Source organism: Mizuhopecten yessoensis, unplaced genomic scaffold (genome assembly GCF_002113885.1).
Source record: "Mizuhopecten yessoensis strain PY_sf001 unplaced genomic scaffold, ASM211388v2 scaffold11145, whole genome shotgun sequence".
NCBI lineage: Eukaryota > Metazoa > Mollusca > Bivalvia > Pectinida > Pectinidae > Mizuhopecten > Mizuhopecten yessoensis.
In genome coordinates, this window is record NW_018408902.1 from 2,676,261 (window position 1) to 2,748,349 (window position 72,089).

At 35.1% G+C, this 72,089-nt stretch overlaps 5 protein-coding genes across 6 annotated transcripts in view; 2 read left to right on the forward strand and 3 right to left on the reverse strand.

The window, feature by feature from the left end:
• Positions 1 to 7,676: 7,676 nt before the first annotated feature.
• On the forward strand, positions 7,677 to 26,959 carry LOC110466842 (tumor suppressor candidate 5 homolog). Of its 2 annotated transcripts, none has more exons than XM_021523625.1 (6): positions 7,677 to 7,772; positions 13,997 to 14,071; positions 21,762 to 21,833; positions 22,632 to 22,729; positions 23,713 to 23,808; positions 25,838 to 26,959. In XM_021523625.1, the coding sequence occupies exons 2-6, from the start codon at positions 14,044 to 14,046 to the stop codon at positions 25,970 to 25,972; spliced, it is 429 nt and encodes a 142-aa protein (XP_021379300.1). In that variant the 5' UTR covers positions 7,677 to 7,772; positions 13,997 to 14,043; the 3' UTR covers positions 25,973 to 26,959. The 2 variants fall into 2 exon arrangements, with proteins under 2 accessions (XP_021379300.1, XP_021379302.1); XM_021523627.1 differs by lacking the exon at positions 7,677 to 7,772 and adding an exon at positions 10,039 to 10,106.
• On the reverse strand, positions 26,456 to 36,780 carry LOC110466841 (calcium-binding protein P-like). The gene is made up of 10 exons (XM_021523624.1): positions 36,676 to 36,780; positions 33,496 to 33,558; positions 33,255 to 33,311; positions 33,074 to 33,115; positions 32,085 to 32,132; positions 31,533 to 31,580; positions 30,219 to 30,266; positions 29,870 to 29,937; positions 28,776 to 28,874; positions 26,456 to 28,197 (listed from the first exon to the last, which is right to left on the reverse strand). Exons 1-10 carry the CDS (start codon positions 36,686 to 36,688, stop codon positions 28,036 to 28,038), a joined length of 648 nt encoding a protein of 215 aa, XP_021379299.1. The 5' UTR covers positions 36,689 to 36,780; the 3' UTR covers positions 26,456 to 28,035.
• Positions 36,781 to 45,500: 8,720 nt separating this feature from the next.
• LOC110466843 (proline-rich transmembrane protein 1-like) lies at positions 45,501 to 50,570 on the reverse strand. The gene is made up of 6 exons (XM_021523628.1): positions 50,543 to 50,570; positions 50,302 to 50,358; positions 49,541 to 49,588; positions 49,182 to 49,249; positions 47,621 to 47,725; positions 45,501 to 47,130 (listed from the first exon to the last, which is right to left on the reverse strand). Exons 1-6 carry the CDS (start codon positions 50,568 to 50,570, stop codon positions 47,032 to 47,034), a joined length of 405 nt encoding a protein of 134 aa, XP_021379303.1. The 3' UTR covers positions 45,501 to 47,031.
• A 5,224-nt stretch (positions 50,571 to 55,794) lies between these two features.
• LOC110466853 lies at positions 55,795 to 59,164 on the reverse strand. Its single transcript, XM_021523647.1, has 3 exons — positions 59,077 to 59,164; positions 57,505 to 57,588; positions 55,795 to 56,504 (listed from the first exon to the last, which is right to left on the reverse strand). Exons 2-3 carry the CDS (start codon positions 57,544 to 57,546, stop codon positions 55,851 to 55,853), a joined length of 696 nt encoding a protein of 231 aa, XP_021379322.1. The 5' UTR covers positions 57,547 to 57,588; positions 59,077 to 59,164; the 3' UTR covers positions 55,795 to 55,850.
• Positions 59,165 to 64,624: 5,460 nt separating this feature from the next.
• LOC110466806 overlaps positions 64,625 to 72,089 on the forward strand; it is an 11,939-nt gene continuing 4,474 nt past the window's right edge. Inside the window, exons 1-2 of the mRNA XM_021523566.1 lie at positions 64,625 to 69,226; positions 70,592 to 70,877. Coding sequence (XP_021379241.1) covers positions 64,625 to 69,226; positions 70,592 to 70,877 — 4,888 coding nt within the window. The remainder of the gene's footprint in view (positions 69,227 to 70,591; positions 70,878 to 72,089) is intronic.

A 72,089-nucleotide genomic window follows, 5' to 3' on the forward strand; every position in this document is an offset into this window, starting at 1 on the left:
TTTTTCTTTACCAAAATTGCGTTGCGTTTCCGTCGCGTTTGCGTTCCGTTGCGTTTGCGTTGAGTTTGAGTTGCGTTTGCGTTGCGTTTGCGTTCCGTTTGTGTTGCGTTTGGGTTGCGTGTGCGTTGACTGTTTGTTGTGCGTTTTAACTTTAGCGTTGAATGTGCGTTGAACATGCGTTTTTAATATTTAATAAAATGGTGATGAGTATTCAAATAAGCATTTAAAATATTGAAAAGACTAATAAAGAACGTGTTTATGGTTAAATCACGAATGGCAAAACCCGCCACAAATGAAAAAAATAGCAATGAATAAATAAATTGAATAAATAAAACAAATTAATTAATTAATTAAATGAAATAAAAATAATGAAATTAAATAAATAAAACAAATTAATTAATAAATCAACAAAATGAAATAAAAATATTGAAATAAATTAAATAAACATAATAACTTAAATAAAATAACTAAATAAATGCAGGAGGGTATAGATGGTAAATTCAGGTTACCTTTGTAGGTGATGTAGATGGGTGTAGGTCGTAAGGGAAGTATAGGTGATGTAGGAGGGTATAGGTGGTATAGGAAGTAAATGTGATGTACATATGCAGGAGGATCTAGGAAGTATAGGTGATGTAGGGGGATATAGGTGGATATAGTTAATAAAGTTAATGTAGGAGGGTATAAGTGGTATAGGAAGTATAGGTGGTATAAGAAGTATAGATGACGTATGAGGGTAACGGTGGGTTAGGAAGTATAGGTGATGTAGGAGGGTATAGGTGGCATAGGAAGTTAAGGTGACGTATGAAGGTATACAAAGTAAAGGTGACGTATGAAGGTATACAAAGTAAAGGTGACGTAGGAAGGTATAGAAAGTAAAGGGGACGTATGATGGGGTAGGTGGTGTAAGAGGTATAGATGATGTAGGAGGGTATATGTGATGTAAGAGGGTATAGATAATGTAGGTGGGGTATAGGAAGTAAAGGTGACGTAGGAAGGTATAGGAAGTATAGGTGATGTAGGAGGGTATAGTTGGTGTAAGAGGGTATAGATGATGTAGGATGGTATAGGTGGTATAAGACATATAGGTGATGTAGGAGGGTATAGGTGGTATAGGACGTATAGGTGATGTAGGAGGGTATAGGTGGAATAGGAAGTAAATGTGATGTAGGAGGGCAAAGGGGGTATAGGAAGTAAAGATGATGTAGGAGGGCAAAGAGGGTATAGGACGTATAGGTGATGTAGCAGGGTATAGGTGGTATATGTATGCATTTATATGTCATGTAAATGTATTCAAGGATCAATCAAATATCGTTACATATGTCTTACTGCCAATAATGATGCATGCATCTTCAACTACCTATATAGTGAGGTGTATGTTTATATTTTTTCTTATAAATTAACATTTCTGTGTAAATGTATCTTGATTTAACAAACCAACACAAACTTTCTCCAATATCATGGACTAGTCTCTGCTATCAAACGATATTTAAGAAAATATGATTTCCTGGTACAAAGACCTTCCGAGCCTATTACACCTCTCTTGTTTGATATATTTTTAAGAGTAAATTGATAATTGCATCCATTTGGCGAGTTTCAGGTAACAAATGTCTCCTTTTATAACAAAATTGAAATACAAGAACATTTATATTACATGGAATGAAAACGTGACTGCATCGTCATAGTTAGATTCACCAGATATGTTTTAAAGCTCTTTAAGCATCGAGGCATATAGATGTCATTCAGATTTCTTGCAAACTACAGCCATAACAACCACATTAAGAAGAAAATATTTGACAATTATGATATAAGATCTTATTCTCGTCACTAAAAGTTAAAACTTGCTTTTGATGCGACAAGAGTGTATTTTTATGTGTATGATTTTGAGAACATGAAAGTCATAGTAAGATTCACCAGATATGTTTTAAAACTCTTTAAACATCGAAGCATAGCATATAGATGCCATTCAGACTTCTTGCAAACTACAGCCATAACAACCACATTAAGAAGAAAATAGTTGACAATTACCATATTATATCTTACTTTCGATCTATTATGCAACAAGAATGCATGATAAATTTGAGAAAATGAAAGTCTGTTTACTTTCAAAACCTCCACATAGATTTAAGTTTATGTAATATATACGTCTCTGGTTTGAAGGATTACACAAATAGGTATACTTATTTGACAAAATATTTGAATGTGTATGATAAATTTGAACAAGAGTTACATACAGTACGCGTCAGGTGATATTGATATTTAGTAAATTTGGTGAACACCTATATACAACACAAAACAATTGATTAAAAAACAATTGATCTAAATTGATCAAATTAACGTAGGCGCACCCAGAGTATATAATACATACGTCTCTGGCGCACCGCACCCTATCTTTACAATATGTAGATATATACGATTGGAATTGATAAAAAAATGCACCGGTACAATAATTAATACTCAAAATGAGCAACAACCCGTGTTTTTTTCACTCCCAGTCGTAAAACGTTTTTATTCTGTATGCAATCCAAGGAATTAAGCACAAACCACTTCTAAGAATATTACAGAGGGAGAACCTGTCCGTTCAAGTCTCACAAAGATTAGTAATTTATCAATGAACCACCTGATCAGATATATAGCATGGTCCAGCATTAATTGGCTCGTTTCTGACTTTCATCTGTCGAGTGATGCAGTTGTACTGATTGTGGTTTGCATATAATGTGACTCTGTGACAGCACTTACGCATTTCATTTATTCATAATTATTTTGAAATTGATCCTTATACCAGAGACGTAATATATATATATACGTCTTTACGTTAATTTGACTAATTTTTCCACGTTATCTCACCTGAGGACATTATTGTTAAATTGAAAATTGGAAGACACATAATCTACACCAATCTACATACCAACTTCAGGACCCCCCTTGCCCATCTGCTGACATCCTTTTGATGTCATACCTGTACGCAGGTATATAGGTGTATCTTGGGCCTCCTGCTGTCAGCACTGGGCACAGGTGTTTAGTGATATTTACCTGAACACACATTTCATACCCAAGTATGCTAAGGGAGCGGATCGAGATGATTTTCATAATTTAACCAAGATGTTAAATTAAAACTTGTGTATGCTACATGTATGGGGAGAAACAAACAAAAAAATCTCAGAGTTCAATGATATTTTCGAGATAAATAAAATTCTGGAATTAGATTATGAAAGTCCGTGATCTAGTTTAGCATCGCAAACACAGGTACCGTATCGTATCGATCAAATGTTTGAAATGTCGACCTAACATACGGAAGACAAAATGTGGATTTGTCATTTGTACACTAAAAATCTTGACATTTAAAAACAGCAGACACCAACGTTGAAGTTATTTTGTAAACATTTTTACTGATATATTTCCGTATTTTTGGACCGTAGAGGTACCACAGTATATAACTTTTTCAAATATAAATATTCCGGCACATAAACTGGTCACGACGTAGTGCTGTTCAATGACGACATGATTGGATAAGTTCTCACTGAAGAGCAGAAACATATAAAGTATATACGTCTCTGTGTAGAGTAAAAAAATAATTGCAAACTGACTTTCCAGCTAAAATTAAGAAATATCTTTGATCGATAACATTGAGATTATTTCTGTTTAATTTCCCTCAAACTCGTACATTTGAAAAAAAAAATCTCATCAGTGCTCAGGATCGGGACATGCAATGCTACCAGTCTATGTTACCCTATTCAGTCGTCAGTTTGGTTTCCATTAAACACACTGTCTGGAAATTCTTGCAAATTTTATATGGCTGCATACCATATACATAATGTTAATTTCAGCATAATCTGATTCTTCAAAACTAAAAAATTATTAATTCGCAATCTGATTCTATATGACCATGGCTGTTCTTGATAATCGCCTATTCCTTCGATGGTGACCGCTATAGGCGTTGAACTTGTGACGTCACAGCCGATAGGGGCCAAACCACCACAAGTCACGATTATGCCATATTATATAATACATAAGAAGGACAGGTGAAAATCGTATGACCGATTTTTGTGCGGTTTTTGACATTTTTGTGTTTGGATCATATAGAATAATAATATATTAATTTCTATTTTCGTTCAGGGTACACTTTAATAAGAGCCAATACAGATTGATTTTGATCGTTTTACATCCGCTATTACGTACGGCCTTGCGGCCTTTCAGTAGACGACCTTCCAGTACAGGCGTGTGCTCTGGCTCTACTGAAATATGGAGGCCCTGGGGGCTCGCAATCGAAGTCATGTGAGCTTGATCCACTGCCTACAGACCTATTAAAGCAATGTCTTGAAGCACTGCTTCCTTTGATTACCGCAATCATGAATACATCATTGGTTGAGTCAAAGGTCCATTATGTTTCAAGATGGCACATGTCAGACCATTGTTAAAAAAGCCTGGAATGGACAAGGAGGAGTTGAAAAACTACCGCCCAGTATCAAATCTGCCTTTTCTGTCTAAGATCTTGGAGAAGGTTGTGTCCCGGCGTTTAGAGGTTCATCTCCATGCAAACAGTCTCCATGACAACATGCAATCGGCCTACCGCATGGGACACTCTACTGAGACGGCCCTCCTACGTGTACATAGTGATATAGCTTCTGCATTGGATAACAAGTGCAGAGCGGTGCTTGTCATGCTGGACTTGTCAGCTGCATTTGACGTCATCGACCATGGCATACTTTATAAACGTCTGGAATACTCTTATGGAGTGACTGATACCGCACTATGCTGGATACAGTCATACCTGAGTGAACGACGACAGTGTGTTGCCATCGGATCTGCCACCTCACATGACAAAGTACTAGATTTCGGGGTTCCTCAAGGGTCGGTGTTAGGACCACGAAAATATTGTATGTACTCCAAACCGATTGGAGAGATTTGTCGTCGCCATAGCCTTCGCTATCATTGCTATGCTGATGACACACAAATTTACATGGTCATAAAACCACAGGACAGTTGGAATACAGTCTCAGAAAGTCTGGAAGCTTGTCTGACAGATATCAGTATCTGGATGAACGCCAACATGCTTAAACTTAATCAGGAAAAGACGGAACTAATCGTCTTTTCCCCAAAGTGTCAGCAAACAATGGCTCTCCAGCTCAAGGTTGGTGCCAGAACTATTGAGACTGTTCCAGCTGTTAAAAACCTAGGGGTATACTTTGACAGTTCTCTGAACATGGAGAAACAAGTGAACGCTATTGCCAAATCCTGTTACTACCAGATCAGGAACATCGGCTGTATTCGGCAGTTTCTAACTGCAGATGCATGCAAGATTTTGGTGCATTCACTTGTTACCTCTCGGTTGGATTATGGTAACGCCCTGCTCTGTGGTATATCTGACAAACTAACTAGTCGTCTGCAGAGGGTTCAGAACACTGCAGCACGGCTAGTTACTCGTACTCGAAAGAGAGAGCACATCACACCTGCGCTTGATACAGGTCGCAGTACAAAATTCTGGTATACACATACAAGGTACTGAATGGAACAGCTCCTCAGTACCTACAGGAACTTGTTACCCTGTATCAGCCGTCAAGATCACTGCGGTCGGAGTCAGAATCTTTGTTGTGTGTCCCAAAATCTCGTACTGTGCCCTACGGAAACAGATGCTTTGGGAGGGATTCGGCTACGTTGTGGAATAGCTTACCATCTGCTATTAGGAAGTCGAATACCCTGGCCAAGTTCAAGAGGGACATAAAAACTCACCTCTTCACGTCTGCATTTTAGAATCTTTGCAAAGACGTCATGTAAATACCACCCTTTTATTTGTTCAATTATGTGCACATTGCTTGTTAAATGTATGAAAGTGATTGCAAGCCTTTGAGTAAAAACGACATAGAAGGAGATTTGTGAACCGAACAGAAAAGCCCAGAGAAGAACATTTCAATTACAGACGGAAAAGCAATGATCCGAAATAACACAAACATGGAAAGAAAAATTACATTCGAAATAACACCATAACAGAATATCATATCAAAATCCAAAACAACATGCACGTCGAAAAAAAAATATTCTAAAGAGAAAACAACACAGGATAAATATAAACTAATATTTTAATTTGCTCTGCATTGCCATTATATAACCTTACCAAACAAAATTGAAAGATATCAGTTCATAATTCTCACATAATTCCCAATGGTGTAGTGATATGAAGAACATTTTCGTGATGTCGCGACTTAATGACATCGTTTTATGTAACTCGTAACAATTTATGTAGTTATGTTGTCCAAAGGAGAATATCCTCACGGTGGAATATATTGAATAAGTTGTTGTTGAGTTGATGAGTTTGTGTTTATTTCCACGAACTATATTGTTTTGCCGGGAACGGCCGCGTGTACTCGTGACGTCCAAGAACAGGTTCCATTGACAGACAGCGCGAAATTAGACTTTGAAATGCGATAACAGGTTTGAAATCATAAGAAAAACTTAAATTAAAAACGGAAATATACGTATCAAACTGCCTTCTTTTGAAAGCTGGATTGCAGACAAATAAGTCATATTGCGCTAACGCGCGATGTTCAATTTGTCTGCAAAGGAGGCAATTTAATGCTTAAAGAAGCTTTCACAGAGCATAATTGAAGAGAAGCCAGCACAGAAAAAAATATTAACTGAAGGCAAACCAGCACAGTAGAAATATCAATTAAAGAAATATCAGCACAGAAGGGAAACAATAGTTCAAGACAGAAGGAATATACACCAAAGGGAAACAATAATTCAGGACAGAAGGAATATATACCAAAGGGAAACAATAGTTCAGGACGGAAGGAATATATACCAACGGGAAACAATAGTTCAGGACAGAAGGAATATATACCAGAGGTAAACAAAAGTTCAGGACAGAAGGAATACATACCAAAGGGAAACAATAGTTCAGGAAAGAAGGAATATATATCAAAGTGAAACAATAGTTCAAAACAGAAGGAATATATACCAAAGGGAAACAATAGTTCAGGACAGAAAGAATATATACCAAAGAGAAACAATAGTTCAGGACAAAAGGAATATATACCAAAGGGAAACAATAGTTCAGGACAGAAGGAATATATACCAAAGGGAAACAACAGTTCAGGACAGAAGGAATATATACCATAGGGAAACAATAGTTCAGGACGGAAAAAAACATATACCAAAGGGAAACAATAGTTCAGGACAGAAAAAATATATATATATTAACTTAATAGAAACCAACACAGGAGAAATATTAAACTAAAGAAATGCCAGCACAGAAGGAATATATACCAAAGGGAAACAATAGTTCACGACAGAAGGAATATATACCAAAGGGAAACAATAGTTCAGAAAAGAAGAAACATTGATATTAACTATTAACTAACTAGATATAAAAACAGAAGAAGTATATATACCTAAAAGAAACCAGCACAGGAGAAATATTTAAAAAAAACCAAAAAACATGAGAAATATTTAAAAACAAAAAACAAAAAAAAAACACCAGCATAGACGGAATATAAACTTAGGAGGAATCAACACAAGAGAAATATTAACTAAAGTAAAGCCAACAGAGACAAATTTTAACCGAAGAGAAACGTACACAGAAGGAAATATTAACAGAAAAAAACTCCACCGTATCCTGTTAGCTTGTCACTTGTTTACGTGTTTGAACTAGTTACGTTTTAAAGCGAGAGAGCTCCTATTACATGTTTATTATGCAAACTTGACCAGGAAGTGCGTCAAGGTTGGCTTGATTCTGGTAAAAAGTAGCTGATTCTCACAAACAAGCAATCCGGTTACAGGTAGGTGGTACTATTTTAGCTGGTGAAGAGATAGAATTTGTGTTTATGATACGCATATAATATGTTATTGTTTTCTGCAGTTTCAATTTGTTTAGGTTATAGGTTATATAACAGCATTGTTATACTTAATCATACGCCATTTGGATCGATTCTGTTTCAACTACAATACAATCTGTGAGATCCTGTGAGATCCTGTGAGATTCTGTGAGACGCATCATACTGATAAGATTAAAAAGGACCTTTTTATATACAGGTCTTATTTTGAAGTTTACATTAAATGTTCATGTTAACGGTGTGACAGAATACTGAGCGGTTGAATAAGGCTGGCTTAGCTATACAGTGAAACCCCACTTACTCGAACTTACATTACTCGAATACCCCCTGTTCTTCGAAAAGTTCGCTTGCTACTCACCGTGTTCTTGTGTATTCTTTGTAAATTAACCTCAGAATACTCGAACTGTCATTGCTCGAACTCAGATTCATCCCCACCACTCAAAACCTTAGTGTTTTACCTATCCATTCGTCGAAGAGGACGTCTGTGTAAAACACTAACGCGTGCCATCAACATGCCAGCATGTATAACTAAGTGTGATATTTACTATTAAATGTAAAGACTTAAATGTCTGTAGTCTGTGTGATGGGTAGCACAGCTTTATTTGTTATGTCTATAGTCTGTGTATTGGGTAACACATCTTTATTTGTTATGTTTTTTATAGTCCGTGTGATGGGAAACACAGCTTTGTGTAAAGTGCCCATGGTCTTGATAATGAAAAATGTTATGTTTATAGTCTCTGAGATGGCTAACACAGTTTAATGAACTGTACCCATAGTCTGGGTGATTGAAAATACAGCTTTGTCTATTATGTCTTATGTCTATGTGAAGGGTAACACAGCTTTATGTTTTATGTCTTTAGTCTGTGTGATAGTTTATGTGTTAACGTTATGGGTTATTTATATAGTCTGTGTGACCAGAAACAAATTGTATGTGTTATGTTTATATTCTGTGTGATGAGTATCACAATCTAATGTGTTATGTCAATAGTCTGTGTGATGAGTATCACAGCCTAATGTGTTATGTGAATAGTCTGTGTGATGAGTATCACAAACTTATGGGTTATGTCAATAGTCTGTGCGATGAGTAACACAGCTTTATGTGTTATGTTTATAGTGTGTGTGATTTATAGCATAACTGTATGTGTTATGACAATACTCTATGTGATGAGTAAGAAACAATAGTTCAGGAGAGAAGGATTATATACCATAGGCAAAAAATAGTTCAGGACGGAAATAATGTATACCAAAGGAAAAACTATTGTTCAGGACAGAAGGGATATATACCAAAGGGAAACAATAGTTCAGGACAGAAGAAAAATTGATATTAACTTAATAGAAACCAGCACAGGAGAAATATTAAACTAAAGAAATGCAAGCACAGAAGGAATATATACCAAAGGGAAACAATAGTTCAGGACAGAAGGAATATATACCAAAGGGAAACAATAGTTCAGGACAGAAGGAATATATACCAAAGGGAAACAATAGTTCAGGAAAGAAGGAATATATACCAAAGGGAAACAATAGTTCAGGACAGAAGGAATATATACCAAAGGGAAACAATAGTTCAGGAAAGAAGGAATATATACCAAAGGGAAACAATAGTTCAGGACAGAAGGAATATATACCAAAGGGAAACCATAGCTCAGGAAAGAAGAAACATTGATATTAACTAAATAGAAACCAGAACAGGAGAAATATTAACTAACTAGACATAAAAACAGAAGAATTATATATACCAAAACGAAACCAGCACAGGAGAAATATTAATAAAAGAAAAACCAAAACAGTAGAAAAATTAAGAAAACCAAAACATGAGAAATATTAAAAAAAAACACCAAAAAAACCCAGGATAGACGGAATATAAACTTAGGAGGAATCAACACAGGAGAAATATTAACTAAAATGGAGCCAGCACAGAAAAAATATGAACTAAAGAGAAGCCAACAGAGACAAATTATAACCAAAGAGAAACTTACACAGAAGGAAATATTAACTGGAGAGAAACCAACACAGAAAAAATATCAACCAAAGAAAAATTTACGCAAGATGAATAATAATTGAAGAGCATATACTGAAAAATCGGCACTGTAAGAAAAAAAATCCACCGCATCCTGTTAGCTTGTCACTTGTTTACATGTTTGAACTAGTTGAGTTTTTTTAAAGCGATAGAGCATCTATTACATGTTCTTCATGCATATTTGATCAGGAGGTGCGTCAAGGTTGGCTTGTTTCTGGTAATAGGTAACTGATTCTCACAAACAAGCAATCCGGTTACAGATAGGTGGTACTATTTTAGCTGGTGAAGAGATAGAATTTGTGTTTATGATACGCATATAATATGTTATTGTTTTCTGCAATTTCAATTTGTATAGGTTATAATAAGTAACAGCATTGTTATACTTTATCATACGCCAGTTGGATCGATCCTGTTTCAACTACAATACAACCTGAGAGATCCTGTGAGACGCATCATACTGATAAGATTAAAAAGGACGTTTAATATACAGGTCTTATTTTGAAGTTTACATTAAATGTTCATGTTAACGGTGTGACAGAATACTGAGCGGTTGAATAAGGCTGGCTTAGCTATACAGTGAAACCCCACTTACTCGAACTTACATTACTCAAATACCCCCTGTTCTTCGAAAAGTTCGCTTGCTACTCACCGTGTTCTTGTGTTTTCTTTGTAAATTAACCTCAGAATACTCGAACTGTCATTGCTCGAACTCAGATTCATCCCCGACCACTCAAAACCTTAGTGTTTTACCTATCCATTCGTCGAAGAGGACGTCTGTGTAAAACACTAACGCGTGCCATCAACATGCCAGCATGTATAACTAAGTGTGATATTTCCTATTAAATGTAAAGACTTAAATGCCTGTAGTCTGTGTGATGGGTAACACAGATTTTGAAGATGTTAATTTAGACAGCCTTTTAGATGGTTTAGAATATGTAAAATTAACAGACAATCAACGTGTAAATTTAGAAGGCGAATTATCAGTTTACACAATCCATACATCTTTGTATCTTTGTTTATATAATTGATACTCTTTATCTTGAAATGAATATTTAAATTTCATCGTGATTTTGTAATCTGATAAAAATAAAACTGCATATATCCGGTATGTTATGGTGTGAGTAGATTTATGTGCTATTTTTTTATTAGTTTTGTTTTATAATTATCTTTTTAGCGGACAGAAAAACCTGTATGAAAACCGGTTTTAAAATGTTATTTGAAAATTGATGTCAGTATATGTCCATGTCAATGTGAATGACCACATGCATGTGTCATAGAAATATTCATACACATGTGTATATATATATATGTACATCTGACACTGTTTGCACAGTGTATTTATTATTGTTTCTCAACTGCTTGAAATTATGCTTGTATAATGATGCATCTGATTCAATGTATGTAAGTCTGTCTCAATGTATACATGTATGTATGTACTGTCTGTCTGTGTGTCTGTGTGTTTGTCTGTCTGTCTGTGTGTCTGTGTGTCTGTGTGTGTGTCTGTGTGTCTGTCTGTCTGTGTTGTCTGTCTGTCTGTCTGTCTGTCTGTCTGTCTGTCTGTCTGTCTGTCTGTCTGTCTGTCTGTCTGTATGTCTGTCTGTCTGTATGTCTGTCTCATGTATATATGTATGTGTGTATGAGTATATATGTGGGTGTATTTGTATGTGTATTATGTTTTTTGTGTAGACGTGCTATATGTTTATCCTTGTTTGTAATATTATGTTGTATATGGAATTTGTTAGGGTGTGAAAGAAGTATGTCCTGTACTCTATTTGCAAATATTTTATTTTCCCATTGCCCTTCCTATTTATTTATTTATAGTTTGACTGATGAATGTTGAATGAGAACCCTCCTGCGTGAGGACACCATATTGTTCAGGGGCTGACTCCAGGGCTCCCCAACCCTGGCATCCCTATCAAAATGTTTATATATGTATATATATATACATATTTATGAAAAAAATGGCTGGGGGAATAAAATATTTGTACTGAAAAAGAAAAAAAGAAAAAAGAAAACAAACATGCCACCATGTATAACTAAGTGTGGTATTCACTATTAAATGTAAAGATTTAAATGTATGTAGTCTGTGTGATGGGTAACACAGCTGCTTTATTTGTTATGTCTATAGTCTGTGTATTGGGTAACACATCTTCATGTGTTATGTTTTTTATAGGTCCTGTGATGGGAAACACAGCTTTGTTTAAAATACCCATGGTCTGGGTAATGAAAAATGTTATGTTTATAGTCTCTGAGATGGCTAACACAGTTTTATAAACTGTATCCATAGTCTGGGTGAATGAAAACACAGCTTTGTCTATTATGTCTTATGTCTATGTGATGGGTAACACAGTTTTATGTTTTATGTCTTAAGTCTGTGTGATAGTTTATGTGGTATGTGTTATGTAATAAGTCTATGTGATCGGTAACATAACTTTATGTGTTATGTCTATAGTCTGTGTAAAGAGTAACATAATTATATGTGTTATGTCCATAGTCCTATAATCTGTGTGATGAGTATCACAACCTAATGTGTTATGTCAATAGTCTGTGTGATGAGTATCACAACCTAATGTGTTATGTCTATAGTCTGTGTGATGAGTATCACAACCTAATGTGTTATGTTAATAGTCTGTGTGATGCGTATCACAACCTAATGTGTTATGTCTATAGTCTGTGTAATAGGTAACATAACTAAATTTGTGCTGTCTATAGTCCGTCAGATGGATAAAATAGCTGTGCTAGTTCTGTCAATAGTTAGTGTGAAAGATAACATAACTGTTTGTGTTATGTCTATAGTCCATGTGATAGGTAACATAACTAAATTTGTTCTGTCTTTAGTCTCTGTGATGAGTAAAACAGATGTATGTGTTGTGTATGTCTATAGTCTGTGTGATGCGTAAGATAGATTTATGTGTTATGTCTATAGTCTGTGTGATGCGTAGGATATGTTTATGTGTTATGTCTTTAGTCTGTGTGATAGGTTATAGAACTGTATGTGTTATGTCTATAGTCTGTGTGATGATTAACATCACTTTAAGTGTTATGTCTATAGCTTGAGTGATGAGTAACATAACTTTATGTGTTATGCCTATAGTTTTTGGGATGAGTAACATAACTTTATTTTTGCTGTCTTTAGTACGTAAGTTGGATAAAATAACTGTGTTTGTTCTGTCTAAGTCAGTGTGAAAGATAACATACCTGTTTATGTTATGTCTATAGTCCATTTGATAGGTAACATAACTTAATTTGTTCTGTCTTTAGTCTGTGTGATGAGTAACAGAACTGCATGTGTTTGTCTATATTATTTGTGATGCGTTACATAAGTTGATGTATTATGTATATAGTCTGTGTGATGAATAACTTCAATTGATAGATGACACAGTCTTACATGTAATGTAAAAAGTCCATATATTGGGAAATATAACTGTATGTGTTATGTCTATAGTCAATGTGATGGGTAGCATAACTTTATATGTTATGGCTATAGTCTGTGTGATAGATAAAACAGCTTTATGTGTTATGTCTATAATAAGTGTGATAGTTAACATGACTTTATGTGTTCTGTCTATAGTAAGTGATATGGATAACACTGCCATATTGTAACATATATATGGTCGGTATGTTAGGTAACACACCTACGTTTTATAAGTGTAATAACAACCGTTTTACTTGTTTCTTAAAATTAGTATGAAGCGTTATCCATAGGATTAAGAAAATGTGCTAAAAAGGTAATTGCAAAACATACAACACGTACAATGGATTGACGAACCTTTTGATAATCTGATTTTCAAAATCATTATCATCGTCTTACTGGAACTTCAATAATACTTCCTAAAGTGTATGCAAATGAACTTTTCACTCGGGTTGAGATGTTTGCAGCACAACACAATTAATTAAAGAAACATGTAATCACGTATCTTTGGTGGTTATTTATTACAAACTTGTTTAATTGATATTATAGTATCGTTTAAACATTCTGATGTTAATTATCTCCCTTTTATGGATATATTTGTTCAGTCAGTACACTATCTGTAGTTTAAAATTTGTCTTTCTGATCCTTGTATGAAAGTATTGCTCAACGGTTAATTCAGCATGGATAAATGCATAACATTGTCAGCATTTCAAGTAATTGTATATTATTACATTATAGGTTACAGCGAAGGTTAACAGACGAACCAGCGACGATTTGAAACGCATATGAACAATTCTCCTGTACACATGCAAGGTATGTATCGCCATAGCATCATGCTTAAAATCCCCCTTGGAGACCCAAGGTATGCATCGCCATAGCATCACGCTCACATTCCCCTTTGGAGCCCCAAGGTATGTATCGCCATGTCATCATCTTTACATTCCCCTTCGGAGCCCCGACGTACTTATCGTAGTATAAGTATGCTCACGGCATCCCTTACGAGCCCCAAGCTACATTTGTTCGTGCCATCATGATTGCTTCCCCCTTTGGTGCACCATGGTCATTAATCACCCAACCCACCTTCCAGGTAAAATCATCCTATGATCCGTTTAAAATCCCTTTTAGTCTTTAGCGCCCATCTTATCATTAAGTCATGTAGCTGTCGTTATACTGTGGAGCCGAAGACCAGGTACATATCAATTGGTTACCTTCCCCTTTGTTGGAGCTAGAATTCAGGAACATATCATGTGATTGGATTATCTCCTCTTTGTTGGAGCCGGAGACCAGGTACATATCATATGATTGGATTACCTCCTCTTTGTTGGAGCCGAAGTTCAGTAATATATCATGTGATTGGATTACTTCCCCTCTGTTGGAGCCAAAGTCTAGGTACATATCATGTGATTGGATTACCTCCTCTTTGTTGGAGCCGAAGTCCAGTAATATATCATGTGATTGGATTACTTCCCATCTGTTGGAGCCAAAGTCTAGGTACATATCATGTGAAAGGATTTTCTCCGCTTTGTTGGAGCCGAAGTCCAGTAACATTTCATGTGATTGGATTACTTCACCTTTGTTGGAGCCAAAGTCAAGGTACATATCATGTGATAGGATTATCTCCCCTTTGTTGGAGCCGGAGACCAGGTACATATCATGTGATTGGAATCTTTTCCTTCGATAGAGCTAAAGTATAGGTGCATATCATGTTATTTGATTACTTCCCTTTGTAGGAGCCGGAGACCAGATACATATCATGTGATTGTATTTTTATTTTTATTTTTTTAGGTTCAAATATTTTACTTCCTCATTAAGTACGGAGGATGCCAGGGTTGAGGAGCCCTGGGATTATCCCCCTTTACAATGTATTGTCCTCTCACAAGAGCGCTTTCTTTCAACATTCGTCTTTCTTTCACTTTCTTTCTTTCATATGTCATAAATAGGATGAAGATACTAAAACATTTAAACCTAACTTAATGGACGAACACTTACGTACATCGATACACACATCATTGATAATTCTGACTCCTTTTAGAAATCATTCTTTGTAAAAGATAGTTTTGCGTGCTATTTTTATTTCATTACAAAACCAAATCGGAGATTTAAGAAGGATTCATAGCTGTTTGTGTTATTTGCCTGTATTATCTTTAGCCACGCTTTTAAAACATCTTTCCAAAACAAGTTGTTAGTGTTCTTAATACTCTGTTCAATAAATTCAGTCCAACAATTAGCTAACTTATCCTTATCTTAATTAGTATATAATATATTTGTCCATTTGCCACATCCATTGTTAAGCCTGCGAATCCATGTACATTTAAATGCGTTGATAAAGGAGTCAGTATGAATCATTTTTAGTCCACCATTTATATATTCTTTAATAACAACACCCCTTTTTATTTTGTCAACTTTGCTATTCCACAAAAAGTTGTATAGTTCTGTGTTAAGATTTTAAAAAAGTTTTCGTCAGGATTTGGGATTGAAATAAATCGATGATTAAGTTGAGATTTATTAAAGTTTTGATTACTGTCAGTCTTTCAATTGGACTCTTCTATTCCATATTTTAAGCCGGTTTTTTAATTTGTCTATTTTTTTTATCATAGTTTAACTTGGTAATTTTGTATAAATCGACATCGAAACAATCCCTAGCACAATGAATTTGGTATGTCCCCATTGTAGTTTCCATTGAGGTAAAAAAAAGTTTCCTTACTATATTTTGTATTGCCTATCCATATTACTTGTGAATTTGATGTACTTATTTTCAATCCAGATAGGTTTGCGAATAATGTTAGTTTGTTCATTGTTTCTTTAACGACCTTTCTGAACCATCTAGAATTATTGAGGTATCGTCTGCATACTGTGATAAAATAATGGGTTCCTTATGTAATGATATTCCCTTAATACTTGTTTTATTTCTGAATTTAAGGGCTAAAGCTTCTGCACATAAGATAGATTTATATGAGGCGATCGGATCGTCCTGACGGCATCCTCGTTTTAATTTGATAGGTTACCTCCCTGATTAAAAAAAATTAAAAATTGTAAAACTTCAGAAATAAAATTCCATGAAACAGAGTCAAATTCTTTCTCAAAGTCTATTAATAATAATAAGCATGGAAGATCATATTCTTCTGCATACTGCATACTGTCATAAATTAGCCTAGTGTTTTCTCCCATGTATCTTCCACTAATAAATCCAGTTTGATCAATGTTTATTAACTTGTCTAAAACCGTTTTAATTCTACCTGCTATTGCACCAGATGCAATTTTGTATACAGTATTTAGTAGTGCAATTGGTCGCCATTTTTTTAGAAATTGTTCTGCTTTGTCCCCTTTTGGTAAACATGTAATTATGCCCTGTTTTGTGTGATAGAGAGTTCATTGATTGAGTATCAATAATTAATTGATCTTAATATAAAATAACCAATAAATTTCCAAAAGCATTTAAAAAATTCTACTGGAAAGCCGTCTGAATTGGACTTTTGCTATTTTTCATGTTTTTGAGAGTTTTAGCCGCTTCATGATACAAGATAGGTCCTTCTAGCATTTTTGACTCTGTTTCATTTAACTTTGGGATGTTATTTACTCTTTCTGTTTTCTCATGTTTTCTAATTCTAATTTTTTGGTTACTAAGTATTCTAATGATGTATTTTTTTCATTCTCTAACTTTGCTATCATTTCTTTTAATTCATTCTCGTTAGGCTACTATCTTTTTTCTTGAATGAAGAATAGGATATACTTTTGCCACTAATTTCCACAAGTAATGATTCTAAAAATAGTTGATCGTTAATAGTAAACTGTATGTCTGTGTCCTGAATATCATCTAAATTGGACAAGTTATAGACTGGGACAGCATACTGTTCCTTTACTTTACATATTACAGATTTAACAAGATCTAAATATTGACAATCTTCTAAAAGTGACTTGTTGAATTTCCATAATCCTCTACCTTTTTTAAACTGTAAGAAGGTGTGAAAAAAGTCTAGTCGGGCTTGTTTCCTAGGATTTGTTTTCCTCCATATGAATCGTTTTTTATCAGGGTGATGTTCTCTATATATATCTACTAAATTTTTGTCTTCTATAATTTGAATGACTTTATCTCTTGACTTTGGGTTATTTATGTGATTATAATTTTCGTAATCTATATCGGGTTTTAAAACTAGGTTGAAATATCCGGATATTATCTGTGAATCACTATTGAATTCATCTAAGGTGTTTGATATAATTTCGAAGAAAGATTGTGTATCGGTGTTTGGACCATAAACATTGATAAGTGTAAATTGTTTGCCCTCAATCATTATATCTAATGCCAAAAAATTCCCCGAGTTATCCTGCTTTACTTTAAAAACTTTATGTTCAAAATTGTTATTAATTAAAAAACCCCCCCCCCCCCCCTTGAATTAGAAGAAAAAGAACTAAAACAACAGTCGTAACCCCATTCTGACCTTATTATATCTTCAGTCTGCTTTGTGAAGTGAGTATCTTGAATACAATAAATGCTATATTTCTTACATCTTAAGTATGCAAAAAGACCACCAAGACCCTGGCAATTTGCTGAGAGTATATCAATTGTGTCCCCCCCCATTATGTCAATGTATATTGCAAGAGACCACTTACTTAAGATGAATCATGTGTTGTTACTTACAGTGTTACAGGATACGGATAACTTTAGAGCATTAACCAGGAAAAAGACAAAAACAAAAATAACATTTGTATAAAGTACATGACATACATTACAACATACTAAAATTATGCTTAAAAATAGCTCCTTCATTGGTTTAATTTGCAGCTACTTAATTTAAACTGATAAGTGTTAGATCAATAATATCTTACCCCAAATGCCCGCATACACCCACCCACACCAATATGTATCGCATGTCACATATAGATATAGCCCGGGTAATCCGACTCCCCCGCCACCCTGAAAGGTAGACGTCTGACGTGGAACAGAAATAACATCCATTTGTCAAAAGTAAAACAGTCTGGTGAAGGAGCCAGAGGACACCCGGGTCGATAGCGATACATGTACTGCACATATAGGCACCAGCACAGGCATTCAAGACTCTGACAGCAATTAACGAAATATTAACAGTAATAAAAATAAAAAAATCCAATAGGGGTAGTACTGTCCCTTTGCTTTCCATTTCTCTACTTACTGTCAGACCTCAAAACGCCTACAGTGCAAGCATGTGTTTCTGTTTCTGTAGATTACTGGAAGACCTCAAATTTCAGTATAAATTCCAGGGTTGGAGGAGTGCGCTTTTAGTTTATTTTGTCTCCGTTTGTAGTAATGTCTTGAAGCTTTTAAGTTCTTGCGTTTTGACGAGGTCTTCTGGTAGGTTATTCCACTCTGTTGTTGTTCGGGGGGGAAATGAATTTTTAAATATGTCCGTATTACACTGGAAATGTCGGTAATTTATCTGGTACGGGTGTTTGATGAAGTCAATATGTGATCTACAGGTATGGCCACTAGCCCCTTTAAGATCTTATAAAAAAGGGCAAGCCGATGGTCTCGCCTGCGATCCTTTAGTGGTGTTAGTTTTAGAGTGTCCATCATTTCTGTTACACTGCTGTCCCTTCTATAGTTGGATGTTATAAAGCGGGCAGCGCGGCGTTGTACCTTTTCCAGCGAGTAGATGTTGTTTTGCTGGTAAGGGTCCCATATCGTGCAGCTGTATTCCAGGACAGATCTCACCAACGATTTGTATGCGGTTAGTTACAGTGACGCTGGGCACTGTCGCAGGTTTCGTCTTAGGAATCCGAGAGTGGAATTTGCCTTGTTGGTTGTGTTACGGATATGAGAGTCCCACTTCATGGAGTTGTGAATAGCCACCCCCAAGTATGGATTTTCTTCCACTTTTTTGAGTAATTGGCCCGACAGTTGGTAGTTGTAGGCACTAGGCGACTTGGATCTTGATGTTCTTAGAATATAACATTTCGACGCGTTAAAAGACATACCCCATTTCGTTGCCCATTCTTCCAAGGACTTGAGGTCTTTTTTGAAGTCCAGGTGGTCTTGAAGGCATCGAATTGGGCGGTATACCAGACAATCATCAGCGAATAGACGTACAGTAGATGTTACGCAGTCGGGCAAGTCATTGATGTGGCAGAGGAAGAGTATAGGTCCCAGGACCGTCCCCTGGGTAACCCATGAATCTACCTTCACTCGTGTTGAATGGCTGCCGTCTACAAGTACTCGTTGGGTCCGTGATGTCAGGAAGGCCTTGATCCATTGTAGGATGTCGGGGTTCACACCGAAATTCTCTAGTTTGTACAGGAGTTTGGAGTGGGGAACCTTATCGAAGGCCTTGCTGAAATCCAGGATGGCAGTGTCCACTTGTAGTTTCCTGTCATACATACTGGTGATGTCATAGGTGGTAATCAGCAGCTGGGATTCACAGGAGTGTCCTGACCTGAAGTCATGTTCTAGATGTGTCAGTATGTTGTATTCCTCGAGATGATTCCTGAGGCGGTGGCAGATAATATGCTCAACCAGTTTACAACACGCACACATCCATCGCATACCCCGGTAACTTTCAATTTTGTATACATAGCAGTTGCAATCTTGATCAAAATTCCATTTTGTACACTTTAACACTTATAATGTATTTCAACTTTTATATAATCATCACAATCATAATTTAATGCCCTTGATCAACCATTACCAAGATAAATTCATATTTAAATGTATATATTAAATGCACTTCATTTTGCATTTAACGTTTGTATAGTTTGACATATCTGGTCAGCATCGATGTACATGTGTGTACATCAATATTTAAAACAGTCTTCGTAATATATATATATATGATATTGTACTTTCTGATTAACTTTAAAATTAATGTTAAATTAGTAAACTTAACAATGTCTTATGAAGTAGGTATACAAAACATACATCTTGCTCAATATTTCCTCATAAAGCTGTATTGATCAAAGGACATCTAACACATCATTCAGGATTACAGGTACTCATCAAGATGTTTAATTCACAATTTCATGTACTCAACCTATACATAATACTATAGATAAACATAATATTGTACTTTTTGATTAACTTTATTTTATTTATTTTAAATTAGTAAACTTAACAATGTCTTATAAAGTAGGTATATAATACATCTTGCCTAATCTTCCCTCATAAAGCTGTATTGATCAAAGGACATCTAACAAATAATTCAGGATACATGTACTTAGGGGGTGGGGTGATGGTCGGTATGTATGTTATATATATAAATTTTCTGTACACCGTGCTAACACCTGTTCAGGTAACTAGCATATTCTCGCATATGGATGGTGATATTGGAGTAAAGAATCATAAAACTGGTCGAGTGTTGTGTTTCGACCACGTATATTATGTGATTGTATTACTTTCCCCTTTATTGGAGCCGAATTCCAAGTCTTTATTATTTGATTTTATAATTTTTTCCTTTGATGGAGCCGAAGTCCAGGTACATCTCATGTGATTGTATTACCTTCCCCTTTGTTGGAGCCGAAGTCCAGGCACATATCATGGGATTGAATTACCTTCCCCTTTGTTGGAGCCGAATTCAAAATCTTTATCATTTGATTTTATAATCTTTTCCTTTGATGGAGCCGAATGCCAGGTACATATTATGTGATTGTATTACCTTCCCCTTTGTTGGAGCCGAAGTCCAGGTACATATCATGTGATTGAATTACCTTCCCCTTTGTTGGAGCCGAAGTCCAGGTACATATCATGTGATTGAATTACCTTCCCCTTTGGAGCATTCCCCTTCAGATTGCCATTATGTTGCATATTGTCGACGTTGATTACAGGTCTTACAGTCCTCACGGATAGATGCGTACACAGCCCCGTACAATATTAATTACGAGACATCCTGTTTTAATGATTGCCAGAGACAAGAAGTATTTGTAACTCTCGAAACAAGATTTTTAGTATTCAAACCTTAGCAAAGCCTACATCTGGACAAAATAAATCAGTACTGGTTGATTTTTATGTCTACACAACCATTCGGTAATATCAAGTCATTAGAATAAAATAGGTGGTTTGTTTCATCCCTGTTAACGTATGGAACACAAAGTTGAGATATGGTCATGAAATCGTATAAAATATAATTCACCACTGTCTAATTGGCATCTCCTTATTTGAAAAAAATAACTAGTCTAGAACTTTACATTCATGTTAACATTATAAAAGTCAGTACGTGAGAAGTTATGTTAGTTTGATTGTGAACTTTTCTTTCTGTTCTTTTGATAAGTCTTGAGATAAATTGTAAATGATTGTGTTTTTTTCGATAAATTAACATTTGTTAATGAAATGTTTCTATTGTGTTCCCTATTTTTCCTATTGTCTGTCATCAATTAATTTATAAAGCCGGTTCATATTGCTATCTTATTAAAATAAATTTTCCTGATAACAAGAAAGAATACAATTTATTAAAAAACCCACTTGTATTTTATTTTTTTACAAAAAAACGGAAACTTCTGAACTATCTCAACAAGAGACCAAAGCTTTATTTCTTTTCTCCAGGTGCAACTAGGGACATGCCTCCGCCCTACTCCTCTCCTTCGGGCCCCGCCGAATTCTCCCAGTTGCAACAACGTAAGTCATTAGCAATGTACCTGACTCCATGTAAACAGGGGGATGCCAAATCATAGCTTTTGTTTGCAGAAATTGAGCATAGGGATAGGTTATCATGAAATTGAATTTTATTTTATTTATTACTTCATGCAAAGAAATAAGTTGAAAAAAGCCAAAGGATGTGTACCTATTTGCCTGTTTACAGCCCCTCATTGATGAGCCTTTATTTTTACACAAAGATGCATTAAGTCATACCTATAAAAATTGCTATATTTGAATTGAATCACATGATAAATGTATTGGAAATAGAAGCTCTAGTTTTCCTATTGTCAGTAAGTTTAGTTCGTTTCTTATTTCTAAACCAAAACTTGTATATCTAAGCAAAATCATTTAAACAGTCTGCACCTGAATTATGCTTATCTTAAGAGGTCATTTGAACATAAACTGCATCCATAAATTATTATCTTTTTCATAAGATAAAGCATTGTATCCAAACAAATGCATCAAATATTGCAAGCATCATCATTATATTTATCCATTTTACCACGTTCTTGGAAGTTTGAGCACCAGTTTTCATTTTCAAAATTTTTCAAAAAACCTTTTTAGATTTATATAATGAAATAATATTTAGCGACTCATTTAGACCTTTTACTTTGTTTTGCACATTTTCACATTTGAGGACAGAAAACATCGTTTTCCTTTGCGTAAGCATACGACTTTTACATTGTCCTGATCAGTCATAATTCCTGATATTGTCATTTAATGTCTTCTGATGACTTCATATTAACTGATCAAGTGCATTTGATATCTGAACTCCAGCATTACCCTATGGAAATCCACCCCAGTCAATTCAGCAGTCTTCGTCTCAAAGTTCGGTGGTCGTCGTACAGCAGCCACCACAGATATATCAGCAAATGGTAAATATATATTCCTAAAGTTATACAGGTTTTGATATAGTTTCTCTAATTCTGTTTTTCAGACCTTTGACTTAAGACTGGGTTACCTGCCTTAGTATCATTTCTCTCCACTAGGCTTCGCTCTTTGTATTTACGAAACGCAATCGGGAACCGTCGGCACTTTCCGTAAATGAGATTACCTTGTTTACGGAAAGTGCCGACGGTTCCCGGTTGTTCAAATTGTAGTCTAGCGAAGAGTAAAACAATTACGACATGTAAACCAGTCTACTCATTTTTTTTGCCTTCTGACTAAAGTCAACCATAAAAATACACATTTCCCCCCGCAAAATTTGGTAATTTAGCCATTGGTAACATAATCATTTAAAACTGTATTATGAACCAAACGAAATCGTCGAGAGAAATAAGATTGTCTGTTGTTTTGATCTTATAGATAAAGTTTGAAATGGATTCCGTTCACATTAATGATCGTTTACACCACACATCCATTCAAAATTATTACTCAGGTGAACTACCGCAAAACATCACCTGTGCCTCAGGTAATAGCCTATATTTTTTTCAAATCTGATAGTTCTCCATTTGCAGGTGATGTATACAAAAACATGGAACTTTTATGTAGAAAATATAATCTTATGCAAACAAATCTAAAGACAATAAAACGTCATTTTTGTAGAAAGGAATTTCAAAGGTTGTAACCAGTAATATATAAAATATTATTATAGCATTTGATTTGTTAAGGAACATGAGACATACAGGTCACATTTTGCGGTTTGTTTACTATTATCATCATTTTACTATATAAATCAATCGTCGAGGTTTAATTAAACTTCATCATCTGATAACACACGGAAATTTAAATTGATGTCGTGTCTTCCTTTACAAGCTAAGGACGGAGATTACATCTGTCAGTGTTTGTACGTAAAATAAATATGTTTATCTGTCTTAATATATTATAATTTATTTATCATCAAATGATTCAAATGAAGACGACGCCTCCTTCTGATTATCTCGGATGGTCAATTTGTGGCTGCCTCTGCTGCCTGTGGCCTATTGGAATCTGTGCTATTGTGGCCTCCATGAATGTAAGTACACTTAGGCTAGAATTGAATTATATTTATAACAAAAATGCCCATTTCACTATGTCATACAGCCATGTAAAACAAATATAATAGACACGTGTAACAAAACCTAAAGTGCTGCGATTGGTCAAGACCGTGGGAACATTTTCTTACGCCACTACAAGCACTACTTTTATTAAATTTACCGTTGTAAAAAAGGTTGGTCCGATAAACATTGGCGACACATCTACAATTGACAACAATGAAACAGGTAATTTAATGGACATTCTTCAAAGAGCTTTTTGCAACATTCTAAAATGTAGGAGTGTCTGGAATTGATTTTAAAGTTAAACTTCTACGAGATCGTATTGAGGAAAGTCATTGTTACATAGGCCCGGGCAGAACAGCAGCCGGAGCAGACAACACACTTGGATGATGGGGCTATCAAACCCCATTTGTTACTGTAAATGAAAAAGAAATGGGGGAATTTATCCTAAACCAATCTAACAGAAATATTCTGTACAAAACATTATACGATCTGAAATTGTTGATGAAAGTATTCACGATACCCCAGTAATTGAACTGTGTCCGTTATTGTGTAATTACTTATTGATATAAAAAAAATAACGTTTCTGAATATGAACCTACCAGTTTATAGGGGATGATGTCAAGTTTGCATCGGAAATTACGTCACAACAACTACGGTCACACAATTGTTAGCAGCCCTATGGTTTACCAAGTTCGTTAGGCCATGACAAAATATACAGCGTCAGCTGAAACGGGACCACAAAAAACAATTTATCACACAGAAGTGATCCAATAAATGACACTGAAAGAGATATGCTGTGGAATTCTGGTCAATTATGTTAAAACACACCTGACAGCTTACTACAAACATTGTGGTTTTATAATACCGTCCACTTCGATCTCTGGGGCTCTGCAGANGGGGGGGGGGGGGGGGGGGGGGGGGGGGGGGGGGGGGGGGATAGGATAAAAAAAATCTGGAACTACTTTGCATTGGGCGGAACGATAATATAATGATCGGAGTACTTTCGTTTATAAAGACTCTGCTGATAACACTTAATTCAGTTTATAAATTGTTTGTTTTCACATTAGGACTGCTATGTAATAAAGAGAATCTTACATGAGTGTCCATGTCATATTGAGTTTATTAAACAACTCCAATAATTTGATATGACACGAGACTATAATTTGGTAAACATATAAATCCCGACAGTGTTATGTTCTGGTAATATTTTGTACTTAAGAGATTACAAGTAGTTACATATCATGCTGTATCTATTACCAAATTTTAAAGGTACATTCGCATGTGTATGTCTTAAGTTTATTCTCCACGATACCAGGTGGTAGAGTCTACTGTTTAGTTCCCGAGATTTACCGTAACCTTGATGGCCACAGTTATATACTTTTCGGTCCCTAGCATCACCTATCAGTCATAGAAGGACGAAACATCTTTATTGTGTAGTGCAATTAATTTTGACATAATGTTTCTATGTACAAAGTTTTCTAAGGATCATCGATAAGAAATATATGATGTGTCTAGTAAATTGTTGATAATGTATCCTTGTAATAATTTGTATTTTTCTTTCAAAATACATTGAAGACTGATCATATTTATTATCTAACACGTGTTTATATATGCCATAATTATTTACAAAATATATTCCTCAGATGCTCTCAATAAAATACCCTTGGTAACATTCTTTACATATAAGTTCATCAAATATTCACTGTTGACATAACGACGTCATAGAGCTTGCTTTTATTGCGACGTCAAAACGTCATTGCCATGGTAGGTTGATTTTCAGGTTTTCAAGTTTTTTCTTTTAATAACTTTTTTGTTCGTTAATTTATAATATATATTTGTTACACCGTTTGATCCAAATAATAATGATTATGATCGCTCTCTAAAAGTTGAAAATAGCAATAGGTCTGCTTCAAAATTGTCGGCATATTCGTAAAGAATCAAACAACAAAAGCACACAAATTGTACTCTGATTATGTTACACGTTCTTTTCCCTTCCCGTTCTAGGCCCGCTCTGCAGTAGACAGAGGTGACTTGGAGGACGCCAAGACGAACTCTAACGTTGCATTGGGAATAAACATTACCAACACTGTTATTGGAATTATTTTTTTCGTGGTTATTGTCGTAGTGGTACTATCCTAGAAAACGTGTCTGGGCCCTGTCAGTTTCAGACTTATTTTACGCCTATCTCAACACGGTACCTATCGCTTTTTTAATAAACAAACATTTTCAGACATTATTTTTATAAACGTCAACATTCGTTTTCATGAGTCAACATTCGAAAGTAATGCGGTTCCTATGGAAAAAGTTGAACCTGCTTCAGAAATGTAGACAGAACTCCATACGATTGATATGGATACAGAACAGTCCACTTTAGAAAACTGTAGCAGGATTTACTGCGTAAAATAGATATGCACGTAACCAACCGTATATTTTACCATTTAATTAAACTGCATATACTGCAAGACAGTTTTTTTTAATGAATGCCCAATTCACATTTTGCTGTATTCTCATCTGGTATATAGTATATATAAGCAAAATATTTTTTCCAAAACTTCAGCGGTATTCCATATGAAACACGGTAAAGTTGTTGTTTTTGCTAAGTTCTAAATTTTGCTGTTATGATTTTTTTTTTCGAAAATACACCTTGATCAATAATTTAAAAAAAACAATATCGGAGCTCTTTATGCCAAAGCCACTTTACCTGAATTCCGCCAAAAATATATCCTACAGTACAATATATCAATTTCTACACAACAAATAAAATAACTGAGGAAATCGCGTTTTGCAACCAACAAGTCAACAATAACAATAAATCGTGTCGTTTTTGTTCTTTTTTAAACGTTGTTATTTACATTTTAACATCATTAGACGAACATTGAAAGGTATTTTTAAAATCGTATTAACGTGCATATTTTCAATTGATACAACAACTTAAATGCATTTCTTTGGTTATTTCATTCCTAAATACATGTATATACATTTCTGCTTATTTGTTACGCTCTAACCAAGTAACTGTATGTATTAGTTGACTTCTTTCCTTTAATATGGCCGTACATTTTCTCAATTTCGCAAAGTTATTTTGTTAATACGGAATTCTGCTAATAAAAAATGGACTTGGAGGCTAAATTTTGTGTTTGTTGTATAATTAAACTTGTGTTTATGTATCTTTTAATCTTTAATTTTCATCGTTTATTTTTTAAATGGTTATAAAGTGATACAATTATAAGAAGTATTCGTTATTTATATAATGCAATAAATCACAGTAAACAACTTTTGATGTATTAGTCAACAGACATACCAGCAACTATAAGTATATGGGTAGTAAGAAAATACGACCGATTAGATAATAACATTCCTGTAATAAATGTATATTAAATATTTGCCTAGTCAAGCTGGATACGTCAAAAAATACGTTAACAGTTTCACATTTAAATAAAGCAAACAATTTGGTAGTCTCCCCTTAGTAACAAAACCTGGCAAAAATGTTCTAATATATTGAATTTGCTGTCCAATGTATATATACAAGTTGTCTATTTATCGTTACCAATCTGGATGATCAAGGCTAATATGCATTAAGTGACAGATTTCGTTGTACAGGTCTTAAAAAGTTGTATATCTTGGACTCTTCAGGCTTATATTGCGTTATAGATATTAGTTGAAAATGTATTAACAGTCTGGAGACGTCATGCTTACGCTACAGTCAGATGCACGTATTCGCTGTGTATGCCTCTAGCAGTCTGGCTTAAGTTGCTCAAACGTTGGTCAGAGTTATCCAACGGTTAAGGAAAATTCAAAATAATGAAAGAAATTCAAATTCTTAATGTCATAAATTTGAAGATGCTAGATGCAGGTATTCGCTGAGTATATCTCTAGTAATCTAGACGCTTGGGGTTTACACTTCTTCTTCGAGAAATACTGATACTTTAGGATAAATCTACATTTAACTACATGTATAAGTTTTATATTTTTGAGAGGCCTGAATTCACAAGGATAACACCACATTAAGCTGCAGGTATCAGTATTTTCTTTAAAAAGGTATTCACACTTTAGGATAACATAATATTAAGCTACAGGTATTAGCTGTCCATTCTTCGAGAAGCCTTGATACATCAGGATATCACTACACTGAGCTACAGGTATTAGATGTATATTCTTCTAGAAGACTAGATACCTCAGGATAACACTACACTTCGCTACAGGTATCAGTAGTATATTCTTCGAGAGGTATTGATACTTGAGTAAAGAATGCTCACAATCAGTATGATTATAAAACCAAGCAAGAAGTTGATTATATTGACGACTTTTGCCGTTTTAGACGAACTTTTCGCTGATGGAATATCCCCACGGGCTATGGCCGATTGGACCTGAAAATGATTAACAATAAAGTGGTATTATTTGACGATAGAACTGAACGGAGTCACTTAAATTTGTACTGAAAGTTGTGTCAGTAAACGTTCACTTATATTTCATGCAACCAAACAGAACATGTTAACAGTACCAACATATTTGTGTTCATGGAGTTTCTGTCAGTATAAATTTACTTAAGTAACATAAAACTGAATAGAAAATGTTTACTTACAACATAAAACTGAATAGAAAATGTTAACTTACAACATACAACTAAATAGAAAATGTTTACTTACAACATAAAACTGAATGGAAAATGTTTACTTACAACATAAAACTAGATAGAAAATGTTTACTTATAACGTACAACTAAATAGAAAATGTTTACTTACAGCATACAACTAAATAAATATAAAATGTTTACTTTCAACATAGAATCAAATAGAAAATGTTCACTTACAACATAGAAGTTCACTTACAACGTACCACTGAATAGAAAATATCCACTTACATCACATACACTTATTTAGAAAATGTCCACTTACATCATATACAATGAACCAGAGAGTACTAATAGATACGAGTTTTTACTCACGTTAAATGATGCTATTATTGCACCAATACCAAGAGGCCACAGACAGCATAGGCATCCAAAAACAGAAATGACCATATGAGATTTTGGTTGGGATTGTGTCTACAAAAAGCGAAAAATAAATTATTAGTCACAATAACTATCTTTTGGGAACTCGGGAACGTTGAATTTGGAGAGGAGTAAGGGAAAAGTTATATGGCGTATATGTAATTGTCGTCCGTTGATTACGATTTATCTATCAATGCGTGGCGGAAGAAAAATACATACAATTGGCAAATGCATAAAGGAGTACATTGAAGTTTTCTTCTTTAGAGAAAGATGTAAGGAAATTCACTGGAAATAATTAAATAACATATTTAATAGGTTGTCGCGATGGAATCTACATCTCCGTATCATTATGATGAAAAAAGGTGGGAAATCATTTTTGGTTCGCCATTACTCTCCCTGTAATAGCGTATATAATTGATATTCCATCTTTTGAAACATGGTTGTTTTTGAAATTATGAAATTTAAATGAATCAAGTAAATGCAAGAGCAAATACTCCAATTTAATTCAAGTATGAAATTCTGGGATCCGCACAGAAAAGTTTACCCCTTTTTTAGAAAAGCTGATCTGATGATATAAGTAAGAAGATATTCGTTCAGTTTGGTCAAAGGTTATAAATACTGTGTAAATAGTGAAAAAGTCAAACGCCCTGATAGAAGAAACAATTTTTAGGAAGGCTATTCAAGATTGATGAAGGGACCTTTAAGATTTTAGATCTTAATACTCAATGATCTTTTAATTCCACTTTCGGAGAGTACAGCGTCACTGTATGACTGTAACTCTGCTTTCACAGTGCTAGGGATGGTAATAAAAGGGGGAATAATCCAAGCCGAAATCGGTCTGTAACAGTATCTTTGTACACATAACTTTTGCAGCGGTACTCTTTACATGAAAACGAGGTAGCTTCCGGACAACTGAGAATAAGGTACCCCTCCGCGCATAGATTCTTAAATATGGTTGTTATAACAGAAGCACATTTATTTTCTGGTAGCAAAAATCTTTAAAAGAATGCTTTAATATTGATAATAAAAATAGCTTATAGTGAACTTACCGGAACCCTGGTCATGACGCCTGGTTGCGAAACAACGACGGCCGTAGCTGGGTAACCATATTGAACCCCTGCTTGACATAACATGATAAAATTGAATATAAATATACATTATTATATGTGAAAACAATATTACATCTAAAGATATACTTAATTTTATTAGAGATATCTTCGATTCATTTTAAGATTTTATTACATTAAAAAAATCTATATTTGAAATGGAGATATTTCATGTCAACTTTTAGGGCCCTCGTTGGGTATTAAATGTTTACTATAGAGTTCTTATATAATATCGATAGTTCATAGTACAATACTACATTATATGATATACGCTTTTGTTAAATTTACGTACCAGGCTGTTGGGGAGCCGGTTGACCAGGGTATGAGGGTTGCACGTACCCTGAAATCAATTGACAAAAATGTAAGAAATGTTCATAGCGTGACAGTAAAATAGGGGTATGATGTGTGTTGGGAACTACGGTGTGTATGTAATATATTAATTACATATGAATGTAAACATATATACAAATATATATAAATATACTTTAAACCGGGAAACAATCGCCCGGTCCATTAACTACATATGAATATAAAAATATATACAAATATATATCAAATATATATACAAATATATATACAAATATATATTGATATACTTTATACCGGGAAGCATTCGCCCGGTCAAACTTTCGCCCTTCATCCTTAATGTCATTTTCGTCCTGCGTTAATTTCGCCCCTCACATTAAATGAATTATGTATAGTACTAATATTCTGTCTACCTATATTCACTGAAATGATAATTTCAACCTCATTAAGGAGGGCGACAAATGCAAAAGATAAACTGCAGCGAAAATTTCCAGTGTACACATATATAGTATTAAATGTATTAATAAACATATATAAAAAACAAAAGACAAGAGTTTCTTAGTACCTCCCTAGAGCTTTCACCTCTTTAGAGGTTCACCAGGGGAACTTAATATTTATATATCATATCTGCATAGTCGTTATTATTTCTTTGCTTTTTATATTAAATATCTTAATTATTTTAAGAAGGTCGTTCGTTCATTAACGTTTGGAAACCATAACCACAACCACAACAATGATAAGTGTTGATTTATATGATTAAATGTAAATAGAGCTGTGGAAAGTGACTGCATTTAACACTGCCAACTTACCATTTAGTACCTAAGGAGATATCTCTATTTACTTTAAAGATATCTTATAATAAACAAAATACTTATATAAACCTTATCATAAGTGGTATTTATATTACATCTAAAGATGGCTTTAATTTAATTAGAGATAGCTTTGATTCATTTTAAGATTTTTCTGTTACATTTAAAGAATCTATATTTGAAATGGAGATATCTCTATTTACTTAAAAGATATGTTATAATAAACAAAATACTTATATAAACCTAATCATAAGTGGTATTTATATTACATCTAAAGATGGCTTTAGATTAATTAGAGATAGCTTTGATTCATTTTAAGATTTTTCTGTTACATTTAAAGAATCTATATTTGAAATGGAGATATCTCTATTTAATTTTAATTTTTAGGTCCCTCTTTGGTTATTAAATGTTTATAGAGTTCTTATATAATATCGATAGTTCATAGTACAATACTACATTATATGATATACGCTTTTGTTAAATTTACGTACCAGGCTGTTGGGGAGCAGGTGGACCAGGGTATAAGGGTTGCACGTACCCTGAAATTAATTGACAAAAAAATAAGAAATGTTCATATAGCATGACAGTAAAATAGGGGTATGATGTGTGTTGGGAACTACGATGTGTATGTGATATTTCAATTACATATGAATGTAAACATATATACAAATATATATAAATATACGTTAAACCGGGAAACAATCGCCCGGTCCATTAATTACATATGAATATAAATATATAATTGAAAAAAATGTAAGAAATGTTCATATAGCATGACAGTAAAATAGGGGTATGTTCTGTACTACGATGTGTATGTATATTTCAATAAGGTGTGGGGGTATTACGTCAAAAGGTGGTAGGTATACAGAGATTCATTTTAAGATATTAAAGAATCTATATTTGAAATGGAGATATCTCTATTTCATGTTAATTTTAAGATCCCTCTTTGGTATTAAATGTTCACTATAGAGTTCTCATATAATATCATTGTTCATAATACAATACTACATTATATGATATTCACTTTTGCTACATTTACGTACCAGGCTGTTGGGGAGCCGGTTGACCAGGGTATGAGGGTTGCACGTACCCTGAAATCAATTGACAAAAATGTAAGAAATATTCATAGGGTGACAGTAAAATAGGGGTATGATGTGTTTGTAGGTAACTACGATGAATGTGTAATATGTGAATAAAGTGTGTGTGTGTGTGTGGGGGGGGGGGGGTATCATGTGTAAGAATGGTATGTGTATGGACGCTGTTTATAGAGTGACACTGATATGTATCGTAGTTGTGTAAGGGGTTAGGGTTGATGCGTATAGACGCTTGTGTATGCTGCGGAAGTGGTTGGTGATGGGATAAGAACCTCTGTATGTAGATGATTTATATTGGGATACTCCTATGATATACGGGTATGATGCGTATATAGACGGGTTTGTATGCTGCGGAAGTGGGTGGGGATGGGATAAGAACCTCTGTGGGTAGATGATTTACATTGGGATACTACTATGATATACGGGTATGAAGCGTATATAGACGCGTGTGTATGAACTGCGGAAGTGGTTGGTGATGGGATAAGAACCTCTGTGTGTAGATGATTTACATTGGGATACTACTATGATATACGGGTATGATGCGTATATAGACGCGTGTGTATGAACTGCGGAAGTGGTTGGTGATGGGATAAGAGGCTCTGTGTGTAGATGATTTACATTGGGATACTACTATGATATATGTAGGTGATGTATATACAGGGGTAAACAAACGGGGTATGATGCGTATATAGACGGATGTGTCTGCTGAGGAAGAGGTTGGTGATGGGGTAAGAGGCTCTGTGTGTAGAAGATGTACATACGGATACTATGATATATATAGATAATATATATATTGGGGTTATAATATGTATGAAGGATATTTGATAGGCAGAGTCAAGTGTATCGACAATGTGCATAATATTATGGGGATGTATTATGCATGACAAATTTGTGGTGGGTCTAGGTTGTGTAAGTAGAGAACACATTTGTGTACGTACCAGGCTGGGCAGGCTGCCCGGGAGGTGGAGATTGCATATAACCTGAAACCAATTACATGAGATAATAAACGATTGCGACATAAAATGGCTGATCAAGTGTGTACAGTGAAATATCTCAGATTGACATATATATGAAAACAGAGTTTTAATTACTCAAATTAAAAAAAAATAAAAAACTTACCGGAGTTTGGTGGCACCCCTTGATAGGGCTGTAAGCTATACGGGGGCGGGGGTCCTCCTGAAATTGTCATATCATAACATAAGATATTATAGAAAATTATGAAAACACATTATGTGAAACATATGCTTTAATTTGAACAAAACATAAGACTGCTTCATTCTTAAACCTCTTTAAAGTGAAAACCATGTTTGTTTCTTACCTAATTGCTGAATAATTCCTACTTTTGAGGACGACGACTTACCTGTTTGGGGTGGTGGTTGATGCATGGCCTCGTTGGCTTTTGAGGGATATCCAGGACCAGCACCTAGAGAATTGTAGAACAATATCGATAATGTGCCTTTCAACTTAAAGTCGAGCAGATTCCGAAAACATGTTTTATCCTTTCTAAGAAACAAAATGGGTTGAAGACATGCATTTGGCATAGTTAACCAATGGTAATGGTGTGCTAATCTCACACTGGGTATATAGAAAGACACAAAACGATACCACCTTGTCAATACAGAGGACAATATACAAAACTACATCAAACACGAACAAGGGATAAACCAAAACAAAATGGAAGACATAATGAAACCGGAAGTGAAACCATATACTGCAGGAGAGCCTTTCTTGTACCAAATTTGCGATCTATCGTGATGTCTCAAAGCTATAAAAGCCTGTTAGTCACCAAAGACCAAATATTTATAGAACTATTCTGCAATTATGGTAAGCAGTTACATCAGCACACAGGAAGAAATCTGGTCCTGATAACGCATGTAAAATGTCTACAATGTAAATTGAAGCTTTTCATGCAGAACACCCTGGCTTAGTGTTTTTGTGAATAGAGCGTTTCTTTCGTATCCGACAAGAAATTTCCTGCATTTAGAACAGGCTTTTGAATTTCATATCGACTTTGATGTATCAGTTCAACAATAAGGGAGGCCAGATGTTACTACTACGAAAAGGAAAGTTAAAAATTGGATCAATTAAGTAGTCGCTTTAAGATTGACAGTGCGAAGACAATTAATGCATTTTGTAGGAAAATCGCAAGATGTGAAATAAAAGAAGAAGATCGTGCAAAAAAATGTTTAATTTCAAATTATTGAGGATATGTTAAATTCAAGCACTTCTATTAAGGTGCTCATTAACAAGATTCATCAGTATATAAATGAGAAATCAAGGGGTCGGGCAGACTTGTATGTTATTTGTTTGCTTTAACAGACTTCTAAAGCACCAAGTTACATAAGAAAACAAAACAGATCAGCTGGAAATGGTTACATGAATCCCTATAGAAATAACGTCTCTCTGTTGACATGTCTCCAATAAATTCAACAACGCGCTATCAACCAAATAATAAGATAAGCAGACTACCATATTCAGCGAATGTTGTTTTCTTAGAAGTGTGAAATTGAACAAAAGATGTCTCACTTTTAATGACAACAAAATATTCATCACTACGTTTGGAAATTTTAGACCATCTGAGCTGATATACCAGATTTTCGAGACTGTGTGAAAAGATTCATGTAGCACAACCATTAAGTGTTTATATGTGATACATATCGACACTTATTGGTTGTGCTACATGAATCTTTTCACAATCCATATTTACCAACCTGAAGAAAATGTTTAGAAATTTCGAGACATGGTTTTTAGGAATAATGAATTGTGGTATACAGTGTTGTGAAAGCAATAATCTACATTTAAAAGTTTGTCTATGAATATTTTTTATGAATATTTTCAATGTTCACTTTTAGTTGATGTCGCAGCATGAATAAACAGTATCACAATTAGTTTATCGGTCGTCTTTAATTGACTGACGTACATATTGGTGGTGAAGACCATTTGGCAATCGGCCCTGATGAACACAAGTACATACATCCACCGCATAAACCGTGTGCAGTGCTGCGTTTATAAATTGATGAGGGACATTACGATACCGACACGTCATGTCGAAGTCATCGCTGTCTGAAACGGAAGTGTGTGACCTGGCTTGCTCTGGTCAGAACCAACTTTCAGACCCCATACTCCGGAACTTCATACTTCTAGCATACGTTATCAGACCACCCAATTAGTATTGGATTTTTCTGGTAAACCTGAATTAGGATTGTGAAATGTCATCTCACAATATGTGTATTGTTCAAACTTATATTGTTAAATGAATGAGTATTTATATGTTACTGCCGTACGAATATAATATCATTTTACTGAAAATTGTGTGAAAGATAAATTATGCTAATAATAAACAGAAATATAATCTGTTAGTCACCCTTTTTTGTGACTCAGCATCGTGATCACGTGTTATTTTTCTGTTATTTCCACTGCCGGACAAATCATTCTCATGTTTGCTACTATTGTAAAAGATATGAAACATGATCAATTTTAATACCAGTGGGTTTTATTTAGCAAGGTTTGATAATCAGTGATTATCTTTCTTCTGGTGAGTAAAAATGTCAAAGAATTGTTACAAGGTGACAGACTAACGCCTAGAGAGAGATATTCTATCATCGAGCGTAAAAGTTAGAATCGAGGCTTGGATAGGGTAAGGCTTCTACACCCCCGAATCTACAAACAGATTGACTGTCCGTCATCTCACGCGGCAGTGGTCTTTTTCTCCTACCTCTCACTCGGACTTATTTCTTTTGATTTTAAACCGGGTAGTAAATTAACACTGACTCTTCTTATGTGACTCTAACATAATGTATTGTTTAGGTAACACACAAACAAACAAAAAACATGAGTTTAAAAACAAGAAAGCCCTATGACATTTGTAAGGCAGGCCGCTTAAAATCAAGTGTACTTGATAACTGTTTTGGCTGAAGATAACATCAATTGATAAACGATTTGAAAACGTCATATGAAACTGTAGCCCCTGAACTACAGATCACTGGATGAAGTCCTGTAAGACATATTCTTTAAAGAATGTTGCACGTAGGGTACGCATGTGATGCGTATGAAGAAGTTAAGGCAATTTATTATATAAAACTGAGTCGGACGTTACGGTTTCAGGAAAAAATATATAAGCTTGTGTAACATTTTGATCACAAAGAAGATTAAATAATTATTGATTAAATTACTTATACATCTTATTTCAACACTGTTTTTGAAATAAAAAGAACTACTTATAAAAACAATATATATACAAGCCTAATTGCTTTGATTCTAATTTGGTACAAATATGTATGTACCAATATATCAAGTGTTTATATATTTCTATAATAAACACTAAACTGATGGCTAAAGTAGAGATTTATTATTACTTTCCAAAGTAACTCAGCTGTTTTTAAGACAAGACATTTGTAGATGATAGGATTCATGATTATTTATGTATTAACATGTAACAAATCTAACTATTGAAAAATGTTCAATCTAACTTTTAAAACTTTTAGATGAAATCCTGACATGGCATTATAAAGCAAATATTAGTCTATGAAATTAAACTTACCGGATTGGTCCATGTCTTTGATTAATCTTAATTTTACAAAACAGGCTATGCTGTATCCTTGTCCGTATCCCCTAAAATCAAACTTACACAGCCTCTTAAACCCCTTAACGGGAAACACTCCATGACGGCAATTCACATTTACCGGAGGAAGTTAGAAGTTTAAGGTCAGCAAGTGTCATCCTGTTGTTATTGCTATTAAATTACTGGGATTGTCATTAAAAGTTGTATACATAACTGAATATTTCAGTCGATAAAAGTGTCCATTTGGACATAAAAAAGAAAGAGGAAAACAAAATGCTATGGTGAAGGGGGTTGAAAATATCAGAACTCACCCTTCTTTCAGAAATTCTGAATCTACCAATGTCGAATTCATACGTGGGACGTTTACTTGTTCATGTATACCAGCAGCATAACTTTCATCAAAGCGGTGGTTTCCTTAAACAGGAAACAACATATCGTTATGCAGGTGTGTTTGGGATCGTAATGCTAATTGTAATATCCTGCAGAAAATTTGCGATTGCTTGGAGTTATCTCTCAAACCAAGTGTTGACCCTTAGTAAAACGCTTTATTATCAATTATATCAGAATACATGTTTAACAAACGTTATATGGACTTAAGTTGAGTTTTAAGCACCTAAAGTAACTTCGTACTACATTTCGTAAAATGATATGAGATAGTTCAGAGCACAGTGTATCTCCGAACAAAAGTATCCCTTTACTTTATTATTTAGTGATTTTGTTAAACTGTCTATTGCCGACTGGAAACAACAAAAAACTTTTAATTTATAGAAACCGGTCGCGACTGTTGCGTATATATAATCACATTAAACAATACACATGTGGAGGAGGAATCAATACTCAATAGACTTAAGTCTCACGAACAAGGAAGAAATTTATTGTAGCATCAAAACTACACGCCATTTCGGCAAAACTTATCTTCTGTCATGTAAACCATTTGAAATAGACAATGTTCAGAAAACTGGGTATAAGTATGATACAGGAATTTGTCAATAAAACGAAATATAAAACTAGGGCAAAATGTGAACAAATGTACTAATTAGACGGAGACCTTCAAAAGGTACAACGAGAATAAGACCAGATTTTCCAGAAAGGTAAGTGTCTTCTGCCTCATCGACGACATCCCCGTGTAAATCAAGGTGAAATCAAGGTGAAATCAAAGTAACGTCATTTCCCCACATCGAGAACTCGGATTGTAACAACAGAACGATAAGTTTCACTAATGAACGTAATCAAAAACATCAACAAGAGAAATAACATGTTTTCCTATGAGTTCATGATATCGACCATAAAACTGGTTCATAGTCTTCATCAATCTGCTTCTTTGAAAACTTTGCGTTCTAAGTTTGTCTGTCAGAAGTCGACATATATCATGAAAGTCATGATATTCTAAGCAAATTCTTGAATAACAAATTAACTGCGACATGTAAACAACATAGGTAGAGGATTCAGAGATGCCACTATCGACAAAGTTAACATTCACGATAGGAGAGTCGGAATTGTCCTCAGGAGGGTATATACGATCGATGTAGTCAATAACAATTATTATTCAAAAACACCATATCGACGATATATCTGAATGAGAAATTAAAGGACTTTGCTAGGTTTTTGTTAACTGTTCTGATGAGCTCATCAATAAATTAAGCTTTGTATGAAAAATAAAGACAATCGGCCGTCAGATGGGCGCAGTTTGTTTCTATAAGAATGCCTACGGTCTGCTGGAAAATCTTGCAACCAAGCTCAAAAAGGTATTATCAACCAAGAACTCAATTACCCTTACAATTTTATCCTCATTATATTTCATTTTTGGCTTTTATGGTGCTTTTAGCAAAAAAGCATTTACTCTCGTAATTAGGGAATTAAGACACTCTATCAGTATGGTAAGAAGTATTATAGTGTAAGGGATCGAAAAATCAAATTAAAATGTGTTAATCATGTTGAACTGGTGGTAAATACTGAATAAAAGCTGAAAACAAACACCGGGTAAAACAGCATTAAAGCGGATAAAGAAACTTATTCAGAACCAAATGGAATGTTCATATGTTATACTGATAAATCGACAGTTAGGTTTATAATGTCCCATTAAGAACAGATTAAGATAATTTTATCTCAAACTATGATAAACCTATATTTCAGCATAACGTACATTGAACAGAATAAAAGGATAAATAATAGACAGTAACTAAATAGCAAGCGTCGCGTATAATGAGGTAAAATGATAAGTGTGATAGCAGTAATCATTCCTTGGTGAAATTGTTTATGCCACAGTCTTCGCTGCTTTGATGCGTCTAATGAACAAATGTTGTATACTGCGGATAAGAAGACAAAGTAAACAAAAATGCAGAAAAATGACAAAAGGAGGCAAGAAAAAAAGACAACGACATTCGAAATAATATCATAACAGAAGATCACATCAAAATCCAAAATAACATACACGTCGAAAGAAATTTAATCTAAAGCGAAGCCAACACAGAATAAATATAAACTAATATTTCCATTTGCTCTGCATTGCGACTATATAACCTTACCAAACAAAATAGAAAGATATCAGATCATAATTCTCAAATAATTCCCATTGTGTAGTGATATGAAGAACATGTTCGGGACGTCGTGACCAAATGACGTCGTTTTATGTAACTCATAACAATTTATGTAGCTATGTTGTATAAAAGGTGAATATCCTCATGGTATATTGATTAAATTGTTGAAATCAAATTGACGATTTGTGTTTATTTCCACGAACTTTATTGTTTTGCCGGGAAACGTCGCGTGTACTCGTGACGTCACAAGAACAGGTTCCATTGACAGAAAATGCGATAACAGGTTGGAAATATAAGAAAAACTTAAATTAAAAACGGAAATATAAGTATCAAACTGCCTTCTTTTGAAAGTTATTGTCCTATAATTCTCACAGGATTATAGGACAATAACTGTCCAAAGGAGGCAGTTTAATGCTTAAAGAAGCTTTCACAGATCATAGAAGAAGAATTGAAGAGAAAACAGCACAGAAAAAATATTAACTGAAGGCAAACCAACACAGTAGAAATGTTAACTGAAGAAAAGTCAGCACAGAAGGGAAACAATAGTTCAGGACAGAAGGAATATATACCAAAGGGAAACAAAAGTTCAGGACAGAAGGAATATATACCTAAGGGAAACAATAGTTCAGGACAGAAGGAATATATACCAAAGGGAAACAATAGTTCAGGACAGAAGGAATATATACCAAAGGGAAACAATAGATCAGGACAGAAGGAATATATACCAAAGGAAAACAATAGTTCATGACAGAAGCAATATATACCAAAGGGAAACAATAGATCAGGACAGAAGGAATATACCAAAGGGAAACACTAGTTCAGCACAGAAGGAATATATACCTAAAGGGAAACAATAGAACAGGACAGAAGGAATAAATACCAAAGGGAAACACTAGTTCAGCACAGAAGGAATATATACCTAAAGGGAAACAATAGATCAGGCCAGAAGGAATATATACCTAAAGGGAAACAATAGATCCGGACATAAGGAATATATACAAAAGGGAAACAATAGATCCGGACATAAGGAATATATAGCAAAGGGAAACAATAGATCAGGACATAAGGAATATATACCAAAGGGAAACTATAGATCAGGACATAAGGAATATATACCAAAGGGAAATAATATTTCAGGACAGAAGGAATATATACCAAAGGGAAACAATAGTTCGCACAGACGGAATATATACCAAAGGGAAACACTAGTTCAGCACAGAAGGAATATATACCATAGGGAAACAATAGTTCAGGAAAGAAGGAATATATACTAAAGGAAAACAATAATTCAGGACAGAAGAAAATTTGATATTAACTAAATAGACACAAACACTGAAGAATTATATATACCAAAATGAAACCAGGTCAGGAGAAATATTATTAAAAGAAAAACTAAGACAGAAGAAAAAAATATTTCAGAGAAATATTAACCATAGAGAAGCAAGCACAAAAGAAATATTTACTAAAGAGAAGCCAGCACAGAAGAAATATAAAATAAAGAGAAGCCAGCACAGAAGAAATATTAACTAAAGCGAAACCAACACAGAAGAAATATTAACTAAAGAAATGTCAGCACAGAAGAAATATTTACTAAAGAGAAGCCAGCACAGAAGAAATATTTTACTAAAGAGAAGCCAGCACAGAAGAAATATTTACTAAAGAGAAGCCAGCACAGAAGAAATATAAAATAAAGAGAAGCCAGCACAGAAGAAATATTAACTAAATCGAAACCAACACAGTAGAACTATTAACTAAAGAAATGTCAGCACAGAAGAAATATTCACTAAAGAGAAGCTAGCACAGAAGAAATATTTACTAAAGAGAAGCCAGCACAGAAGAAATATTTACTAAAGAGAATCCAGCACAGAAGAAATATTAACTAAAGCGAAACCAACACAGTAGAACTATTAACAAAAGAAATGTCAGCACAGAAGAAATATAAAATATAGAGAAGCCAGCACAGAAGAAATATAAAATAAAGAGAAGCCAGCACAGAAGAAATATTAACTAAAGCGAAACCAACACAGTAGAACTATTAACTGAAGAAATGTCAGCACAGAAGAAATATTTACTAAAGAGAAGCCAGCACAGTAGAAATATTAACTAAAGAGAAGCCAGCACAGAAGAATTTTTTACTAAAGAGAAGCCAGCACAGAAGAAATATAAAATAAAGAGAAGCCAGCACAGAAGAAATATTAACTAAAGCGAAACCAACACAGTAGAACTATTAACTAAAGAATTGTCGGCACAGAAGAAATATTAACTAAAGAGAAGCCAGCACAGTAGATATATAAAATAAAGAGAAGCCAGCACAGAAGAAATATTAACTAAAGCGAAGCTAGCACGAAAGAAATGTTTACTAAAGAGAAGCCAGCACAGAAGAAATATTTACTAAAAAAAAGCCAGCACAGAAAAAATATTTACTAAAGTAAAGCCAACAGAGACAAAATATTACCAAAGAGAAATCTACGCATGAGAAATATTACCTGAAGAGCATATCCTGAAAAATCTGCACTGTAAGAAATAGTGTCCAATGGCCATCATGTTAGCTTGTCACATGTTTACGTGTTTGAACAAATTATAAAAAAAATCTAGTTACGTTTGTGAATGCTATAGCGCATCTATTACATGTTCCTTATGCATATTTGACCAGGAAGTTTTGTAATTATCTGCTGATTCTCACAGTAAACTAATCCGGTTACGGGTAGGTGGTAATATTTTAGCTGGTGAAGAGTAAGAATGTCTGTTTATGATTAGCATATACTATGTGGTTTTTTTTCTAGAATTTCAATTTGTATAGGTTATAATAAGTAATAGCATTGTTATACTTTATAAGTGTATATACCATACGCCATTTAGATCGATCCTGTTTCAACTACAATAAAACTTGTATGGCCCTGTGAGATGTATCATACTGATAAGATTAAAAAGGACGTTTTAATATACAGGTCTTATTTTGAAGTTTACATTAAATGTTGACGTTAACGGTGTGACAGAATACTGAGAGGTTGAATAAGATTGAATAAAAATTACTATATTTGAATTGAATTACAAGATAAATGTATTGGAAATGGAAGCTCTAGTTTTTCTATTATCCTTAAGTTTAGTTCGTTTCATGTTTCTAAACCAAAACTTGTATATCTTAGCAAAATCATTTAAACAATCTGCACCTAAATTATACTTATCTTAAGAGGTCATTTGAACATAAACTGCATCCATAAATTAAGGCGATATTTCAGGAGATAAAGCATTGCTATCCAAACAAATGCATCAAATATTGCAAGCATCATCATTATATTTATCAATTTTACCACGTTCTTGGAAGTTTGAGCACATGTTTTCTTTTTTCAAACCTTTCGAACAACATTAACGGATTCATATAATGAAATAATATTTAGCGACTCATTTAGACCTTTAACTTTGTTTTGCACATTGGTAACATAATCGTTTAAGACTGTGTTATGAACCAAACGAAATCATCCAGAGAGATAAGATTGTCTGTTGTTTTGAAATTAAATATAAGGATTGAAATGGATTTCGTTCACATTAACGATCGTTTACAGCACACATCCATTCAAAATTATTACCCAGGTGAACTACAGCAAAACATCACCTGTGCCTAAGGTAATAGCCGATATTTTTTCAAATCTGATAGATCTCCATTTGCAGGTGATGTATACAAAAACATGGAACTTTATGTAGAAAATATCATCTGATGTAAACAAAGCAAAAGACAATAAAACGTCATTTTTGTAGTAAGGAAGTTCAAATATTGTAACCAGTAATATGTAAAATAGCATTATAGCATTTGATTGCTATGAAACATGAGACATGCCGTCGACTGTAATTTAGAGTTGAATGCCTGGAGGTTTCTTCCATACCTTCTATAGATGTATCACAATTTTCCGTTTGTTTACTATTATAATCATTTTAATATATAAATCATTCGTCGAGGTTTAATTAAAAAGGAAACTTCATCATTTGATAACACACGGAAATTTAAATTGATGTCGTGTCTTCCTGTACAAGCTAATGACGGATATTATATCTGTCAGTGTTTGTACGTATAATAAATCATTTTTTCGCTGTTATTTATCTGTCTTTATATATAATAATTTATTTATCATCAAATGATTCGAATAAAGACGACGCCTCCTTCTGATTATCTCGGATGGTCAAATTTTGGCTGCCTCTGCTGCCTGTGGCCTATTGGAATCTGTGCTATTGTGGCCTCCATGAATGTAAGTACACTTAGGCTAGAATTGAATTATATCTATAAAAAAAACTTGCCCATTTCACTATGTCATACAGCCATGTAAAAAATTATAATAAACTACAAAAATATACAACGTCAGCTGAAACGTTAAAACACACCTGACAGCTTACTACAAACATTGTGGTGTTAAAATACCGTTCATTTCGATCGCTGTGGCTCTGCAGAACATACAGGGACATGTGTTGGGTGATGTAGCTCGGGGGGGGGGGGGGGACAAAATCTGGAACTACTTTGCATTCCGCGGAACGATAATATAATGATCGGAGTACTTTCGTTTATAAAGTGTCTGCTGATAACACTTAATTCAGTTTGAACCTGTTTGATTTCAAATTATGACTGTTATGTAATAAAGAGAATCTTACATGAGTGTCCATGTCATATTGAGTTTATTAAACAACTCCAATAATTTGATATGACACGAGACTATAATTTGGTAAACATATGACTCCCGACAGTGTTATGTTCTGGTAATATTTTGAACTTACGAGATTATAAGTAATTACATATCATGCTGTATCTATTACCAAATTTTAAAGGTACATTCGCATGTGTATGTCTTAAGTTTATTCTCCAAGATACCAGGTGGTAGAGTCTACTGTTTAGTCCCCGAGATTTACTACCGTAACCTTGATGGCCACCGTTATATATTTGTCGGTCCCTAGCATCACCTATCAGTCATAGAAGGACGAAACCTCTTTATTGTGCAGTGCTATTCATTTTGACATAATGTTTCTATTACCAAATTTTCTAAGGATCATCGATAAGAAATATATGATGTGACTGGTAAAAGGTTGATAATATATCCTTGTAATAATTTGTATTTTTCTTTCAAAATACATTGAAGACTGCTCATATTATATTGTGTTTATATATGCCATTATTATTTACAAAATATATTCCTCGGGTGCTCTCAATTAATTACCCTTGGTAACATTCTTTACATCTAAGTTCATCAAATATTCACCGTTGACATAACGACGTCATAGAGCTTGCTTTTATTGCGACGTCAAAACGTCATTGCCATGGTAGGTTGATTTTTACGTTTTCAAGTTACTCTGTTAATAACTTTTTTGTACATTTAATTTATAATATATATTTGTTACGCCGTTTGATCCAAATGGTAATAATAATCTATGATCTCTAAAAGTTGAAAATAGTAATAGGTCTGCTTCAAACATGTCGACATAATCGTACAGAATCAAATAACGAAAGCACACAATTTGTACTCTGATTATGTTACACGTTCTTTTCTCTCCCGTTCTGTGCCCGCTCTGCAGTAGACCGAGGTGGCATGGAGGGAGCTATGACGAACTCTAACGTTGCACTGGAAATAAACATTACCAACACTGTTACTGGAATTATTTTGTCGTGGTTATTTTCGCAGTGATACTGTCCTAGAAAACGTGTCTGGGCCCTGTCAGTTTCAGACTTAATTAACGTCTATCTCGACACTGTACCTATCGCTTTTCTAATAAACAAATATTTTCAGACATTTTTTTAATAAACGTCAACATCCGTTTTCATGAGTCATCATTCGAAAGTAATGCCGTTCCTGTGGAAATATTATAATCTGCTTCAAAAATGTAGACAGAAGTCCATATGATTGATATTGATACAGAACAGTCCACTTCAAAAAACTGTAGCAGTATTTACTGCGTAAAATAGATATGCACGTAACCAAATGTATATTTTACCATTTAATTAAACTGCATACACTGTAAGATAAAAAAAAATCACATTTTGCTGTATACAGTTTTCGCATTCTAACATCATTTTAACCTAAATGGTATATAGTATATATAAGCAAAATATTTTCCAAAACATTAGCGGTATTCCATATGAAACACGGTGAAGTTGTTGTTTTTGCCAAGTTCTAAATTTTGCTGTAATAATTTTCTTTTCGCGAAAATACACCCCGAAAAATAATTAATAAAAAAATTATCGTAGCTCTTAATGCCAAAGCCACTTTACCTGAATTCCGCTACAACATATCCTACAGTACAATATATCAATTTTTACACAACAAATAAAGTAACTGAGGAAATCGCGTTTTACAACCAACAAGTCATCAATTACAATAAATCATGCCGTTTTTGTTCTTTTTTAAACGTTTTTATTTACATTTTAACATCATTAGACGAACATTGAAAGGTATTTTAAAATCTTTTTAACGTGCATATTTTCAATTGATACAACAACTGGAATGCATTTTTTGTTATTTCATTCCTAAATATATGTATATGTATTTCGGCTCCAAGTAACTGTATTTATTGGTTGACTTCTTTCCTTTAAATATAGCCGTACATTTTCTCAATTTCGCAACATTGTTTTGTAAATATGGAATTCTGCTAATAAAAAATGGACCTGGAGGATAAATTTCGTTTTTGTTGTATAATTAAACTTGTGTTTATTTATCTTTTATTAAAGGATTATAAAGTGGTACAATTATAAGAAGTATTCGTTATTTATATAATGCAATAAATCACAGACATACCAGCAGCTATAAGTATATGGATAGTAAGAAAAAACGACCGATTACACGATAACATTCCTGTAATAAATGTATATTAAATATTTGCTTAGTCAAGTTGAATATGTCAAAAAATACGTTAACAGTTTCACATTTAAATAAAGCAAACAATTTGGTAGTCTCCCCTTCGGTACAAAACCTGGCAAAAATGTGCATGAATTTGCTGTCCAATGTATATATACAAGTTGGCTATATATCGTTACCAATCTGGATAATCAAGGCTAATATTGCACGAGGTGACAGGTTTCGTTGTACAGGTCTTAAACAGTTGTATATATCTGGGACTTTTCAGGCTTATATTGCGTTATAGGATTAGTTGTAAATGTATTTACAGTCTGGAGACGTCATGCCTGCGCTAGTCAGATGCACGTATTCGCTGTGTATGCCTCTAGCAGTCTGGCCAAAGTTGCTCAAATGTTGGTCAGAGTTATCCAGCGGTGAAGGAAAATTCAAAATAATCAAAGAAATTCAAATTCTTAATGTCATCAATTCGAATTTTTCACTGGCCACCGGTCAAATTTTACCAACCTTTAAGCAACAGGAAACGGGACGTTTTTTCCGACGCTACAACTAGATGCACGTATTCGCTGAGTATAACTCTAGCAATCTAGACGCTTGAGGTTTACACTTCTTCTTCGAAAAATACTGATACTTTAGGATAAATCTACATTTAACTACATATATAAGTTTTATAATTTTGAGAGGCCTGAATTCACGAGGATAACACCACATTAAGCTGCAGGTATCAGTATTTTCTTAAAATAGTATTCACACTTTAGGATAACATTATATTAAGTTACAGGTATTAGCTGTTCATTCTTTGAGAAGTGTGGATGCTTGAGGATATCACTACACTGTGCTACAGGTATTATATGTATATTCTTCGAGAAGACTAGATACCTCAGGAAAACACTACACTTCGCTACAGGTATCGTTGGATTTTCTTCGAGAGGTTTTGGTATTTGAGTAAAGAGTGCTACCAATCAGTATGATTATAAACCAAGCATGAAGTAGATTATATTGAGGACTTTTGCCGTTTTAGACGAACTTTTCGCTGATGGAATATCCCCACGGGCTATGGCCGATTGGACCTGAAAATGATTAACAATAAAGTGGCGTTATTTGACGATAAAACTGAACGGAGTCACTTAAATTTGTACGGAAAGTTGTTTCAGTAAACGTTCACTTATATTTCATGCAACCAAACAGAACATGTTAACAGTACCAACAGATTTGTGCTCATGGAGTTTCAGTCAGTATATATTTACTTAAGTAACATAAAACTGAATGGAAAATGTTTACTTACAACATAAAACTGAATAGAAAATGTTTCCTACAACATAAAACTAAATAGAAAATGTTCATTTATATAATACAACTAAACAGAAAATGTCCACTTACAACATAGGACCAAATTGAAAATGTTCAGTTACAACGTACCACTGAATAGAAAATGTTCACTTACAACGTACAACTGAATAGGAAAAATCCACTTACATCACATACATCTATTTAGAAAATGTCCACTTACATAATATACAATGAACCAGAGGGTACTAATAGATACGAGTTTTTACTTACGTTAGTTGATGCTATTATCGCACCAATACCAAGAGGTATACACAGACAGCATAGGCATCCAAGCCATACAGAAATGACCATATAAGATTTTGGTGGGGGTTGTGTCTACAAATAGTGAAAATAAATTATTAGTCACAATAACTATCTTTCGAGAACGCTGAATTTGGAGAGGCGTAAAGGAAAAGGTATATGGCGGATATGTAATTGTCGTCCGTTGATTACGATTTATCTATCAATGCGTGGCGGAAGATGTACGGCAATTCACTGGAAATAGTTAAATAACACATTTATAAGGTTTTCGCGATGGAAACTACATCTCCGTATCATTATGTTGAAAAAAAGTGGGTAACCATTTTCTGGTTCGCCATTACTCTCTCTGTAATAGCATATATAATTAATATTCCAGCTTCTGAAAAATAGTACTGTATTTGAAATTATAAAATTTAATTGAATCAAGTCCGCACAGAAAAGCATACCCTTTTCTTGGAAAAGCTGATCTTATTACAAGTAAGAAGGCATTCGTTCAGTTTGGTCAACGGTATTTTTAGTGTAAAGAGTGAAAAAGTCAAACGCCCTAATAGGAGAAACAATTTTTAGGAAGGTTATTCAAGATTGATGAGGTGATCTTTTAGATTTTAGATCTTAATACTCGATGATCTATTAATTCCACTTCCTGAGAATACAATATCACTGGACCACTTAACCCTGGTTTCACGGTGCTAGAAATGGTAGCACGAAGTTGGAATAATGGCATGGGTGAGGTACTAATTGCCATATACTTCATTGTGAATTGTTATTATGAATGCTGGCATGTAGGTACAGTAGACAGAATGGTTATATAGATTAGTAACACACAAAATGTACTAGGTGGATTTACCTGATTGTTTTATGTAAGGTTTGTATTTCTATATAATTTACACCAAATGTAAATAAGCTTTCTGGTTTTATATCACCGAGTGAAGTTGACGTCTGTTTTCAAATAAAACCGTTGAAAGGAAAAACGATAATGCATTTATACGTTAATATATGCTTAAATAGAAAGTGAAAATCGTCAAAAAACTACCATTATGATAATTGCTCACTTTACACAGAGTATTCCACAAGTCACATCTTGCGAAACATTTTACACAAGTACAGATGTTCAAAATTAATCATTTGAAAACAAAAACAAAAGTAAATAGATTAATAGAAAGTATATGGGTCTACGTCTGGATGTATCCACTGCCAAAACTACATTTAGTTGCTATAAATGGTATTACGAAGAATGGGTGAGGAACACCTTGAAAAGGAATGAAACTTTCATATCTTCTAGATCAAAGGGGGAATATTCCAAGTCGAAAAACGGTCTGCAACGGTATCTTTGTACTCATAACTTTTGCAGTGGCACTCTTTACCTGAACACGAGGTAGCTTCAGGACGACTGAGAATAAGGATAACTCTCCGCACGCACATAGATCCTTAAATATAGATGTTATAACAAAAGCTTATTCATTGTCTAGTGGAAAAATCTTTAGAATAATGCTTTATTATTTAGCATTAAAATAGGTTGTAGATGACTTACCAGAATTCTGGTCACGACGCCTGGTTGCGAAACAACGACGGCCGTTGCTGGGTAACCATATTGAATCCCTGTTTGACATTGAATGATTAAATTGTACATATATAAATTATCATATGTGGTATATATATATATATTACATCTCAAGATAGTCTAATTTTTATTAGAGATATCTTTGATTCATTCAAATATTTTAATTACATTTAAAGAATCTATATTTGAAATTGAGATATCTCTCTTTCATGTTAACTTTAAGATCCCTCTGTGGGTTTAAATGTTTACTATAGAGTTCTTATATAATATTGATAGTTCATAGTACAGTACTACATTATATAATATACGCGTTTGTTACATTTACTTACCAGCCAGTTGGGGAGCAGGTTGACCAGGGTATGAGGGTTGCACGTACCCTGAAATCAATTGACAAAAATGTAAGAAATGTTCATAGCGTGACAGTAAAATAGGGGTATGATGTGTTTGTAGGTAACTACGATGAATGTGTAAGAATGGTATGTATAGGGTGTCTGTGATGTGTATGTGTATGGACGCTGTGTATAGAGTGACTATGTATCGTAGTTGTGTAAGGGGGGTAGGGTTGAAGCGTATAGACGGGTTTGTATGCTGAAGAAGTGGTTGGTGATGGAATGAGGGTGTGTGTCTGTAGATGATTTACATTGGGATACTATTTGTTATATATAAGTGATGTATACACAGGGTCAAATAATAGGGGGTATGATACGTATATAGTCGGATGTGTATGCTGAGGAAGAGGTTGGTGATAGGGTAAGAGGCTGTGTGTGTAGATGATTTACATACGGACACTATGATGTTTAAAGATAACTTTTAAAGGGGTCAACAATATGTATGAAAGATATTTGATAGGCAGAGTCAAGTGTATCGACAATGTGCATATGTAGCTGTATTATACATGACCAATTGATAGTGGGTCTAGGTTAGGCTGTCAGGGAGGTGAGGATTGTATATACCCTGAAACCAATCACATAATAAACGTTTGCGACATAAAATGGCTGCTACAAGTGTATACAGTGAAATATCTCAGATTGACATATATATGCAAACAGAGTTTTAATTACTCAAATTAAAAACAAAACCAGATACCTACCGGAGTTTGGCGGCACCCCTGGATAGGGCTGTAAGCTATACGGGGGCGGGGGTTCTCCTGAAATTGACGTATCATAACATAAGGTATCATAGAAAAATATGAAAACACATTATGTGAAACATATGCATTAATTTGAACAAAACATTACACTGCTTCATTCTTAAACCTCTTTTATGTTAAAACCATGTTCGTTTCTTACCTAAATGCTGAATAATTCCTAATTTTGAGGACAACGACTAACCTGTTTGGGGTGGTGGTGGTTGATCCATGGCCTCGTTGGCTTCTGAGGGATATCCAAGACCAGCAATTAGAGAATTGTAGAACAATATCGATAATGTACCTTTCAACTTAAGGTCGAACAGATTCCGAAAACATGTTTTATCCTTTCAAAGAAACAAAAAGGGTTGAAGACAGTTAACCATAACCATAGTTAACCAATCGTAATGATGTGCTGGAAAGGGTTTTAATAGGCAATGCCTGTGCCTAATCCAATTGTGTTTTAAATACAATAAAGTTGATTTGAAATGAAATTTGCTAATCTCACACTGGATATATAGAAAAACACAAAACCATACCCCCTTGTCAATACAGAGGACAATATACAAAACTACATCGAAAACAAAATGGAAAATGGAAGACATCATGACACCGGAAGTGGAACCATATACTACGGGAGAGTCTTTCTTGTACCAAATTTGTCATCTATCATGATGTATCAAAGCTATAAAAGCATGTTAGTCACCAAAGACCAAACATATGTAGAATTATTCTGGAATCGTGGTTAACAGTTACACCAGCACACAGGAGGAAATATGGTCATGATAACGCATGTTAAATGTCTACACTGTTAATTGAAGCTATTCATGTAGAACATCCTGGCTTCGTGTTTTTGTGAATAGAGCGTTTCTTTCATATCCAACAAGAAATTTCAGGCTTTTGAATTTCATATCGACTTGTATGTGCTAGTTCAACAATAAGGGAGGCCAGATGTTATTACTAGGGAAACGAAAGTTAATTATTGGATAAATAAAGTCGTCGCTTTTGTCTTTGAGATTGGCAGTTCGAAGACAATTGTTGTATTATATTTACATTCTTGATGTTTGTTCTCTATATGAATCTAACAACTGAAAAACTGCCATTTGACTATAAATACACTATGAATAAAATGATTCTCGTGGATTCAGTCAGCTGATTTCACACACAATGACCACTTCATATTATTACGCATAGTACCGTTTCTGAGAATTGTTATCTCCCCTTCTCCGAGATAAGGTAGTTACGAGAAATAATAATAAACATTACAAAAATCATGAATGGTGCACCATTGTACTAATATTATTACTATTTCTAATTTAAAACTAAAAAAAATACTTATAACATTGTCATATTAAATACTGACTTCCGACTCGCAATCGCTTCCTCGTGGTCACGAACTTTCTAACATCCAAACGTCCGGCTGGGTAATCCCCGTGACATCAACTTGCACATTAAACTCAGAGAACTTTGTAATGACACAGGGCACTTCATTCACCAACTTATCATCATTTACATCTGCAGGTTTTTTGGTAAACAGTACATTCAACGGCTGTATATTTTACTTCAAATGAGCTCGTTGCCTACTGCCGACGGGTGCTCGGCCGACGAGTGCCCTGGATGGTTACTATAGTGACCGATGATTTGAAATAGTGCGGACATAAACGTTTTAAAATATATGATATGCGGTGTTTTATTCGAAAAACAAAATCTAATATGATCATTTTTCAAAAATGAAAGGAATATCACGTGTTGGTTATTATTAGATTCTGGATATATATATTCGTTTCAACAAAATCAGCTGATCTGCGGAGGTCGAACATTTGAAGTTTGTGTGTAGGCTGGAGTTCTGGCTGTTCCTTTTTTTATGATTTTCTGACCGATACTAATACTAGAAATATTAAATCTACAAAAAATGTCGTAACTTTTTTACTGTAGTTCATCTTCTGAGAATCGCGTTTTGAAAAAAAATCCATTCAATCCCTATTTGTAGGAAAATCCCAAGATATGAAGTAAAAGAAGATCGTTTAAAAATATGTTAGATTTCAAATTATTGAGGATATGTTAAATTCAAGCACTTCTGTTAAGGTGTTCATTAACAAGATTCATCAGTATATAAATGAGAAATCAAGGGGTCGGGCGGACTTGTATGTTATTTGCTTGCTTTTACAAACTTCTAAAGCATCAAGTTACATAAAAAGACAAAACAGATCAGCTGGAAATGGTTACATGAATCCTTATAGAAATAACGTCTCTCTGTTGACATATATCTCAAATAAATTCAACAACGCGCTATCAACCAAATAATAAGACAAGCAAACTAGCATAGTCAGTGAACGTTGTTTTCTTAGAAGTGTGATAGTAAGCAAAAGATGTCTCACTTTCAATGACAACAAAATATTCATTAAGTAAATTATGCTAATAAAAAACAGCAACATAATCTGTTAGACACACTATTTTTGTGACTCAGCATCGCGATCAAGTGTTATTTCTGTAATTTCGACTGCCGGACAAATCATTCTTATGTTTACTACTTCTGTAAAAGATATGAAACATGATCAATTTTAATGCTAGTGTATTATCTTAAGCAAGGTTTTATAATCGGTGATTATCTTTCATCTGGTGAGTGAAAATGTCAGAGAATTGTTACAAGGTGACAGACGAACGCCTAGAGAGAGATATTCTATCATCGAGCGTAAAATTTCAGGTTAGAATCGATGCTTGGATAGGGTAAGGCTTCTACACCCCCATATCTACAAACAGACTGACTGTCCGTCATCTTACGTGGCAGTGATATTTTTCTCCTACCTCTTACGCAGGGTTGACAAATTTCTTCCGCCTCTTAACCGGGTAATATTATAACACTGAAACTGCGAATGCCACTACTCAAACAAGAAAAACCCTATGACCTTTAATAAGTCAAACCGCTTAAAACCAAGCGTATTAATAACTGTTTAGGCTGAAGATAACATCAATTGATGGATGCGTTTTGACAAGGTATATGCTTCCAATGATAAAAAAGACAATTTTAAGACGTCGTGTATTCAGTTGATAAGACGTAACATTTCAAAATGTCAAAAAACAAAAAAACAAAAAATATTGCCTCAAAACGATTTGAAAAGTAAGAGAAAACTTTAGCTCCTGAACTACAGATCACTGGATGAAGTCCTGTAAGACATATTCTTTGACGAATGGTGCACGTAGGGTACGCGTGTGATGCGCAGGGGCACGTTACAAATGTATGTTTATGTGTGTTGTGACCCATATCAGCAGAGCATATGTGTGTATTTCGGGCATTTGTAACGTGCCCCTGTGTGTGATGCGTACGAAGAAGTTAAGGCAATTTATTATATAAAACTGAATCGTACGTTACGGTTTCAGGAAAAAAAGGTAAGCTTGTGTATCAATTTGATCACAAGGAGGATTAAATAGTTTATTGATTAAATTACTTATACATCTTATTTTAACACCGGTTTTAATATAAAAACACCTGCTTATTCACTTTGATTCTAATTGGGAACTAATACGCATGTGCAAATATATTAAGTGTATGTATTTTTCTATAATAAACACTTAGGTAAACACTTAAAGTAGAGACTATCATTATTTTTCAAAGTAACTGAGCTGTTTTTAAGACAAGACATTTGTAGATGATAGGATTCATGATTATTTATGTGTTAACATGTAAAAAATATAACTTTTGAAAAATGTTCAATCTAACTTTTAAAACTTTTAGATGAAAACCTGACATGGCATTATAAAGCAAATTTTAGTCTATGAAATTAAACTTACTTGATTGGTCCATGTCTTTGAATAATCTTAATTTGATACAACAGGTTATGCTGTATCCTTGTCCGTATCTCCTAAAATCAAACTTACACAGCCTCTTAAATCCCTTAACGGGAAACACTCTAAGACGGCAATTCACTTTACCGGAACTAGTTGGAGGGTGAAGGTCAGCAAGTGTCATCCTGTCGTTGTCGCATAGACGTGTCACTTTCCCTTTGATCTAGCTATGGTATAATCTACTTAGTTTACACAGTTTTACTAATACCATATGGTATTAGTGAGGCTCCTCCAATATACTGAATACAATATAGTTCTCTATTCTCATTGGTCAGCCAATGAAAGTTTAAAGAGGCCAATTAGTGAATGTTAATAGGATATCGACACCGTGAAAAATAACTAAAAATACACACACTGGAAGTTTAAACACATTTTATTCAGCATTGTTTTCTAGCATCCGCGGTCTAGAAACCCCTTAACGGGAAACACTCTAAGACGGCAATTCACTTTACCGGAACTAGTTGGAGGGTGAAGGTCAGCAAGTGTCATCCTGTCGTTGTCGCATAGACGTGTCACTTTCCCTTTGATCTAGCTATGGTATAATCTACTTAGTTTACACAGTTTTACTAATACCATATGGTATTAGTGAGGCTCCTCCAATATACTGAATACAATATAGTTCTCTATTCTCATTGGTCAGCCAATGAAAGTTTAAAGTGGCCTATTAGTGAATGTTAATAGGATATCGACACCGTGAAAAATAACTAAAAATACACACACTGGAAGTTCAAACACATTTATTCAGCATTGTTTTCTAGCATCCGCGGTCTACCTTTTTCCGTTTTGTAACTTACAACTTTAAGCATGGACTAGTCCGTCTTGTTAGGCAAATGGCAAATGGCCATTGTGAAACACATTTCTGGCCATATTAGAAATATCAGCAAATCGAACCTTGTTCTTTTCTTTAGGCATGTTGAATTAATATAACCATTTTGACATTTAGCGCCCTCAATGTATACCATTTTCTCCTTCCAACAGGATCCGGGAAACGGCTTTTAACGGGTATTTACTCCTCCTTTGGCTCATCTTTAATCGCCGAGAGAGAAAAAAAACAATCACATTCCGAAATCGGCAGGAGTTAGGTCTTCTTACACTGTTTCAGTAAGGTTTTCTGGGTCACTTTCGATGCGAGTCATTAACTGAGACATATGAATATCGTCCAGGTCGTCAAAGTCATCGTGTGCCAAACTTGGCCTTGAGTTTGAGATGAAGTCTGGTGAACAAAATAAAATAAATAAAAATGAGAACATTAAATGTCAGTCTGACTTTTTGTGACCTAGCCAGTTTACAGATTGGTTAGATGACTACTTGAGTGACACGGTTGACCAACCGAAGTGATTTCTTTCGAGATTATTTTCCCAGTCTATTACGCTACGGAGTGTCTGGAGGATATATTCTGGTAATGTTTTAACATCACAGTGTCAGCATGACAATGGTATCTTTGCTGAGATTTAACGCTTGTGAATGTGACGTCTACCTATACACCACCATGGACAGCTTTACATTGATAATATCGGAGTGTGCAGTTTAAGGTGAAATAATCAAGAGTCAACACTGTACTATAGAAAACGAATAGTTAAAACACTTACAAAAATAATAAGGTAAGACAAAATTGAATCTTTGAAATGTTTTAATACAGTGTTGGTCATACAAGTCCTGTATTCGTTTCCTTATGAAGTAATCCACCCTAAAGTCGATCTGAACCATTCATATTGATGCTGAGACACCGCCTTTGTTATTAACTGTTGTTTGTTTTCAGTAGTCTCCCACGTGTCGGGGAGTCTCGTTGCTCGCCTCACAATTCTATTACTAAGAACTTGACGTGCGGCAGACTCATTGGTTTCCGCTACAGATTCTTTTCTCCGTGTGTATGCCGAATCACGTGACCGCTCCTTCTGCCTCATTCGTTCTAAATGTTCTGAAACCGGACGATCTATCTTGCCTGTTCGCTGTTTGGTGACCCTCATAAATTCTTCCTGATCAGGTTTCTTCGTGGTGAACCATTCGATATCGTCCATCTCGACATCACTCGTTTGGATTCTCTGAACTGAAACAGGTGGCGTCGAGATGTTGGAGAAGGCCGTAGACACGAGTCGTAATGGCCGTGATTCCACCGATGTGTCGGTAACCGCCTCTTCGTCTGCTTGTACGTCCGTCGGGCAAGTGTCGTACCAAACGGGTTCGACAAATACTGTAGGATCAATGTGATAGTCCGGAGGTCTCTTACTTGGCCGGAGAGTGTAATAGCACTCCGTCAGACACCTGCCCAACAGTGGCACGGGGCATCCTTCAGTACCATCTAGACTATCCACTTCTCTGGGACCCTACAAGTATACGTTGTGATTAGTTACATACCCAAACAGCATCAATTTATGTGCATTAGATAAGCGAGGTACTGTTTAGTAATAGTGATGGGCAGCTCATGTTAGACAAAGGGGGAACAACATTGGCGGTTATAAAAAAATCCGTATTAGCGTGGAGGCATGAATACAAATGTAAGTCGATACCGGTAGTTGTTCTTCCATGCTTAACGTTCAGCATTTAGGGGCATCGCAACAACTGATTCGTCAGTAAAATGTGATCGGGCGGAATACTACTGTGTTTGGTACCTTTGGCATGGCATTTCAGTGAGCTAGTACTATAAAGTCGACATCAGATCCGCTATAACATACCCGGTCTCTGGCACGCATACACACATGCACGCTTACACAACGCACATGGAGGCGTGTCATTAAAAGACCTTAGCTATTAGCAGGACGTTAAACAAATTAATGGTAAAAAAAGCAAAACACATCGGTCAAGGTCACTGTCGAGGGTCAACAACTATTTGTGAACCAATGCCCCGCGTGTAATAAGGGAGCTCGTTGATGATGTAGTTCATAAGATACAATGTTTGTTGTGATACACGTGCGGTATTTCAGTATCTTGAACGTGTAAATCTTATATATATATTCACTTATACCGGAATGAGTTTCTTCAGTTTGGTATGAATTAAGAATGAACACAAAAAAAAGTAATTGAAAACTTATTTTGCGAGCTTTCGAGTGTGCACTATTTGCTTGGCAAAGGAAACAGATGTGACTCTTTGCTTGACAAAGGAAATAGACGTTTAAAAAAGCTCGCAAAATAAGTTTTCAATTCTTGTTTGGATTGAAAACAAACTAAGCATTTATTTTCATTTTTCCCTTTGTCACTCTTGTCAAATTGTGGTGTGAAATATACTCAAAGGATGCCATGTTTTGAACTAACTTACAACGTGCAGTGAACATTACAAAATAGCTACAAATGTTAATGCCGTTAAATTTATTTTGAAGACAAACATACCATTGTGATTGGGTCTACCACTATGTAGCGTCGGTGACTCATCACGTAGAGGCTAGGTAGTAATATCGGACACCCAATAGAAATCTGAAATAAAGGCAATATGTTTTAGGGTTTCTATTCGTTGGAAAACAAACACTGTCTGACGATAGATTTTGACTTGTTCCACCATAAAGAAACATATATTACGTGACAAGCCGGATGACAGTCGAATATAATTAATAGTTTAATAGTTGTCTGTCAAATTCTGACTGATTAACAGCAACGCGCAACAGTCAATAAGACTTACCAGTTGCTTGACAGTCTCTGACTGGATAAAAGCGTCGTACAATAGCCAATTAAATTTCGTCTGATAAAATTTCAAAAGTTAAACAGATTCTGTAGACGACATCAACATGCTACTGTTTGAAGAAATTGGTGATACGGTAATGTCATATAGCATTTATTTTTCATATATCAAGTAACAAAACAGTTCTTCTCTTCCTTATCAGTCAACAGTCCAAACTATTTCCCCTCGATACTGAAACCAACAAGTTATTGGTTGGCAAACAACCCAATGAATTTTTGCAGGCCCCGGGAAACAGTTCATCAGGTTGGTCCGAAAACGGAAGGGAAATAGTTTTGACTAGCGAATGCTTAGGAAAGAAACAGCTGCATATTATATAGAAAAGTGTCAGGTTACATCCATGTACATTACCCGATACACCGTTCATACACTAGGGGTGGTAGATTAATACAATATAACTCAATTACTGATATGCATGGGGTACATGATACTATAAAGAAGGACTGGTGCATAAATCGCAAAATGAAGATGAGACATGCTATTTACACCATGATATAGTATATGGAACACAAATTATTATATTAATCACAATATATCACTCCGTATTCTTTTATTTTGCTACTGATATAGTGACTGAAGTAATCAAGGACATTAAATGAAGATCATAAGTATGCTTTAATATCTTCAAATGCACAAGAACTGCTCCAGGTGAACTATTTTAGTATTGTAAACATAGATATAAACTATTTACTATTTAACCATTATAAAAAGGTTATCTCAACTTATACTTATAGTAATCCTCCTTGTTGGTCCGGATGTTAGCGCGCAAGGAGTCTTGATGTGGGAGGAAACCAGAGTACCCGAATGAAACTAGCATGTTCGGGCAGGTGACTCCATACCTGTTCACGTCCGATCGGGGAATCTAATCCCGCTGTTGTTTTGACTAAGATTCATTCATGAGATGACACAGACACAGGGTCTCCGAAGAGGCTCAAGCATATTGTTAACAGATGAAGTATGTCTAACAGTTTAAAATAAGATAATGATCAGTTTATTAAAAGCTATCACTAATCCTCTCTACAACAACAAGAATGACAACTGTTGGAAATCTGTATCCTTGTAGTATCGTATGTCTCCCTCTCTTCTCTATGACTTTCAATGTCATCCACTTCAGTCCATTTTTACTTCCTGTTTACTGAAGTAGCTGTCCTGCATTGATATACTGCTAAAAGGCCTATTGAGGTTTATCTTAATACCTCTTTTACACGAATCTCACTTAGTTTACTCACCAGTTTTATCCAACCCTTTGTGTAGAGAAATCACGAAAAATAATGATGTTAAAATGACGTCACCATCTTGAACTTCTGACGTCTTGGCAAGAAATGGAATTATGGGTATTTTATTTTAGCTCGTTACCGACTGCAGTCGCTCCGATCGAGCCATGGGCACCATGGTGTTATTGCTGCTTTCATTCACCGTTTTACTATTTTCAAGAAATTGAATTTTTCTGGATATATATAGAATCCGTGATTTTTTTAAAGAAAGTAGGGAATGGTGTGGGTTAGGGGCCCGGGCAGCCCTCCAAAAAGGAAAGGTTGAACTTAATTAATACTTTGGAAGGTCTCTAGTGCCACATGGGCTGTTTTTGAGTGCATATAAGGCCCAAATTTTTTTTTATTATATTTAATCAAATGTATGTATTTGTATATATTTTGTTAATATTTAGTCTCTTGGCGAGGCAATCTTGTCCTATTTCTGGCAACATAGGTTATAATATTGTCCTAAAAATTGACCACTTTAAAAATACATCACTTTAATGTTTTAAATCAAAGAGAGAAATTTAGCAGCTAAAGTGTGGTTCATTGCATTGTGTATTGGATTAATAGTGTGTGGGTTTTTTTTTTACATATGTATGACATTTTCTATCTTATCAAATAGATACATGACCTCTAGAATAAATTTTACTTGAATTAGGAAATATTTCTCTTAAACAATTATACAAGTGAGGGTGATAGATATTGGGTTTCTTTACCTTAATTAAAGACCAAGCGAAACGAATAAAAAAATGTTCTGTGGGTTTCAGCTGAATGCTGACGTTAGTCAACTTTTCGTTTTTATGGGGCNCCCCCCCCCCCCAAGAAAAGACAATAAAAGAAAAATCATTTTTATATCAAGAATTCGAATTCTTGATTTCGAAAAAAATGTCACCCAGTTCAGTCTTTAATCCGATTTATAATATAAAAAAAAATCTAGTCACAAATACAAATATTTGAACTGGAAATATATATTTATTCTACATAATTAAGAAACAAAATGAAGACACAAACTTCGCCCAGAGACGTATAGATAAGTCTTCGCTTCGCGTTACGCCCATTGGTAACTCAAGAGAAACAAAAACTGGTTACATTAATCATATAGGGACCCGCTAATTTGTTACAGTTGGTATGTTTTGAGATGTGCAAGTATAGCTTCATTGGGGATGTCATTTTACCGAGAATTGATTTCAACCCATAACATGTCTAATTAGATCTCATTGGGGATATCATTTCAATCAGGTGTTGATTTAAACAAATATAACTTTCTGCACATCAGTAGTGGTCCAATCATACCAACTGTAACAAATTATCAGGTCCCTGTGATATAACGAGAGTTATTTGCAGTGCTGTCTTTGAAAACACTAGAAACATCCGCATGGCAAGACATGCGCGTGTGTACACAATGCACGTGATAAGAACAATCCCGCCATATTTTAAGTTTGGCAAGCGACAAAATGAATTTAACCGTTTACAATGACAGCAAACTTTATTGGAATAGCTGATAGTATATGCAATAAGGTGGGTATTCTAGCATTATCGACTAAACCAACAATAGAATAATACAGGCGAGATACATGAGCCCCCACCCCCGCAAAAAACACCAACCAAGTACTGTTGCCCAATCCTGCAGCAATATATGCAAGTTATCTTACCAACCCCTATTTCAGAAGTCAGAGTTGGACTAAAATATCAATATGAACTTCTGTTGAACTACAGTACCGCTGATAAAATATTTACCACTATCTTTTCCAAAGGTCTTACGTAGGCCAGGAATACCAGGCCCAACCAAGCTTTAAAGAAGAATGTGATTTGTTTCGCCGAATTCGAAGTGTTCAGCATTAGGTGGGAAGGGGTGAAAGCATAGGAGCCTGAAGTTCTGTCAATAATGAATAATAATAGTAATACAAAAAAAAAATACTGTCAATAATGAATAATGATAGTAATACAAAAAAAATACCCCTAATATGCTTAAAAAATAAGCATATTAGGGGTATTTTTTTGTATTTCTATTATTATTCATTATTGACAGAACTTCAGGCTCCTATGGTGAAAGCAAAGAGGATGTGTTATTGCACAGGAATTTGACGTTATATCAATAAAATATAGCTGTATAGAGGAAAAAATATCTCTAATGCTATAAAAAAAAAACACCAATAAAAGTAGGGAGGGGGCTGGGGTCATCTCGACTTACAGACTTTTTGAAATTTCCGTGGGGGATCCCGATTATGCATGCTCAAAATTAAAACATCAATAAAATGTGTGTATTATCCCCAAGAGACAAAAAAAATCCTTTAAAATAACATATTTGAATTGTTCTTTCAGATAAAGTAATTATATCTTTGAACATATGATTAGTTTAGTAAATTCACTGGTTGGAAATGCTAAGTTTAAAGGTCCAACTCCCTCTTAAATAGGGAGAGTTGGCAAGTATGTCATTTAGACTGCTATATATTCTTAAAATGATGTCAAACTCCTGTGGTTGTTGAAAAATAAGTTTTGATACAAATTCCAAGACTTGTCTGCTTAAAGGACTTTCTNCCATTGTCCAACTTGATTGAATGAGATTTGTTTTCAAAAATGACGTTTGAACAAAAGTTTGTGAAGAACATGACCTTGATCCATGTTCCAAGCCACTGAGGTCAACATTTCTTCAACACTCAAATAGCTTCTTTGAAGTGTTATCAAGGTACCATATTTGGCTGCAAATAAATCCCCAACCCTTGTGAAAAAAGATTGACCAAAAGTAGGGAGGGGGCTTAATTGTGGGTATTAAGTTAAGTTCAGTTAACTTTACTACCAGTAAAGGATCATTTAAGATCCTCTACACGGGACTCAAATATACAATAATAACAATACATTAAATAAATCAATTGTGAGAACAGTTCTAATTTCTATAGAATTTCAGACTTATAGTTATATATAAGGTCGTGATCTTCCCAATGCTTATCTAATCTGTTTTTGAAAGAATTTACTGTTGGTGCAGAGATTACTTGTTCTAGGAGATTGTTCCATATTTTGACTACGCGTAGAACCAAACAGTTTTTCCTGATATCTAGTTTACAATAATATAGAAACAGCTTTTTCGAACGTCTTCTTGTCCCCTGTCTTTGGACTTTGTCGTTCTGGCGTTGAAGAATATCCGCTGCCTTGTTATCACAGATATTGCTCGTTATTTTAAATACTTCGATCATATCCCCCCTGATCCTTCTAAAGGCCAGTGTTGGTAATATAAATCTATCTGAATAGGACATTTCCTTAAATCCAGGTAACTGCTTAGTTGCCCTCCGTTGTACAGCCTCAATCATATCAATATGTTTAATTAAATTTGGGTGCCATAAAGTATTTGCATACTCAAGATGGACTCTAACTAGGGTATTCCCCTTGTTCACAAATGTCCTCAGTCTCCGATATACATCGTGTACCAGTTTTGATGTATGAACAAAATACATAGCATGTACTTACAATTGTTCATGTTAAGAAAATGATAACCAACTGGCATTAAATTTAATAATGGCCACCACGACTTGATTGGTTTGTTTGTGCTGATGTTTTTCTGAACCTTGTTTCTATGATCAATTTGTTCCGATAATTAATTTCATTAAACACTATTTTGTATAATTTATTATATTTGATAAGCATGCATGGTGACCTAGATAATCTTATCATTTAAATAAACATTAAACACTGATGACATGCTTCATGCCAGATGTTTATTTCAATCAATCAAATCCACCAATCTATTAACATTGCTTGTCAAGTCACTATTCAAAAACACTATTTCAAGTTACCTTCACGGTAAGTTCAGCGGGACATTCTGACCACAAACTTGACAGATTTTAAGTAGATCTAGAGGTCAAAAAGTTTTTTTTGTTTGTTTGTCTGCTAGCAAACCTTTAAATACATACAAAATGAAAGTGGGTATCTCTCATTCGATAAATGAAACCAGCCCCGTGACTCAATTTGCATCTGATAATCCATGGTTATTAACCAATAAAAAGTATTATTTCTCATCGATTTTACAGGGTGTCTAATTGGTTTAAACACATCACATGACAGGATTATAAAACATTGAGTCTCCCTCACGTGATCCATTTTCCCTGACGATTATTCCTCTTGGAACCCCTCAAACATTATCGGACGAGTTGTCTCTCTTTGTTAAACTCTATAATGCCCTTGTGTTCCGGACGACACGACAAACAAGTACCAACAATGGCTGCGAACGGGAGATGAAGTGCTATTATTTTTGTTTAATTTGATGTAAAATCAAAACACTGACAGTGATAGGTATTTGTAGTATATATATGCTACCAGGCCTAATGAAATAAGAGCGAACAGGTCAGTCACACCAGTGACAACACAAGAGCTCGTTACATTGCCTAATGTTGATGTATTAAGATGATAGTTGATGATACCTGAAGATTTGTTCCCCCTCAATAAATCATGTTTCCCTTGGGCTTCGTCCTCGGGGAAATATGATTTGTCTTGGGAAAACAACTCTTCAGGTCTCCCTCACACCAGGGCAATAAGTGTATATTGGAACATCGCAGATGTGGAAGCATTGCACCTAGATTGATCATCTTCCAGCTTTGTGCTGGAAAGAATTTATGTACATAGTAGGGCTCAATCATGAAAGCAGTGGACTAAGCAGCTGGTTAAATCCTCTCTTCTCTGTTACAAATGGTGTCCATGGCCCCCTGACATAACAGTAATGTTAGAACCTGGGTTGTTGTGATGTTCGAGGGTAAACACATTTAAAAATTGGGATAGTTGTGTGGCACGTTTTAATTATACATAAGATTACACCCTTTAGCTTTGGGTGGAGGGAACTTCCTTTTAGCTCTATCAGTAGAGCAACAGACTGGGAAGCTGTGGGTTTCCTGGTTTGATTCATAATCACTTTATTCTCTTTCCTCTGTTCCACTTCCATGGAGAGCTATTAATTTTGGATTTTGTGTAAAGAAATGACCTTGACCTAAGTTCAAAGGCCAAGCGGTTTGATATGTTAAATTACTCAATTTACATCTGAAGAACTAAAAACATCTAGAATTATGTTATTTTGCCAGTAGCTTGTTGGCAATAGATCAAGTGCTATCATTTTTGAAAAAGAAGGCCAATTAAACAGGCGAACATCTACTGGGGTCTCTTAATTGCTACCCTTCTATCGTTTCAATGTCTTAATCACAAGCATATATCTAAAAATGATGATCTACAACATTTATCATCTTGTCGAGTCTATCAGACTATTTATATATAGTAAGAGTAGTTTTCAGGAAAGGACTATTAACAACATAGTTTATGAGTCCTTGTAAATTTGTAATACAATTATAATGTGTGCTGTCCAATATTTTATGTACATACATAATATGAATATTGGGATATGGTTTGCGCACAGTACTTTGCCTTGTTGAATTATATTAAAATCCCCAAGGAAAATTAAAGCTAATGTTATCAGAAAGTAAAAGACCAGGCAGATTCAGTGTTTTCCAACGTTCTGTATAATTATTTATTGTGTTATTGTAGGATGGAAAATGTGTACCATGTAGAGCCAGTGAAGAATGACAAGCTTCCATTGCCTCCCATCTCGTCCCTGCTATCAGTCAAGTGTAAGAAGCCTGAATCACTCCCTCAGTATAAAAACACTCCACCAATGTTTATCCCACCGCAGGTCAAGCGTAAAAAGACTTCACCACTTTTGATCCAAACAAAAGTAGAATGCAATTCCTCATCATCTGCACCAAAATGTGATAAAATGTTGAATTCTCCAACAGCAGGCAAAAGTAGCACATTTCCACCAATGTCTTCGCCTCCTCCCCCACCTCATCTCTTGTGTGGGCTAAGTAATGTTCAGACCTTCCAGCATAGCCCTAGCCAGGGGCAGTCAGTAGACAAACGGGGAGCACCAATCCCTGGTGCCATGGCCTCGTACCTGAGTGGAGGGTTTCTAGACCCGAGTAGTATTGGGACCACAAACATGATGTGTGGTCCCAACTTTCAGTACCAACAGACCAGCTTTGGAGAAGTCAGTACACTAGCCTGTCAGACGATCATATACCAGAACACTAGTATCATATCACCTAGAACAGGATTCAGATCTTCCATCTGTAACCACCCAAGTGCATGGAAAAGTAATGTTACAAATTTCAGTAGTCCTGAAACCAAAAGTTCTTTAAGAAGCAAGAAGATGACAAGTCACAACCCATCTGCATGGATACAAGATGCCTTTAAGCCTAAGGATTGCAGGCCTAGATTGATTCAGAGCAAAGTGGTAGATCAGAACAAATTCAGTTGTGATGAAGACCTAGACCAGCTGAAAGAAGCAGGACTACATGCAACAATTTTCGGCAGCATTCCACACAGTTCTCAACAGCTTTTGTTTGGTTCACAGAATTCACACACAGCTGATGGCACAGGTAAAGTGATCAGTATTCCAATTGATGAACAAGGCACAGTCTCTGTAAGTTCAAAGAGACCACCAGGTGATCAGGTGACAGAAATATCTTCACAAAAATCTAAAGATATTTGTAAATTGTATGTCACCTGTGATATAAAGGATGAAAAAGATGGATCGGAGGAATCAAACCCTAAGACAAAACCGATTTCCCCAGTCTGTCCACCTCTTCTTGCTGATGCTAACAAGTTCAGCAACAGTTCAGGAACCACACAACAATTGGATCCAAATAAGTCTGGTTTCAATGTTCCAGAAAGTTCTGACTTCAACTTGTTTCCTTATCCAAAGATTGATGAGATTGAGAGTGTTGGATCCAATGATTTGGGTGTTGATGATGCTGAGTACCATCCAATCGCATTGCCTTTGGGATGTTACCAGTTTAATGACAGTGACACTGAATCAGATACAACCAACTATGAAGGATCACTCGGCAGACGCATGGCAAAGATGGGCCAGGACAAATTTGACCTTCACTTAGATAAAACTTTGACATTAATGGAGTGGAGTTTAATACCTATCCAAATGGAACCAACCAACAAATCATTGTCTGATGCCGCTAGATGTTCACGGCTCGAGGATCCACGCCTTCAACAGTCGATGGATAAAAACCAAGTCAGCAAAGAGACATGTAAGGACGTGACCCTTCAACAGTCGATGGATAAAAACCAAGTCAGCAGGGAGACATGTAAGGACTTGACCCTTCAACAGTCGATAGATAAAAACCAAGTCAGCAGGGAGACATGTAAGGACTTGACCATTCAACAGTCGATGGATAAAAACCAAGTCACCAGGGAGACATGTAAGGACGTGACCCTTCAACAGTCGATAGATAAAAACCAAGTCAGCAGGGAGACATGTAAGGACTTGACCCTTCAGCAGTCTATGGATGAAATCCAAAAAAACAAGGAGACATGTAACGACTTTAAAAGCATTGGTTCTATTGTACCCAGAGAATTGGAATTTGAACAGCAGGAAGAACATTCTGTTGTCGGCAATAAAAATGCTATTTGTCTGGACAAACGTATTACAGAGATGTTAGATGTCAGTTTTCTTGTGTCCAGTCCTCGAGATGATCTTCATAAAGGATCTGAAAACAATGATATATCCCAGAGTACTGAAAATGAGAATGGCACTCCAGATAGAGAGAAAAAGAAAACATTCATAGAAATTGAAAATGACGCTAAAAAATCTTCAGAAATAGAAGTTTTTGGAGTTTCTGGGGCACTAGTAGTTAAATCACCTGTTGGAGTAGTCTCTGAAGAACTCCTAGCTGTGTCCCGGATCAATGAGGGATCAGATGGGGTATTGACTACGACCTCTGATGTTTTATCGACCAGTGGTGAAGTTTCTGCAGACCATCAGAGCAGATCATCTTTCTGTGACACCAGTGATGCAGCCATAGGAGCACAACCAGATAATCCACTGACAAGGATTGCTACTGTTTTATCCCAGAACTTGAGTAAAACTTCCAAGGATAAAGTTGGTAAAAATGTTAAAAGGTTATCCCAAAATATTTCAAGTGCAATGCAGAAGGTGAAAGGGACGTCGGAGAACACAACTGTCGCAACTGTTGGAAATGATTTACAAAAGCGTGAAAGTTGTATCTCCGACTCCATATCTGATACTTTTACAAAAGCTCAGATCAAAGAAGACACACTTATCATGACAATTACCACGCAGCGTAACAAAAGTAATGTTTCAACCCGTGAGAATGGTTGTACGACACCAGTCCCCGAGAAGAAAGAGTTACCTCCCCTTTGGCACGACTACAAGTCTTGCAGCGAATGTCATGTTATGTCAAGCCAAGAGAAACAACTCCTTCAGGAATCAGCAGATTTTTTAGGGGAGGATTTCAATGCATTTAGCCGAAGATCACAGAGAAAAAGAGGTGTTCCAAAAAAGCTTGAGAATTACTTCAGTGAGTGTAGGGAGGTGGCAAAGGGTTACAAAACAGCTGTCAACAAACGAAAACGGCAAAAAACGAGAAAGAATACAGGAGACACCTACAGTACATGTGATAGGACTGACCATGATTCTGATTGGGATATGGTAGAATTGTATCAGGATGATGTTGTCGTAGAAGAACGAAATAATTCGGCCACCGTTTCAGGAGTTGAAACAAGGAATCGAGGTACAAGGACATTTGAAAAACTTGCAAATGAGAAGTACCCAGATTTTGATATTGATGAGGAATTCCTGTTGAAATCAACCCCAAAGTGTACTAGAAATATGTTGAAGAGGTTGACAACAAGTCTTATAACTAGTTCAAATCACCAAAGGAGAACAGTAACAAAATCTCAGAAAACACTTCCAATCAGCACTACTACTGAGGTTAATACAGCTCCTTCAGCCCAAACCAAAAACATTACCCAAGGCAACAGTGTTTCTGATGATGCCACAAGTCCTTTGCTGATTAATCCAGTGAATCTTGAAACAACCAGTGACCCACCCACTAAGGGTAACATTGGTGACCCCACCACCCCTAGGACAACTGATCTGGGAACTGCATTAGTGAACGCTGGCCCTGTGACACAGAACTGCACCGTTTACATCACTCAGGAAGATACAGTCAAGGATGTCCAAACACAGACAAATGGACAGACAACTTGTACAAGCAATTCGGAAAGACAGAATATTTCAACCACAGATGAAATGGCAACAGTGCATGTCTCCACTGGTGAAATGAAGAGCAAATCTGCCTCAAACAAAAGAAGCGGAAGTAAGTTACAGGAAAAGAAATCTCAGAAAAGTGTGTCTCGTTCACAAGTGCCTGCAAAGAAAAAGAAAGGACGTCCATTTAAAACCCTTACTTCATCAAAGGAAGCCGCTATAACATGTGTGACTGATGGTGACATATCAGGCAATACTGGAGAAAAATACCTAGCAGAAGGGAATGATGCTGCAGCCACCACAAAGCTCAAATCTACCAGTAAATCTGAGGAAATTACTTCGTCATCTGATAAGAAAAAGAAAAGCAAGGAGGTAAGAAAGAATGTTACCTCATCATCAACAGGCAAGCCAAAGAAAAGCAAAATGGAAGGAAAGAAAAAGGGTGATTTACTAAGTCATGATAATACCGAGGACAATGTTCAGGCAGTTGTAGTAGAAAATGTCACACAAAGCACAGATGTGAAGAAGAAATCTAAAAATATGATTGTTTCTAATGAGGATGATGGTGATGCTGAAAAACTGATAGGCACTAAAAAGAAAGTCCAGGGGAAAAAACAGAAAACAAAAGAGAAAGCTGATGACTCGAGCCTGTTGAAAGATCATTCTTCTCCACAAACGTCGAAAAAAGTTGATGTATTGAAACAGAAAGGTGATGGAAAGGAAACATTACAGAAGAAGAAAAAGATATTTAAAAATAGCAGTGATGGTCAAAAGAAAAAGACCAGTTGGAAACGCAAAAAAGGCTCAGATAATAGCTTGCATTCTCAATCTAAAAATCTTACAAAGAACATTAGCAATTTAGTTATGAAGAATAAGAAAAGAATACTCCAGGGTTATGCCAAATTTCGTGTGGTCACCGACCCTGATCAAGCAGCAGAACTGAAGTCCAACAGACCAACAGATTGTCGTTTCTGTAAGAAGACCATTACATTCTCTGCATTGAAGGACCATGAACGGGAGCACAAGTTCAAATGCATTCGCTGCCGCATAGTCTTTAACAACCAGGTAAGACCTTGATAAAGTTCTCGAGTGAAAACTGTCCATTATTGCCTCAATAAGATGTCCAATTTAACTGTACAGTATAGTTAAACTTGTCCCCTTAAAACTACCTATATAATCTAATACGGATTCTGTATATATCAGAACCTGTCCATTATGACTGCCCAGATTGTATATGATATAGATCCTATATATCAAATCCTATTCATTATGACAAAGAATACTGTATTTGACAGAGATGTTTTTTTCAACTTCAAGTACGACCAACCATACTATATGCGATACATATCCTGTTTATATCAAAACCTGTCCATTATGACAACCCTTAAATATATTGAGTAATAGAGATAAGATATCTATCAAGAAAACCCACCAATAGTGACTGATATCAATACTGTATGTGATACATATCCTGTTTATATCAAAACCTGTCCATTATGACAACCCTTAAATATATTGAGTAATAGAGATGAGATATCTATCAAGAAAACCCACCAATAGTGACTGATATCAATACTGTATTTGATATACATATCATGTTTATATCAAAACCTGTCCATTATGACAACCCTTGAATATATTGAGTAATAGAGATGAGATATCTATCAAGAAAACCCACCAATAGTGACTGATATCAATACTGTATTTGATATACATATCATGTTTATATCAAAACCTGTCCATTATGACAACCCTAAAATATAATGAGTAATAGAGATAAGAGATCTATCTAGTATACCTACCCGTAGTGACTGTGATACCAATACTGTATACAATACAGTAATCTTTATTTAAAGTTGGTTAAGTATGTAATGGTAAAACATTAGCTCTAGAGAGCTATTGATCAGACTACCTGGTATGTGATATACTGATCCTGTATATATCAAAACCTGTCAAATATGACACCCGGTATATTTAGTGATAGAGATCAGATATAGGTTAAAACTCCTCCACTTTAACCACCTATAGTATCTGTGATACTAATCTTGTATATATTTGGAGACTGTTTATGGTGTGACCTGTCACCCAGTCCCTGATAACAACTGATGCTAGCTGTGAGACTGTTTATGGTGTGACCAACCAGTCCCTGATAACAAATGATGCTATATTAATGGCAAAGCAGCTGTAATACACAGTATTTATTTCTTTTCATTTTTTGTTTCTGTTTTTTCCTCTATGTGCTATATGCTTTATATAAGGGGTTGAACTATACTGCAAAATATGTCTTCCTTTTTCTTTTGTGATCAATTTTTTCAAGGGTTTAAATACTGAATGCTCTTTTTACCTTGATGAACTGTTTTGCATAAAAATCCCTATTATCAACTATCTTCTTTATTGAGGCCTTGCAAAAATTCCATCTTCTCATTGTAGAAGGAAAAGGAAAAACATTACTTCAAAAAACACAACACCAGCAAAAAACATGGGAAGGTTTCTCAGGTGTCAAAGGTGAATGAACTGTACCACTGTATGCTATGTGAGAAATCCTTTATCAGAATCAAGACGTTCCAGCGCCATCTACATAGCAATATACATGGCTACAATCGTCACATACAGAACAGGTGCCTGTCCATGATGGGAAGTCACACTGAGCAGTCCACTCGGGCCCTACAGAGACAGGGCAGTACCCTCCACGCCATTGGCAACGGTGACCAGGAAGGTACGTGTATATCAAAACTGATAAATATTATAACGTTGCTTTATTGTATCTTGGACAATATTGTTGTTCAATTATTACCATGGCTGACAACAGTCTTTCGGTAGCATGCAATTAAATTAGGTCATATAGAAATGTATGAAGGTCCAATTATTATTGAGCATTGAGCCATTTCTCTAGCATTTAAAATTGTTTTCTCTAGGTCACATTGGTTATTTTTCCCAAAAGACTGGATTGAAATCTTTCAGCCTCTTGTTCTCATCTGCTTGCCCATTGTTAATTTGTTTGTAGTAAATATGATTGGTTTTCAGTTCAATGATCAGTGTTACAAATTTGAAGGAAAAGGAAATTTTGTATGTTTCTAATAAGGTCAAATTCAAGATAGGTCATTACATTCAAACTTGCCTAAGTGATTCAAGGAACCACCAGTAAAATGCATGTCACTACAGACAAGTAATGGTCACCATATAGACTTGTGATTCATATTACTGAGCACATTTACAGTCAGTTATCAGCACCAAGATGTGTTCAACTAGCTTTCAGATTATTTAGATTATTTTGATATTCAGTATTGTTGCAATTAACCTTAGTAAATAAAATTCATCAATAAATGGGATCACTCAAGGTGTGATTTGCATTACAATATATACAATTATTCTTATGTAAAATCAAAACACTCATGTGTCCTTTTCTGGAGAAGAGAGAGGCCTAGATTCTGATTGTTGGCTTATAGACTGCTGGCAAAAGAAATGTGAAAAGAAGTAACCTTGACCCATACTTAAGGTTACAGGGGTCAGCTTTTTAAACCACTTAGAGGGCTTCTTCTGAAGCTCGTAAAGGCCTATTCAGATACATGTAAATGGCCAGTAGCTTTCATGGTGTGCTACAAAGTTTGCCAAATTTAGGAACTACATTAATCCATATTCAATGTGCTGATGATAGTTGTCAAATTGCTTAAAAAATTCAAATAACTTTTTTTCTGAAGAAATGATTATGATGTAAGCATTTGTAGGCAAAGTGTTAACGCCAGTAGAATGGCATTTGAACTTATAAGATTTCATAGTTATAACTTAATATGTCTTTTTCTAGGAAGTATTTTAATCTCTATATCTTATTTGAGGTCATTAGCAAGTGGACCTGCACAGATGTTGGTTACTTGGCAGGTATCAGATCGCTGGCATGGAATGCTATGTACAAAGTTTGCAAAAAGAAATG

Bases quoted from the DNA above. Each gene is read 5' to 3' on its own strand.
- LOC110466842 (XM_021523625.1), top strand. From the start codon at position 14,044: ATGAACAATTCTCCTGTACACATGCAAG. The intron at 14,072-21,761 runs GTATGTATCGCC...TCTTTTCTCCAG, and splicing joins TTCTCCTGTACACATGCAAG to GTGCAACTAGGGACATGCCT. The intron at 21,834-22,631 runs GTAAGTCATTAG...TCTGAACTCCAG, and splicing joins ATTCTCCCAGTTGCAACAAC to CATTACCCTATGGAAATCCA.
- LOC110466841 (XM_021523624.1), bottom strand. The intron at 31,581-32,084 runs GTACGTAAATGT...AATTAATTTCAG, and splicing joins ACCGGCTCCCCAACAGCCTG to GGTACGTGCAACCCTTATAC. The intron at 30,267-31,532 runs GTACGTAAATTT...AATTGATTTCAG, and splicing joins ACCTGCTCCCCAACAGCCTG to GGTACGTGCAACCCTCATAC.
- LOC110466843 (XM_021523628.1), bottom strand. From the start codon at position 50,570: ATGGATCAACCACCACCACCCCAAACAG. The intron at 50,359-50,542 runs GTTAGTCGTTGT...CGTCAATTTCAG, and splicing joins ACCACCACCACCCCAAACAG to GAGAACCCCCGCCCCCGTAT. The intron at 49,589-50,301 runs GTAGGTATCTGG...AATTGATTTCAG, and splicing joins AGGGGTGCCGCCAAACTCCG to GGTACGTGCAACCCTCATAC.
- LOC110466853 (XM_021523647.1), bottom strand. From the start codon at position 57,546: ATGAGTCACCGACGCTACATAGTGGTAGACCCAATCACAATG. The intron at 56,505-57,504 runs GTATGTTTGTCT...GTATACTTGTAG, and splicing joins TGGTAGACCCAATCACAATG to GGTCCCAGAGAAGTGGATAG.